We start from the raw sequence: 72,089 nt of genomic DNA on the forward strand, positions 1-72,089 counted from the left end.
ATGACAAGATAAACCCTAAACATTTGGTGGAGCGGGTTGTATATAGTGGAGTATGACAAGATAAACCCTAAACATTTGGTGGAGCGGGTTGTATATAGTGGAGTATGACAAGATAAACCCTAAACATTTGGTGGAGCGGGTTGTATATAGTGGAGTATGACAAGATAAACCCTAAACATTTGGTGGAGCTGGTTGTATATAGTGGAGTATGACAAGATAAACCCTAAACATTTGGTGGAGCGGGTTGTATATAGTGGAGTATGACAAGATAAACCCTAAACATTTGGTGGAACGGGTTGTATATAGTGGAGTATGACAAGATAAACCCTAAACATTTGGTGGAGCGGGTTGTATATAGTGGAGTATGACAAGATAAACCCTAAACATTTGGTGGAGCGGGTTGTATATAGTGGAGTATGACAAGATAAACCCTAAACATTTGGTGGAGCGGGTTGTATATAGTGGAGTATGACAAGATAAACCCTAAACATTTGGTGGAGCGGGTTGTATATAGTGGAGTATGACAAGATAAACCCTAAACATTTGGTGGAGCGGGTTGTATATAGTGGAGTATGACAAGATAAACCCTAAACATTTGGTGGAGCGGGTTGTATATAGTGGAGTATGACAAGATAAACCCTAAACATTTGGTGGAGCGGGTTGTATATAGTGGAGTATGACAAGATAAACCCTAAACATTTGGTGGAGCGGGTTGTATATAGTGGAGTATGACAAGATAAACCCTAAACATTTGGTGGAGCGGGTTGTATATAGTGGAGTATGACAAGATAAACCCTAAACATTTGGTGGAGCGGGTTGTATATAGTGGAGTATGACAAGATAAACCCTAAACATTTGGTGGAGCGGGTTGTATATAGTGGAGTATGACAAGATAAACCCTAAACATTTGGTGGAGCGGGTTGTATATAGTGGAGTATGACAAGATAAACCCTAAACATTTGGTGGAGCGGGTTGTATATAGTGGAGTATGACAAGATAAACCCTAAACATTTGGTGGAGCGGGTTGTATATAGTGGAGTATGACAAGATAAACCCTAAACATTTGGTGGAGCGGGTTGTATATAGTGGAGTATGACAAGATAAACCCTAAACATTTGGTGGAGCGGGTTGTATATAGTGGAGTATGACAAGATAAACCCTAAACATTTGGTGGAGCGGGTTGTATATAGTGGAGTATGACAAGATAAACCCTAAACATTTGGTGGAGCGGGTTGTATATAGTGGAGTATGACAAGATAAACCCTAAACATTTGGTGGAGCGGGTTGTATATAGTGGAGTATGACAAGATAAACCCTAAACATTTGGTGGAGCGGGTTGTATATAGTGGAGTATGACAAGATAAACCCTAAACATTTGGTGGAGCGGGTTGTATATAGTGGAGTATGACAAGATAAACCCTAAACATTTGGTGGAGCGGGTTGTATATAGTGGAGTATGACAAGATAAACCCTAAACATTTGGTGGAGCGGGTTGTATATAGTGGAGTATGACAAGATAAACCCTAAACATTTGGTGGAGCGGGTTGTATATAGTGGAGTATGACAAGATAAACCCTAAACATTTGGTGGAGCGGGTTGTATATAGTGGAGTATGACAAGATAAACCCTAAACATTTGGTGGAGCGGGTTGTATATAGTGGAGTATGACAAGATAAACCCTAAACATTTGGTGGAGCGGGTTGTATATAGTGGAGTATGACAAGATAAACCCTAAACATTTGGTGGAGCGGGTTGTATATAGTGGAGTATGACAAGATAAACCCTAAACATTTGGTGGAGCGGGTTGTATATAGTGGAGTATGACAAGATAAACCCTAAACATTTGGTGGAGCGGGTTGTATATAGTGGAGTATGACAAGATAAACCCTAAACATTTGGTGGAGCGGGTTGTATATAGTGGAGTATGACAAGATAAACCCTAAACATTTGGTGGAGCTGGTTGTATATAGTGGAGTATGACAAGATAAACCCTAAACATTTGGTGGGGCGGGTTGTATATAGTGGAGTATGACAAGATAAACCCTAAACATTTGGTGGAGCGGGTTGTATATAGTGGAGTATGACAAGATAAACCCTAAACATTTGGTGGAGCGGGTTGTATATAGTGGAGTATGACAAGATAAACCCTAAACATTTGGTGGAGCGGGTTGTATATAGTGGAGTATGACAAGATAAACCCTAAACATTTGGTGGAGCGGGTTGTATATAGTGGAGTATGACAAGATAAACCCTAAACATTTGGTGGAGCGGGTTGTATATAGTGGAGTATGACAAGATAAACCCTAAACATTTGGTGGAGCGGGTTGTATATAGTGGAGTATGACAAGATAAACCCTAAACATTTGGTGGAGCGGGTTGTATATAGTGGAGTATGACAAGATAAACCCTAAACATTTGGTGGAGCGGGTTGTATATAGTGGAGTATGACAAGATAAACCCTAAACATTTGGTGGAGCGGGTTGTATATAGTGGAGTATGACAAGATAAACCCTAAACATTTGGTGGAGCGGGTTGTATATAGTGGAGTATGACAAGATAAACCCTAAACATTTGGTGGAGCGGGTTGTATATAGTGGAGTATGACAAGATAAACCCTAAACATTTGGTGGAGCGGGTTGTATAGAGTGCAGTATGACAAGATAAACCCTAAACATTTGGTGGAGCGGGTTGTATAGAGTGGAGTATGACAAGATAAACCCTAAACATTTGGTGGAGCGGGTTGTATAGAGTGCAGTATGACAAGATAAACCCTAAACATTTGGTGGAGCGGGTTGTATATAGTGGAGTATGACAAGATAAACCCTAAACATTTAGTGGAGCGGGTTGTATATAGTGGAGTATGACAAGATAAACCCTAAACATTTGGTGGAGCGGGTTGTATATAGTGGAGTATGACAAGATAAACCCTAAACATTTGGTGGAGCGGGTTGTATATAGTGGAGTATGACAAGATAAACCCTAAACATTTGGTGGAGCGGGTTGTATATAGTGGAGTATGACAAGATAAACCCTAAACATTTGGTGGAGCGGGTTGTATATAGTGGAGTATGACAAGATAAACCCTAAACATTTGGTGGAGCGGGTTGTATATAGTGGAGTATGACAAGATAAACCCTAAACATTTGGTGGAGCAAGATATTACTCACTCGTGTTTGATTTTTGTTTTTTTGGTGGAGCACGGCGTCACTGTCTTATTTTATATGGTGGAGCGTGTATCGTTATCCCAGGGTATGTGGTGGAGTATGACGTCATCAACCCAGGGTATTTGATGAAACACGGCCTCATTTACCCAGACTATTTTATGGAGCGGTGAAATTACTAACTGCTGATCAAGACACTCAAAGATTAAGAGTTTTATCACTAACTTACTTTGATATGATTTTTTTTCTACCCCACCGATAAATTGTAAAACTCTACTTCCTCAAAGGGAAAAGTTGGTTTATTTAATTGAACTTCTAATACTACCTTATTTTAGATCAAATTTAGATGTGTTTACAAATATAATTTCTAAAAATCTAAATCGTCCCTCAGCCCTTGTTAGGGTTGTTGTGGGCACAAGAGAGTGGTGTGTCCGGGGCTAATTGTCGCATGGCGGCGCCCACCCCTCTCCATGCCTGACCACACCATCCGTCTAGGTGGCTCACCTTGGTCACAATCACCTAGCCGATAAAGATCAAAATATAATTTCAGACCAGTGAATAGTTTGTTCTGTTGTTTCTGTTGACGAAGTTTTTTGTCTGTCTACCCCCCAGGTTTTGTCAGCTACCATCAGGAAGAAGACCAGCGCTGAGGACGGTCGAACCTCCGCCCAAACCGTGGGGTGTGTGGGTGTTGTCGTGCTGGTTGTGGTGTTTGGTTTCATCATCTCCATGGACCTCACCCGCTGTGCCATGACGAATAAGAGATAAGGTTACAACTGAATTTTTAAAAAAACTGTTACAACTAAATACCAAAAAAAAAAACTGATACAAATAAAAACCAAAAACTGTTACCATTAAGTATAAAAAAAAAAAAACTTCTACAACTAAATACCGAAAATGAAAAACTGCTACATTTAATTCCAAAAAATAAAATCGTTGTTGATCTAATACCCTCTGCTATGACGAACTCAAGACAAAGTTTCAACTAAATACCGAAAACTATGCTAAAACTAAATACCGAAAGTATGCTACAAACTAAATATCAAACACCATCTTTGGGAACTTGACCATCGGGGCAGTGAAACGTGAAAAAACAACACAGGAAAAAGCTACAACAAATACCAAAAACAAATATAATTGATTCCGATTAATACTTTTTTTAAACTCGAATAAAATCTGAAAATTTTGGCTTTTAAAACTCGAAACATAGGTTGCAGCTAAATTATAAAAAGTCATCTATATGTTTACGATGAACTGAGATGTATTTTTATACAAAAAGATAAACCTTCATTGACTTTACTTGATGTTTTTCAAAAACTGACCTATATGTACCTAATCCGCTATGGCAGGACACACCTCAACAAAACATTGAAACAAAATATGGAGAGAAACAAGTTAATAAAAAGTCTAGTGACAAATTAAGCGCAATTTCCTTAATTAATTTTTTGTGACCGAACGAAAGAATATTTTTGAAAACTTTCTTCGGCAATATTGTTCTAAATTATGGCAGGAATCGATTGGTAAATGTTTCAAGTCGCTAAGGGGTCTGGTTGCCGAGATATGGGCCAAAAACTGCATTTTTCGAGGTTTTTTGGCTTTTCCGGGAAATCTAGGAAGGAATTCCGGGAATTTTTTTGGCCCACAATCATCCTCGGAACTTGCTTAACATATTTGCTTTTGGAACTAGTCCTCGACATTGCTTCCATCCATCCATCCATCCATCCATCCATCCATCCATCCATCCATCCATCCATCCATCCATCCATCCGTCCATCCGTCCATCCGTCCATCCGTCCATCCGTCCATCCGTCCATCCGTCCATCCGTCCATCCGTCCATCCGTCCATCCGTCCATCCGTCCATCCGTCCATCCGTCCATCCGTCCATCCGTCCATCCGTCCATCCATCCATCCATCCATCCAGAAATAACGAATTAATAATCGCAATTGTCAGTATGGAAATTGCGCTAAAAAGTAACACCAATGTGAAGTGTAAAACTCAAAACATATTTAGAACTCAAAACCAAAACAAGAAAACCCCAATCTCGCAATGCTGAAGGATTTTGAACATGTTGTTCTAGAAGAAAAGACCAAACTCGCAGAGTACACGTGCACTTAAACTAAATTCTACTTTTGTACTGAAACGTCACGTGGGACTTGTTTTGACTTTCGTTCGGTGCTAAAAATAGCTGTACTTTAAAAATCACTTAAGGGAAATACTCCTCGATACATCAGTGTCGATGGTCGATCAATAGGCGCGATTATACGTTACAATTTGGTCGGGGGGGGGGGGGGAGGGGGACGTGTTTCAGTATGTAGGAGTGCTTTGACACTTGCGCTGAATTAAACTGAATGGGCTTTTGATCTGTCTTGTGGTTTTAAAGCATGGCTGAATTTGACTAAATGGGCTTTTTAATTTGACTGTAAAAGCGTTTGATCTGTCTGGTGATTTTTAAAACAGATTTCTGTACAGACTGAATGGCATTTAGAGGATGATAATGAGGTTTGATAAAAAGGTTGATACATATGTTGATACAGGTGTTGATACAGATGTTGATTAAAAAATGTATACAGAGTTTGATATAAATGTTGAAATAAATATATTACGAACAAATCGATTTTTAAATGTACACTTTTTTTTTACTTAAGCAAAAGTGTTATTTCGCCCCACATGAAGTCTGTAACTAGCAAAAATACACAGACCCGTGTATCAAACATAATTTCCTGTAATCAAATACACAGACCCGTGTATTAAACATAATTCCCTGTAATCAAATACACAGACCCGTGTAACAAACATAATCCCCTGTAATCAAATACACAGACCCGTGTATCAAACATAATTCCCTGTAATCAAATACACAGACCCGTGTAACAAACATAATTCCCTGTAATCAAATACACAGACCCGTGTATCAAACATAATCACCTGTAATCAAATACACAGATCCGTGTATCAAACATAATCCCCTGTAATCAAATACGCAGACCCGTGTATCAAACATAATCACCTGTAATCAAATACACAGACCCGTGTATCAAACATAATTCCCTGTAATCAAATACACAGACCCGTGTATCAAACATAATTCCCTGTAATCAAATACACAGACCCGTGTATCAAACATAATTCCCTGTAATCAAATACACAGACCCGTGTATCGAACATAATCCCCTGTGAACAGACAACTGAGTTAATTGTTGTTGTAAATCTAAATAATTGTCTTGTTGCCGCCTAACCATAGACAGATCGGCGACACTGTGTTAATTGTGATAATTATAATTAATGATAATAACAATGGATGGAAAATTGTTATAACACTGTTTTCACTATTGCTGTTTTTTTATGTTCTAAGCTCAGATTAAATTATTTAATTGATTTTTTTTCTCTGAATCGTTTTTGTTTTTCCTTTCTTCAAGACTTTCACTTTTATAGTGTCTGCATAGCTATCAGTGTAGTGAACTGGATCAAGGACATACATTTAGTTCAACAAATAGTGACAGACTGCAGGAAAATTCGATTTGTTTTTTTTTTGTCCTGAGTTGATTACAAGCTGTGATAGGTCAATGACACCATTGATCATATGTAACTAATATGTGGTAGGTGTTAGTAACACCCATGTGGGTCAATAATACCATTGACCAGTTGTCAATAACACCATTGATCAAATGTCAATAACACCAGTGATCAGGTGTCAATAACACCAGTGATCAGGTGTCAATAACACCAGTGACCAAAAGGCCAATAACACCAGTTAAGTTCAATAACTTCCATCAAACGAAGCCATCAACAACAAATGTGTTCGATAGCCCCTAGACGCAGAGGTTACCAGAATGTCAAATCTTCTCCGATCAATATAGTAAACATTCGAACACCTCATCACACCATTAAAACACCCCCCCACCATCACAATATTACAACACCACCTCATTACGTCATTAGAACACCTCATCATCACGCTATTACACCACCTCACCACAATATTACAACACCACCTCATTACAATATTACATTTCCCTTCCCCCCATCACAATATTACAACACCACCTCATCACAATATTACAACACCACCTCATCACAATATTACAACACCACCTCTTCACAATATTACAACACCACTTCATCACAATATTACAACACCACCTCATCACAATATTACATTACAACACCACCTCATCACAGTATTACAACACCACCTCAACACAATATTACAACACCACCTCAACACAATATTACAACACCACCTCATCACAGTATTACAACACCACCTCATCACAGTATTTCAAAACCCACCTCATCACAATATTACAACACCACCTCAACAAAATATTACAACACTCCCATCACAATATTACAACACCACCTCAACACAATATTACAACACAACCTCATCACAATATTACAACATCACCTCAACACAATATTACAACACCACCTCATTACGTCATTAGAACACCTCATCATCACGCTATTACACCACCTCACCACAATATTACAACACCACCTCATTACAATATTACATTTCCCTTCCCCCCATCACAATATTACAACACCACCTCATCACAATATTACAACACCACCTCATCACAATATTACAACACAACCTCTTCACAATATTACAACACCACTTCATCACAATATTACAACACCACCTCATCACAATATTACAACACCACCTCAACACAATATTACAACACTCCCATCACAATATTACAACACCACCTCATCACAGTATTTCAACACCACCTAATCACAATATTACAACACCACCTCATCACAATATTACAACACCACCTCAACACAATATTACAACACCACCTCAACACAATATTACAACACCACCTCAACACAATATTACAACACCACCTCAACACAATATTACAACACCACCTCAACACAATATTACAACACCACCTCATCACGCCATTAAAACACCACCTCAACACAATATTACAACACCACTTCATCACAATATTACAACACCACCTCAACACAATATTAACCCCCCCCCCATCACAATATTACAACACCACTTCATCACAATATTACAACACCACCTCAACACAATATTACAACACCACCTCAACACAATATTACAACACTCCCATCACAATATTACAACACCACCTCAACACAATATTACAACACCACCTCATCACAATATTACAACACCACCTCATCACAATATTACAACACCACCTCAACAAAATATTACAACCCCCCCCCAATCACAATATTACATTACCACCTCACCACAATATTACAACACTCCCATCACAATATTACAACACCACCTCAACACAATATTACAACACCACTTCATCACAATATTACAACATCACCTCAACACAATATTACAACACTCCCATCACAATATTACAACACCACCTCAACACAATATTACAACACCACTTCATCACAATATTACAACACCACCTCAACACAATATTACAACACCACCTCATCACAATATTACAACCCCCCCCCCCATCACAATATTACAACACTCCCATCACAATATTACAACACCACCTCAACACAATATTACAACCCCCCCCCCCATCACAATATTACAACACCACTTCATCACAATATTACAACACCACCTCATCACAATATTACAACACCACCTCAACACAATATTACAACACCACCTCATCACAATATTACAACACCACCTCATCACAATATTACAACACCACCTCAACACAATATTACAACACCACCTCAACACAATATTACAACACCACCTCAACACAATATTACAACACCACCTCAACACAATATTACAACACCCCCCATCACAATATTACAACACCAACTCAACACAATATTACAACACCCCCATCACAATATTACAACACCACCTCATCACAATATTACAACACCACCTCAACACAATATTACAACACCCCCCATCACAATAGTACAACACCAACTCAACACAATATTACAACACCCCCCCATCACACAATTACAACACCACCTCATCACGCTATTAAAACACCACCTCATCACGCTATTAAAACACCACCTCATCACGCTATTAAAACACCACCTCATCACGCTATTAAAACACCACCTCATCACGCTATTAAAACACCACCTCATCACGCTATTAAAACACCACCTCATCACGCTATTAAAACACCACCTCATTACGGTATTAAAACACCACCTCATCACGCTATTAAAACACCACCTCATCACGCTATTAAAACACCACCTCACCACGCCATTAAAACAATAATTGCACTAACCAAACCATCACATACCCGTGTTTACATTAGCGATCGTGTAAATTAATCATTGAACATGAGGGGTGAAGTAGGCTCTAACGTAACATAGAACTATCATGTAAAAATATTGACTATATTAAGTAAGCATGGGTAGTATTTTGTAACTGTTGGATACACAATGTAAGCTGATGCTAGTTTGCCTAGGCATGTAATATTACATCAGTAATGACTATTCTATGTCAGCTCTTGTTACACCATGTAAGCATTGACTAGACTGTGTTCTCATTGATTATATTACACAAGCAAATGTAATCGTTAGACTACGTAAGTATTGACTATACATTGAAGTTGCTGATTTGAATACATTAGTACTGAGTATATTATAAAAGCGTTGTCACCAACGATGCAAAAGATCGATCATCGATCCCATTTGTTTTCAATACAGATTTTAAGAGTTATTACTAAGTGCTCATCAAGTCAAAAATCGATATTAAATATTGCCCACTAATCGAATCACGGCTTATTCGCTGAAGGTTCGATCTAAAGCCTGAACGAAAGAAAACAACAAGAAACGAAAATAACAAACTATTTTTGATATTTTTTACTGACTTTTGCGTCTTATGTATGTAGACTGTCACTTCTGTCATGTATTGCTGTGTTGATGGATCGTACTTTCAACATGTTCTTTGTATTAGATATTAATATAGCAAACAGAATTAAGGATCATTTTTTAAATTTCTTTATGTATTTACTTATGTATTTATATATATATATATATATATATATATATATATATATATATATATATATATATGTATGTATGTATGAACGCTATACATTATATATAGTAGTATTATGTATATGCATGTATATATGATATATACCTTTATAATATTATATATATATATATATATATATATATATATATATATATATATATATATATATATATATATATTGTAATGCAAGTAACTTGAGCAGTATTGATGAAAGACTGTAACAATGTCCTGCTTACTTAAAGTGTCCTATAATGGGCAGACATAGACTGTAACAAACCCACCCCAGCCCAACGTAACTGACGGACTAGGTCATGATGACCTGCACTTTATCGGTGGAAATAAGGGAGGGGGATTGAGGCGGGTCAGTTGGTGTAATTTGTAAACTCTCTTTTGTTGTGGTGCTTTCGATTATTTTTTTATGATAATTCCCTTATCGAACTTCAATTTACGGCCGATCTGATTTGGTTGTCTGCAAATCGATGAGTCGATACATACTTTGATCACACCGGCTCCGTCGTCAGTGTTTCTGATAAAGCTGTTGTCGCGATCAGTGGTGTAACTGTTGTTGTGGTTCCTGGCGTCGCTGGTTGTCACGTTGTAAATCTATAAATACCCTCCTTGTATCAACATCCAATATGCCAAATTTAGATCCAGCGTGTTCAGATTTTTATTTGACAGACATGCAACTCATTGTCTGATGATCTAAATGTTATGATTTGTGTTTTATCGGCGTATTTTGGTGCGAGATATTATGAACGCATTGGTTGATGACGTGAGTGAAAGACATTGACGTTTTGCGATAGAAACTGATTGTTGTGGTCTGAAAGTGAGAAAGCTAGTGAGTTAGTTCTAGGTAGTGAATGTAAGAGGTACTCCGTGTGATGTTGTAATCAAGGATAATTGTATGAGGATTTAACAGAGTACAGTAGTTGAATAAATATTGAAGAAGAAAATAGTAAGCATTGTGTCAAGTAATTATCGCATGTATTATTTTGATGTGACAGATTATGGTAGTGGTATTCTTCTAATGCTCAGAGCGGTAGAAAAGTGGGGGGGTTACATATGTCCCCGGGCGCCGACCCTAAGGGCGCCAAAATGGGTTGAAAAACAAAGTAAAAGCTCATTTTAGCTGCAGTTTTGAATTATAAACAAAAAAAATATATGGGGGGGGGGGCGCCTAATTGAAAGTTTGTCCCCGGGCGCCGGCAGGGGTCGCTACGCCTCTGCTGATGGTAGAAGATCGCGTCAGGTCAAGATCTACCCTCTTACACAGCCCCAACACTAAACAATGTATCATGCAACATGTTTTGTTCATACAGTTCTAAGACATCACTCATACTGGTTTATGGTAGTGGTATTCTTTAAATGGTAGTAGATCGCTTCAAGTCAAGTTCGACCCTCTAACACAGCCCTAACACTGAACACTTTATCATGCAACATGTTTTGTTCATACAGTTCTAAGACTTCACTCATACAGGTATAACCATGACAAAAACACGAGGATAAAAAAAAACAAGAGGAAACATCTGCAAATGTCTTACAAGATGGTTCGTAAGTTGGAGAAACCAACCAGCCGTAAACTCATTACACAATGCATGTAGCCAATCAATCATGCGTGACGGTTTTTTTTTTCATGAGGATGGTGTCCGGGTTCAGTAGGTACGAGGGGTTGGGTGGTGGTGGGGGTCTGAGCGAGTTGGGGGCGGGGGTTGTGGTGGATGATTGGAAAAGTCTTCGCAGAAAAGGTGGAATATCATGTGTAGGTGATCTAATAGGTCATCTGGTGTGATATTCATAGCAGATTATCTGACGTCATATTAGTAGTAGGTACACTGACGTCATCTCAATAGGAGGTCACCTGACGTCATATTAGTAGTAGGTACACTGACGTCATATTAATAGATGGTTGTTTCACGTCATATTAATATTTAGACACATGGACTTCGTCAATTTGCAGAAAAAGTATGTAAAGCTTTACTGGCACTAAAGTACCTAATTTTTAATTTTAAAAAAAATAAATCTCAGCATACTCTGATAGAGACCAACGCACCATTTTATTTAAAACATTCAGGGTTGCTAAGTTCCCCATTTGGGGGGTAGAACATATCCACAAGCAACAAAAGAACATAAACCCACATGCAGGTAGTCATACAACATTACGAGCGAACGTAAAAGAAAACAAGAAGACGTCATTAAATTCAAAGCTTTTCATTAACACACAGATGAGTCATCGTGCAGAAGACAATGGCGACGAGGATAGCTCAAATATTACACATCTGCAGAATATAGTACACATACATGGTACACATCTGAACACATGGTACACATCTGAACACATGGTAAACATCTAAACACATGGTAATCATTCTGTATCAGGTAAACATGTGTTCAGTCTATCAAAAGAAGGGCAGAAGACTCAGAAGATAACTCTACATTCATACATCAGAAATGTCGGCCCATGAGCCACCTCCAGCATTCTGTGGTATGCTGGCAGCATACGTCAAATATATTCACGAGTAACCTTCGCTCTAAGACGTTGCATTATGCTGCAATGCATCAAAGAGGGGGGAAAATAAAGTTGATTTATATCCTAGTTCCCATAACATAGGCACGTTGTGAAGGAAATATTCAACCGGTAAAGGGTTAAATTTCTCCTACATTACAATGTACAATTCATGAGACATTAATGCCGGTCAAGTCTTGATTCATTGTTCGTCTTCTTATAAGGCTAGAATCAAACTCAATTTTTTTTTCAGGTTTATTAAAACAATTGAATTTTTTTACACAACGAATTTCACCCTGCTAATTGTCAATATCAAAGCAGCCTTGGACTGTTTTTATTTAAAGTAGCAACATTTATACATATCTCAGTTGCGATAACGCCACACACTCTCTCTCTCTATTTGAGAGTGTTTATCTGCAATAACTCCACACTCTCTCTCTCTTTCTGAGAGTCTTTCTCCTTAGATTAGGAAATTCCCGAAAAGCTCCACACCGCCCTCATTAGCGCCGAACACAATGCGACGTTTATTTTCTACACTTGCGCACCTTCCAAGAAAATAAACGCAGGTCCACGGCGTTTGTAGGGGAAGCCACGAGCGATAAACACAATTTAATGAGCGTTTTCCTTCCGCAGAGGAAATGACGTCATTTCCAGAAGTTTTGTGCCATACATGACGTAATAATGTCAGATAAGTGAGTGCGCGTAATGATGCTCATAGTTGCATGAAATAAAAAATTGTATGTACATAATTATATTTCACGCTATATTCAAAGCGCGTTTCTTTTAAACACTTGATTGTTCAGAGTTTGGTATAGATGACCTATTAGGTACTACAAAATATTTATGTTTCACCATAGAAAAGAAACCATTTAGAGAAATACATCAGCTGAGGCCTTGGAAGCTAAAGACATTCCATGATTTAGTAATGTATGACTTTTCCTGGTTTAGTTATTTTACGTTCTGAATTTTTTTTTCAGAAGCGTGTGAAATTCCTGGGTGAGGAAATTTATGACATTCCCGACAGTCCTGTCATTTCGCCCATGTCATCCAAGCCATCTGACATGTCATCTCCGTCTTCCCGCCCGCTGTCATCTAGGCTGTCGTGGTGCACGTCAGGTAGACCGGATGTGACGTGCCCGCCGCCATGTTGTGTTGACGTCACGTTGGGCGCCATGATTGGTTTGAGCTGCCCGTCGACTTTGTCCTTGACCAGTTTTGTGCCCTTGACCCTCTTCCACTTCATCCGTCTGTTTTGGAACCAAACCTTGACCTTGAAAAAAAAATTTAAAAATAAGTATATTTAAAGTATATTAACTTTTAATTTCATTACTAAAAATATGCTGAGAAAAAGTTTTTTTTTTTCTTTTTTTTACAAAACTGTCGATGTATTTATCGTTAGGCGAGTTTTCAACCCAGTGTATGATTATTCGTTGATATCGAACCAATCAAATAACTTCTCCCTGTGCGGTGAATTGTTTAATGTATTGGCTAACGCGGGATTCGAACCGACATCAAACACGAGCAGCGTGCGAGATCTGACCAGCGGCAGCACGAGGCTGACGTGTAAGGATGCAGAGATAACGGCTAAAGAGTCGTTCCCGTGATGCACCGCATTCCCAGCTGTTGGCCTCGCGAGCTCCGATGTCAGATCGAGGCTTGATGGATGAAATACGCACGTGTGGAGGTGTGCGCACGGCAAGCGGGAGTACTCACAGTCAAGTGGTGGCAGGGGTAATTTGGGCGCTTTAAGGCAGGGTAAATTTGGGATCATTTGCAAATTTAGGGATCTTTACAGAAGGTGAATTTTGGGATCTTTACAGTAGGGTAAATTTTGGGGGCTTTACAGCAGGCGAAATTTGGGATCGTAAGTAAAATTAGGGGTATTTACTGCAGGCGAAATTTGGGATCGTAAGCAAAATTAGGGGTATTTGCAGCATTTTTACCATAAGAAATGGAGTTCAAGCTTCCACGGGCTTAATTGAGCCCCCCCCCCCCCCCAATCCCGGGATGAAATGGAATTTATATAGAAATTATACACTACTTTTATCAGTGTCCAGCCCACCCACCCCCCTTCCGAAAATATCGAGTGCTTCCCCCCCCCCCCACCGTACAAAGACGGCTGAAAGAACCACTGGAAGGGAATGCGCTATAGGGGTCATCCATAAATGACGTCACGCTTTTTTGGACGATTTTTACCTCCCCCCCCCCCCTCCCCTCCGTCACACTTCGTCACAAAAAGCAAGACCCCCCCCCCCTAAAATGACGTCATACCTCAGCCTACATCCCACCTCATAATTGCAGTTGAATTTTTTTTTAAACATCGAAATTTTTCTAAAATCTTGTCTGAACTCTGTCAAAATAGAGTATTTTAATCAATTCCTATTACAATTTATTAAAACAGTTTTCGAAAACGCGAAATAACGTCTAAAATTCGTTTTCTAACATCCCTTTTTACTTTCTCGTATATACGTAGTATAGAAAAAGTATTGTAATCGTGCAAAAAAAATAATCGAGATTTTTACAAATCTCGACGTTTTACACCTCACTGATACGGAAAAACATAATTTTGCAATCTTGTCCGTATGTCTGTGTGTGTGTGTGTCTGTGTGTCTGTGTGTGTGTGTCTGTGTGTCTGTGTGTGTGTAAACACGATAAATTGAGTACCGTTACAGCTAGGTTGATGAAATTTCATATATAAGTATTTTATCAAAATCGTAGATGCGTATCAACTTTTGAGCGATTTCCAATAACCGGAAGTGGTACTTTTCCTACTTTGAATTTTTCAAAAGCCTATAACTTGAGTACTATTTCAGATAGATAAATGAAATTTCACATGTAAGTAAAAGATCTAATTCTCTACCTTCTATTTAATTTTGAGTAATTTCCGTTGACCGGAAGTAGTAATTTACGCTACTTCCGATTTCTCAAAAAACTAATGTAAATTTTAAAAGTACTAATAATATTGCGCACTATTATGCGCTTTTTTATTTGGCGTTCACTTGGTGTGCAATTAATTTGTCTACGAGATTTTATTCTATTTTTAAAACTTTAAGTATTTAAAATGGATTAAAAATCATTTCTATAGCCCGAGTTCCCATCCCCTGTTATTTTATATAAGAATATTCGAGAAAGTTTAGGGGAGATCACTCCCGGTTTATTTTTAAACGTGTTTTGTATGTAGCCGTGAATTTATGCGGGTTATCTACAGGACACGACATACGACATCACATAAGAAATGATCTCAATATTCTCTACTCGAACCCTTGCCATCCTTATCCTAAATACGAAATATTTTAACTCAAAACCTAACCTTATCCTAGTACACTTTAAACCACAGTATTAAACCAACAGTAATGGTTAACTTTCCTTTAACTAAACCATTCAGGTTAACTTTCCCTTTAATTAAAATGTTATCTTTAATTAAACCATTCAGGTTAGCTTTCCTTTAACTAAACCATTCAAGTTAACTTTCCCTTTAATTAAATTATTCAGGTTAGCTGTCCTTTAACTAAACCATTCAGGTTAACTTTCCCTTTAATTAAACCATTCAAGTTAACTTTCCCTTTAGTTAAACCATTCAGGTTAACTTTCCCTTTAATTAAACCGTACAGGTTAACTTTCCCTTTAGTTAAACCATTCAGGTTAACTTTCCCTTTAATTAAACCATTCAGGTTAACTTTCCCTTTAACTAAACCACTTAGGGGCCGTCTTGGACTTCATTAAAGATAAACAAACGCCATGAAATAAGAAACTCCAACACCCGACCCTCCCCCCCCCCCACTCACACAATACCCCCTCTCACCCCTACTTTTCACAATCTCACCTACCATATCCATACTCACACACACGCACACAAACACACACACACCGTAAGCCGACCGTTACAACTCCAAAAACAAACTCTCCCCCAAAGCTTGAAGCCGTAGATGTGACTTGTCCCCCAAACCCCACCCTAACCCCCACCTCTGACGTCAACAACCCCCCCCCCCCCCCGCCCCCCAGCCTTGAAGCCGTAGACCTGAGGTGGGTGTGGCATGCCGCTAATGACCCGGGACCCACCTGTCTCTCCGTCAGGTCCAGTGCCACGGCCAGCTCGTATCTCCTGAGGCGGGTCAGGTAGTTGTGGAGGGTGAACTCCTTCTCCAGCTCCTGGATCTGGTGCTTGGTGAAGGCTGTCCTCTCTTTTCTCGGCTTCACGGACAGGTCCAACTTGTAGGGGTCAGGGGAGTCTGGGGGTTCAAATGAGATGGGTTAAATATGGGGGGTGTGGGGGTTTTAGTGAGGTGGGTTAAATATGGGGGTGTGGGGGTTAAAGTGAGATGTGTTAAATATGGGGGGTGTAGGGGTTAAAGTGAGATGGGTTAAATATGGGGGGTGTGGGGGTTCAAGTGATATGGGTTAAATATGGGGGGTGTGGGGGTTAAAGTGATATGGGTTAAATATTTGGGGTGTGGGGGTTCTAGTGATATGGGTTAAATATTTGGGGTGTGGGGGTTCAAGTGAGATGTGTTAAATATGGGGGGGGTGTGGGAGTTCAAGTGAGATGTGTTAAATATGGGGGGTGTGGGGGTTCAAGTGATATGGGTTAAATATTTGGGTAATGGAGTTAAAGTGAGATGGGTTAAATATGGGGGGTGTAGGGGTTAAAGTGAGATGGGTTAAATATGGGGGGGTGTGGGGGTTCAAGTGATATGGGTTAAATATTTGGGGTGTGGGGGTTCAAGTGAGATGGGTTAAATATGGGGGGTGTGGGGGTTCAAGTGATATGGGTTAAATATTTGGGGTGTGGGGGTTCAAGTGAGATGGGTTAAATATGGGGGGTGTGGGGGTTCAGGTGAGATGGGTTAAATATGGGGGGTGTGGGGGGTGTGGGGGTTCAAGTGAGATGTGTTAAATATGGGGGGGGGGTGTGGGAGTTCAAGTGAGATGGGTTAAATATGGGGGGTGTGGGGGTTCAAGTGAGGTGGGTTAAATATGGGGGGTGTGGGGGTTCAAGTGATATGGGTTAAATATTTGGGGTGTGGGGGTTCAAGTGATATGGGTTAAATATGGGGGGTGTGGAAGTTAAAGTGAGATGGGTTAAATATTTGGGTAATGGAGTTAAAGTGAGTCGAGTTAAATATTTGAAGTAATGGAGTTAAAGTTAGATGGGTTAAATATTTGGATTGTGTGTGTGGGGGGGGGGGGGGTCAGATGGGTTAAATATTAGGAGCCTTGAGGTTAAAGTGTGCAGGGTTAAATATTGGAGATTGGAGGGTTAAAATAAGATTATTTAAACTTTTCGAATTTGAGGGTTAAAAGTTAAACATTGGGATTCTGTGGGCTTAAGTGATACGTGTCAAACATTTGAAATTTGAGGGTTAGAGTGAAAATTATTACATTTCTGGCATATAGATGTTAAAGTGAGCAGATTAAAAAGTGAGTCTGGTTAAACCACGAAAACATGAAAATGAATTAGTTTAACCTTGGAAAATAACTCGTACATTTTGGGTTGAACCATCATGATTATGAAGGGTAAAAAGCGAACCAGGTTAAAAAAGCGTTTTAATATTTTGTTAATATCTCATACGGATTTACAAAACAAAATGTAGCTTGGTATAACTTGGTCCCTTGCTCTTTAACTAACACAAACCCTTCTAGCTAACGGTTGAGAACTCAGCTCTTATTTAGCTACACTACAACGTATATACAGCTGGCCTACGATTGTAAATAAGATTTAAAATATGGTATACGTTCCATCTATTTTTTTACAACCACGGTGCTAATGTATGTTAGCTCTTTGATGATATGTCTTTTTTCTGAACAACAGATTACATGTCTCTCACCCCCCCCCCCCCCTACATTCTCTAAAGATATTTTGTAAAGGGTTATTTATATTTTTTTTCTCTACAAGTTATCGACTCTCTCTGCCGTAAAGTTTATAGGGGGGGGGGGGGATAATGTCTGCAGTGGAAAATGTTGCCGTTCCGACACCTGTTTTCCCTCGTCGTTTGCGGGAGAAAGCCCGGGATTTCAAAGGGGAGAGACGCAATAGGCGTGACGTAGGAAAACATGGCGTCCAAAGAACGCGAGAGCTCGGAGCGTATGGCTGTAAGTCGTCATTGTCGGGAGGGGAGGGGAGTGTGTTTGTGTGTGTGGGGGGGGGGGGGTCCTACAGACATTCCGTAATTCAGGTAGTTTGTGAGAGTGTAAAGTGTGAGAAGAGTAAGGACGGGTAGACGTAATTTATCGATGTGTTAAGGTTTAGGTTTGGTTCATTTAGGTGTTTTACTCCAACTCCTGGTTTTAGTCAAAAGAACTCTCATGTTCTCTGTTTGATTCCACATGGGAAGGACACCAACATACATGAGTAACTGCCAGATCATTTATTTTTTTCCACAAATTAATTAATTTGAAATCGTAATTTACAGTGTACGCCTAAATATCGTAGTTTAGATTATTGGCGTGATTAGTGATAGCACATTTTTCTTGATACGCAAAACATAAGAAATTTACGGAATAATTACTGAAAAGTATCTTGCATTGTTTGTAGAAGTGTATGTAGAAGTGTATGTAGAAGTGTATGTAGAAGTGTATGTAGCAGTATATGTAGAAGTGTATGTAGAAGTGTATGTAGAAGTGTATGTAGAAGTGTATGCGGAAGTGTATGTAGAAGTGTATGTAGAAGTGTATGTAGAAGTGTATGTAGAAGTGTATGTGGAAGTGTATGTAGAAGTGTATGTAGAAGTGTATGTAGAAGTGTATGTAGAAGTGTATGTGGAAGTGTATGTAGAAGTGTATGTAGAAGTGTATGTAGAAGTGTATGTAGAAGTGTATGTGGAAGTGTATGTAGAAGTGTATGTAGAAGTGTATGCGGAAGTGTATGTAGAAGTGTATGTAGAAGTGTATGTAGAAGTGTATGTAGAAGTGTATGTGGAAGTGTATGTGGAAGTGTATGTAAAAGTGTATGTAGAAGTGTATGTAGAAGTGTATGTAGAAGTGTATGTGGAAGTGTATGTAGAAGTGTATGTAGACGTGTATGTGGAAGTGTATGTGGAAGTGTATGTAGAAGTGTATGTAGAAGTGTATGTAGAAGTGTATCTTCAAGTATATGTAGAAGTGTATGTAGAAGTGTATGTAGAAGTGTATGTGGAAGTGTATGTAGAAGTGTATGTAAAAGTGTATGTAGAAGTGTATCTTCAAGTGTATGTAGAAGTGTATGTAGAAGTGTATGTAGAAGTGTATGTAGAAGTGGATGTAGAAGTGTATGTAGAAGTGTATCTTCAAGTATATGTAGAAGTGTATGTAGAAGTGTATGTAGAAGTGTATGTAGAAGTGTATCTTCAAGTGTATGTAGAAGTGTATGTAGAAGTGTATATGGAAGTGTATCTTCAAGTGTATGTAGATGTGTATGTAAAAGTGTATGTAAAAGTGTATGTAGAAGTGTATGTAGAAGTGTATGTAGAAGTGTATGTGGAAGTGTATGTAGAAGTGTATGTAGAAGTGTATGTAAAAGTGTATCTTCAAGTATATGTAGAAGTGTATGTAGAAGTGTATGTAGAAGTGTATGTAGAAGTGTATGTAGAAGTGTATGTAGAAGTGTATGTAGAAGTGTATGTAGAAGTGTATGTAGAAGTGTATCTTCAAGTGTATGTAGAAGGGTATGTAGAAGTGTATGTAGAAGTGTATGTAGAAGTGTATGTAGAAGTGTATCTTCAAGTATATGTAGAAGTGTATGTAGAAGTGTATGTAGAAGTGTATGTGGAAGTGCATGTAGAAGTGTATGTAGAAGTGTATGTAGAAGTGTATCTTCAAGTGTATGTAGAAGTGTATGTAGAAGTGTATCTTCAAGTGTATGTAGATGTGTATGTAGAAGTGTATGTAGAAGTGTATGTAGAAGTGTATGTAGAAGTGTATGTAGAAGTGTATGTAGAAGTGTATGTGGAAGTGTATGTAGAAGTGTATGTAGAAGTGTATGTAGGAGTGTATGTAGAAGTGTATCTTCAAGCGTATGTAGAAGTGTATGTAGAAGTGTATGTAGAAGTGTATGTAGAAGTGTATGTAGAAGTGTATGTAGAAGTGTATGCGGAAGTGTATGTAGAAGTGTATGTAGAAGTGTATGTAGAAGTGTATTTAGAAGTGTATGTAGAAGTGTATGTAGAAGTGTATCTTCAAGTGTATGTAGAAGTGTATGTAGTAGTGTATGTGGAAGTGTATGTAGAAGTGTATGTAGAAGTGTATGTAGAAGTGTATGCGGAAGTGTATGTAGAAGTGTATGTAGAAGTGTATGTAGAAGTGTATGTAGAAGTGTATGTAGAAGTGTATGTAGAAGTGTATGTAGAAGTGTATGTAGATTTGTATCTTCAAGTGTATGTAGATGTGTATGTAGAAGTGTAGAGCTCAGAGCACCAACATAGCATGTACTAGAGCAGAAAACATATCCATGGTCACATGACGAAGACATCACGCCCACATGAAAGGGGCGCAAGAGAAAATGTTAGAGTGCCTTCCCTTGTTTAGATACACGCGAGAGATGGGGCAGTGTAACCAAATGGGAGAGGGACGGTAGTGGGATTGGGGGGGGGGGGGGGGCTCCTGAGACCTTGACGGGACTCGCCAGTTGCCCGTGAACTTACGCAGGTGTGAAGTGTGGGTCACGTGGTATTGTACTCACCCTTGGGGGGGGGGGGGGGCGGGAGGGGGGGTACATTGACACCAAATTTAAAAAAAAAAGAAAATATTGCGGTTTTACTTCCTTTTATGAAGGCTACTTTTTATGAGAAATTATTGAGTTAACTGTACATTAAATTTATATAAGCCTCTCAAAATGAAGCAGGCAATATTATAATAGAGTTGAGCATAACATAACAATAAACATCATCATCATCAACATGGGGATGCAACCACACTTCCCCATCGTACTCGAGTTTTTACGATTTATCCAAGTTGGGTCCACGACATTCTGGATGTTTCTGTTTCAATGACAAATTTTCATTTCCAAGGTAAAATATTTTTAAAAACATATATAGGTGTTCCTCTATTTGTTGTAATTTAGAGTACTCAATCAAAATGGCGGTCTTAGAGTGTGACATCATCAAAACGTGATCACGTTAAACGTTACTTCAGCGAGAAATGGATTTGCCAGCTTTCAATAAACGACAGCCATCATACAGTATACCCTGTTTTTTCTAACCAGCAAAACATTTCAAAACACCCAACTCGTTCCCATTATCTAACGTCGTTTTTCCATTAAAACTACAAAAATATATTTTAATTTACTGTGTCGGTTACCCCATGTGATAAACTCATTATAATTTTGAGGGATCGTTTTTTAAGGGGTCGGTGGGGGTCGTTAAGATTTTTGTAAGAAAACCTTAGAACCGTTGTTTTGTGTGGTCTGGATAAGATGATACATTTTTATGTTCAACAATTTGTCTGTAGATTTTCTTTTCGACTTTTATACGCTGAGGTTCTAATAAATCTTTCTACGGCATGCAACGGTGTAATTATTTCATCACCTCTGTTGTTGATGTGAGGTGGGTTTTTTTTTACTTCGTCTTCGTGGAAAAACTTGGATGACTAAAGGGAGACTAAAGCAAGCAGGAACGACCACCCTTACTGACGAGAAAAGGGGAGACGACTGGGATAACTCCGGGGGCAGAGTTCAGCACCAACATCAAAACAAGTTGGCCTCGTGGGCGAAAGACGAGCGTGTAATGTATCGGACAGAGGTGTGCAGGGCATGACAGGGGGAGGAGGTGATGGTTGGGGGGTGGGGGAGGGAAGGATTGACGGGCGGGGGTGTTTGTGGTACATTCACATAATAAACAGGAGAGTGGGTTTTATTCACAAACAGGGTAGAGAGTTTTTGTACATTCACATATAAAAAACAGCGTAGGTTTTTTAAGGCACATTCACATCGACAACAGAATTGATTGTTTAAGGTGCATCCACGTCGACACTAGATTTAGGTGTTTGTGGCACATTTACATCATAAAACAGTTTTTGGTATATTCACATATCAGAGTAGTTTGTGCAGCCTTAAGGTTTGTGCAGCAAATTAAGACCGTGAAAGGGGTCGGCGTGGTCGAGTCGGCAAAGCTCATGGTTGCTAAACCGAAAAGTCTCGAGTTCGAACCCTCGGGCAGATGAGGCTCGTTAGGTGGGGACAGCCACTCTTCTAGGAGAGACAACTCCAAAATTAGACAACTGCTGCCTTGTAGTTTGTTCTTGGTTGGACAAAGGCTATGGAAGCAAATCCAAAAAGAAAAGCAGGCTGAAATCGGAGTCAATGGCCTCAATGGCGCATAACCAGTTGACACGTAACGCTTAATTGTGTTGAAGGCGTGGTCGAGTCGGCAAAAAAGTTCATGGTTGATAAATTCGAACAAAGTCTCTAGTTCAAACCCACTGGCAGATAAATCTCGATCCCCTTCAACACTAATAATTAAGAACGAAGAAGAAGAAGAAGAAATGACCGTGAAAAAATGTCATAGAAATTATAAATCCCAACTGTGAAAAAAAAAACTTCAATGACATTCTGTGTGAAACAATTGTCAGGGAAATCCCATATGAAACAATTGTCAGGGAAATCCCATATGAAACAATTGTCAGGGAAATCCCATATATAACAATTGTCAGGGATATCCCGTATGAAACAATTATCAGGGAAATCCCATATGAAACAATTGTCAGGGAAATCCCATATGAAACAATTGTCAGGGAAATCCCTTGTGAAACAATTGTCAGGAAAATCCCACAAAACAATTGTCAGGGAAATCCCATGCAACAATTGTCAGGGAAATCCCATGCAACAATTGTCAGGGAAATCCCATGCAACAATTGTCAGGGAAATCCCATGCAACAATTGTCAGGGAAATCCCATGCAACAATTGTCAGGGAAATCCCATGCAACAATTGTCAGGGAAATCCCATGCAACAATTGTCAGGGAAATCCCATGCAACAATTGTCAGGGAAATCCCATGCAACAATTGTCAGGGAAATCCCATGCAACAATTGTCAGCGAAATCCCATGCAACAATTGTCAGGAAAATCCCACAAAACAATTGTCAGGGAAATCCCATGCAACAATTGTCAGGGAAATCCCATGCAACAATTGTCAGGGAAATCCCATGCAACAATTGTCAGGAAAATCCCACAAAACAATTGTCAGGGAAATCCCATGCAACAATTGTCAGGGAAATCCCATGCAACAATTGTCAGGGAAATCCCATGCAACAATTGTCAGGGAAATCCCATGCAACAATTGTCAGGGAAATCACATGCAACAATTGTCAGGGAAATCCCATGCAACAATTGTCAGGGAAATCCCATGCAACAATTGTCAGGGAAATCCCATGCAACAATTGTCAGGAAAATCCCACAAAACAATTGTCAGGGAAATCCCATGCAACAATTGTCAGGAAAATCCCACAAAACAATTGTCAGGGAAATCCCATGCAACAATTGTCAGGGAAATCCCATGCAACAATTGTCAGGGAAATCCCATGCAACAATTGTCAGGAAAATCCCACAAAACAATTGTCAGGGAAATCCCATGCAACAATTGTCAGGGAAATCCCATGCAACAATTGTCAGGGAAATCCCATGCAACAATTGTCAGGGAAATCCCATGCAACAATTGTCAGGGAAATCCCATGCAACAATTGTCAGGGAAATCCCATGCAACAATTGTCAGGGAAATCCCATGCAACAATTGTCAGGGAAATCCCATGCAACAATTGTCAGGAAAATCCCACAAAACAATTGTCAGGGAAATCCCATGCAACAATTGTCAGGGAAATCCCATGCAACAATTGTCAGGGAAATCCCATGCAACAATTGTCAGGGAAATCCCATGCAACAATTGTCAGGGAAATCCCATGCAACAATTGTCAGGGAAATCCCATGCAACAATTGTCAGGGAAATCCCATGCAACAATTGTCAGGGAAATCCCAACTGTATGAAACACGAAGGTCATCTGTACCAACCAGTCCCACCAGACACGCGGGATCGATTCCACCCGGCACTCAAGTCCCACTTCAGCAGACCTCTCCACAGGTGTGTGACCCCAGGTCTGGTGAGCCTGACGTTATTCCGTGTTTTGACACGTGTCGCAGACTTACCCCGTGCCCCACCCGCCCCGTGCCCCACCCGCCCAGTCCCCCCTGGGTATCATAGCGTAACGTGTAAAAAAAAAATTTTCACTGGCTATTTTAATTTTTAACACTATCGACTCAAAGAAACCCTCTCACTAAATCGATCACTACACAAAATATATCACTGACAGCGAACGTTGCGATAAATTAAGGATCTATTTTGTTTTAATTTACAATATGTGCGATGCAAGTACCATAATATCGTTAAAGCGAAAAGTTTGTTAAATAATGGTCCCAAATGTCGATCATATATTGAGCTTTATTTAACAGTAGGAAAACACTTGCGCTCTAATAGAAATCTGTATCAGTCCTCACAATACGATGATAAAAATTTCAATACGAAAGCGAACATGGCAAGGCAAACTGACAGTGTACATTACATGTCTTAAGTAAAAAAAATAATTGATGGTACTTATGACTTTGTCAAGAACGTGCTCAGAGAATGAGAGTATGGACCTAAAATTTCGGAGCCTAAAGCGGCATCGAATAATCCAACTTTAGCGTCCCTCAGATTATGATGTATACGGTTGGCAATATATAAATGTAACGAATACATGTTAATATACCCGTAGTTATCAGCCACACGATATAACTAGAAATTATTTTTGTTTGTTTATTCCAGTTCAACTCGTGTAACTTATCTTATATTTGTTTTAATATAAGAAAGATATCTCATGCCTTATCTAATAAGACACCACCTACGAACATTTTACAAACCAGTTGTTTATTTCTCTGTACAAGTTTTCGAACAAAGTGCCCTCCCCTTTCCCGCCTTCTGTCGCCCCCTCTACATAAACCACATAACCCAAACCAACAACCACACCACACACTTCAATGGTATACATGTTCGGGTGTATTTCCCCCACACCCCACAGCTTATTTCGTTTCACCCTGCCCTCCATCACTTCTTGTTTTTATTTTCCCTTCCAAATCTGTCCTGGACGTTCCCTCAGACCCGGCGGCCCCCGTGGGGTACCTTGGGGTGTTTAGACAAACACGAGGGGAGATGAAACGATAGGGACTGCGTGCGCATCAACACGGACTAGAAGAGTATCGCGTCAAGGGAAACAACTTCAGGTTCCGTTACTTCGTGCTTGGGGCTCGCGGCTTACCGTAAGATACCGCAGAGACGGGTACGTTACACCAAACAATTCTACGTAGAATACCGAAAAGTTTCCATTTGTTTTCTCCCTGGACCAACCAGAAGGGCTTGTATGTCTTAAGACAACTATAAACACCGGAAATACAACATGAATTAAAAGTTTAACTACCGGAAAACGAACTTTCTAAGAAATGAATCTTGAGAATTTTAGTAACAATATAATTGGTTGGTGGAATTAAAATAAATAATAAAGAATAAATTGTCGCAAGAATTGAAAACATGTCATTGTATGATGTTTCTAGCAATATGAGAAAAACCCATTTGAATTTTACATTAGATTTAGACAGATTACTTAGAAGACAAAAGGTTTAGCTAACTTAGAAAAAATATTTCTTTTTTTTTTTAAATAGACAGAAGACTACGACAGGGAGATTTAGGCAGCAGACTTTGACAGAAAACGTAGCAGAATTAAACAGCAAGTCGTGGGAAAGTTTTTTTTAGGATACGCACACAATCTCACCCAACACAATACAGACATGCATGTAGTGTCTAAATTTCCAGTGTTTAAAAGCTGTATGCGTGGCCGAGTCGGTAAAGCTCAAGGTTGCTAAACCGAAAAGTTTCGAGTTCGAACCCTCTGGCAGATGAGGCTCGTTAGCTGGGGACAGCCACACTTCTAAGAGAGACAACTCCTAAAGCAAAAAACTTCTGCCTTGTAGTTGGTTCTTGGTTGGACAAATGCAATGGAATCAAATCCAAAAAGAAAAGCAGGCTGAAATCGGAGTCAATGGCCTCAATGGCGCATAACCAAGTTGACACGTATCCTTATTTGTGATGGAGGCGTGGTTGAGTCGGCAAAAAGCTCGTGGATGATACATTCGAAAAAGTCTCGAGTTTAAACCCTCTGGCAGATAAGGCTCTACCTCTTCCAACACTAAAAATTAAGAACGAAGACGAAGAAGAATAGATATATTAATTGTTTATGTCTAAGACCAACAGGTTAACGGAACACAACAGCGGCAAAGTTGCTAAATCCTATCGGTCTATCTTTCAACAGCGGTTGAGTATGATGTAGAACTAGGCGCAAGGAACAGATCATCTAAAACTAAAAGACTAGGGTTTGGACTAGTAGAGCCTTCGTTTACTCTGGGACTAACTAAAACTTTTAGGACCAGATCGGCTTAAAGACTAGGATTCGAACGACTATATAAAAAATTAAGTTTCCTCTTTAGATCTATCTAGCTATCAATTGGGCGAATGAAATAAAGTTCATATGTTTAGTGAATTTAGGTTGAAACCTTCAGAATGGAATAGAGAAATCGTTCAAGTGTTGGCTAGACATACCCACATACATAAAGCTGCATTGTGCTTGATGAATGTACATGCTGACCACTCCATTCTGATTAAATAATTACCCTGTGATTATAGAGCCAAAGGCGGTTCCTAGGTTAGGTAGCAGCATACCCAATCTATGGTGTAGGGTTAAGCTTATAATTAAGTTTATAATTAAACTAAGGGTTATGGTTATTGTTCATCGGGAGTGGGTGGGGGTGGGGGTTGATGCATCTTTTAAGACAGTTACATTGACAGTTGCATTGACAAGTACCAAATTACGTTAGTCACGTGGTTTCATTAATGTCGTATTTTAATTCAAAATAAGCCTGCTGGTTTACCAATAACAAATGTATATTTAAAATAAATACGGGAAAGTTTAACCAAACAGATACACACCGACTTGTAAAAATACTATCAACTCGAGTTTACACACCATGAAAAAAATTCAGTTTGGCTTCCAGCGCAAAAAAAATCTGGAATGTCAACAGAGAATATTTATATAGCAATCTGACTTGAATTGAATACATGGCCAGGTGGGCTTATTTCTAGAACCAATTTTCGTGTTATTTCATATAGAATAAAATCTACGCTCAATAATATTTAGGCTTTTTTTTTTGCTTTCTGCTTATTAATTAAATTAATTTTTTAGTTAAGTAATTACTGTCATGTTTTCAGAATATGATTCCACTACTTAAATCCTAAGTAGTAGATCTACGCGTTTCAGTACAGGGCCTCCGACTATATGGCGCAGGATAAAACGAAACTTAAATAGCCCATATTTACTTAGCCTAACGCTGTGGGTATTTAAATACAAGCTAAAAACATGACAGTTTGTCATTAGATTCGGTGTAGTGTGTGGTAGAAAACGTGAGCACTACTCAAAATTATCTAGCCACATCCTGGTTACTCTTCCACCCTCACCCCCCCCCCCCCTGCCAAATTCCATCAAGGTGTTAATCAAAATTCTATTTATTTACAATTATGTTGTGTCAACGCATTTTGATTTCACATATTAATCTGTGTATTTTTTCAACTTATATATGAACTCTTTTTTTCTGGCAATTTAAATCTACATGCTGTTGGTGGAGACATGACGGTGATTTCAAAACACCGGCCATTCAAGGTGTGTCGGCCTAGGTTTCAAATCACCGGCCACTTCAAGGTGTGTTGGCCTAGGTTTCAAATCACCGGCCACTTCAAGATGTGTTGGCCTAGGTTTCAAATCAACGGCCACTTCAAGGTGTGTTGGCACAGGCTTCAAATCACCGGCCATTCATGGTGTCTTGGCCTAGGCTTCAAATCACCGGCCACTTCAAGGTGTGTTGGTTCAAATCATCGGCCACTTTATGGTGTGTTGGTTCAAATCACCGGCCACTTCAAGGTGTGTTGGTTCAAATCATCGGCCACTTTATGGTGTGTTGGTTCAAATCATCGGCCACTTTATGGTGTGTTGGTTCAAATCATCGGCCACTTTATGGTGTGTTGGTTCAAATCACCGGCCACTTCAAGGTGTGTTGGTTCAAATCACCGGCCACTTCAAGGTGTGTTGGTTCAAATCACCGGCCACTTCAAGGTGTGTTGGTTCAAATCACCGGCCACTTCAAGGTGTGTTGGTTCAAATCACCGGCCACTTCAAGGTGTGTTGGTTCAAATCACCGGCCACTTCATGGTGTGTTGGTTCAAATCACCGGCCACTTCATGGTGTGTTGGTTCAAATCACCGGCCACTTCAAGGTGTGCTGGTTCAAATCACCGGCCGCTTTAAGGTGTGTTGGTTCAAATCACCGGCCACTTCAAGGTGTGTTGGTTCAAATCACCGGCCACTTCAAGGTGTGTTGGTTCAAATCACCGGCCACTTCAAGATGTGTTGGTTCAAATCACCGGCCACTTTAAGGTGTGTTGGTTCAAATCACCGGCCACTTTAAGGTGTGTTGGTTCAAATCACCGGCCACTTTAAGGTGTGTTGGTTCAAATCACCGGCCACTTTAAGGTGTGTTGGTTCAAATCACCGGCCACTTCAAGGTGTGTTGGTTCAAATCACCGGCCACTTCATGGTGTGTTGGTTCAAATCACCGGCCACTTCAAGGTATCTTAGCCCAGGCTTCAAATCGCCAACACTAATACCCATGTTGGCCCTGTGTTTACCTACGTTGGCCTTGTGTTTACAAGTGTTGGCCTTGTGTTTATTCATGTGACCGCCAAACCCAGTTGTGCTTCAGTCTTAGACCAACCTATCTAACACCCCTTTTTTAAGACGATTCCATTATTGTGACCGTATTGAACACAAGTATAACATGTATCCGAAAATCAGCGCTTTTCATCAAGTAGAATTTTAAGACATATTAGTTAATAGGGTTGACGAGATAGAGTTAACCTGTTTGCATCATTATCAACATCAGCGCTTTTCAAATAGGTTTCTAATACGAATCAGTACGACGTAGAGTTAGCCTGTTAAGTTCTCAAACAGACAATGTAGACCTACACATATTCTGACATGACCTGTACCCGGGACCTTTAATATGATAAATCATGACCTTTACGACGCAGCTGTGTGTGTTTACAAACCCACACCACATAATTACCCAAGCTAAATAATAATTTCTAATTTCTTTTAAAAAAATTAACTAGCTAAATCTTTTTAAAATTAGTTTTGTGATAGAGCACACCGATGTATCATATTGCCCGTGAGCCTGTGTGAAAACGAGGCTCAACTCCCGTGAGTTTATTTGTAAAGGTGATTTGAAAACGAGACAGTTGATAAAACAAAGTAAGACGAATCGCGCGTCGGAGCGGTAATTCCCTTTTCGAATGGGGAATACCCGAAGATAGACTAGAACAAAACTCGCACAGCCAATGGTATTTTGAGTTTTAAATTAAGAATTGATGTTGTTTGTATTTGAATAGATAAACGTAGTGGTGGATTATTATTTATTTAAATAAAGCTATGTTATTTTTTACAAGCTTTTATTACACGCTTTTATTTTACTTGCTTCCTCTGTCTGTCGTCATCGATCGAAACGGGCGTGCGAAATTTCGGGCAGTTCTAAGTGACAGATTCATTTCAAAGTTGGCACGTGGGTCAAGACTTGATAACAATATATTAGTTAATAGATTATATAGTGACACATGCTTTTCTTTATAGTTATTTAAATAGTAGTTTATTATCATCTATTTAAAGAAAATCATTTATTTTCTCCTTTTAGTTCATTATTACACAAAAGCTTGTTATTAAAACGTATTTGTATGCAATTTTTAAAAAATCTTGTGTGCATATATAAAAGCCTTTTTTATTTACGTTACTATTTTTATCTTCTTCTGACTTACATAGTAGCGATTGGAAGACGTTTGTATGTGATGAAATAAAGAAGAAAATGGGTCGCTATTCAAAATTCTGAATACCCTTACTAATATTGTTTTTATTTCATTTTATTTTATTAAACAGTGCTGCATTTTTATATATATTGTTTTTATTAGTTCATTAAATAGTGCTGCATTTTGTGTATTTAAAAAAAAGCCATTTTACTATAAACTTTTTAGTTAATACATAAAAAGCTATTTTTTTATTGCTATTTTTTTTTCTAATAATGATTTTACAATTTTAAAAGAAATGAATCGTATAACTAAAAAGACAAGAGCATCAAACAAAGTGCATATAATAGCGCTGAAAATTGGTACATTACATTTAATTCATTAATTAATAATTTTTAAAATTTTAACATTTGATTGTGTCAAATTTTATGTCACATTGCATTGTTAAGACCTACGTCTCAAGCTAAAATACATGAGTTCGGTACAAGTGGTTGAAATTTCTCTCTCAAGTTGTGGCCCATAAGGAAAAAAAACGAGTCAAATCGAATTAATAAAAGCTTGTGAAAATTGTGATAGAACGTCATTTAAATTCAATTAGCCCCACTTGTTACGAATTGTAATTTACATTAAAAAAATAACAATCGGTTAAAAAAATACAAATTAATGTATAATTTATGTTAGATTCTCACTTGAAATGGATCATTGTCATTTAATGTTTGTTTACAATTTTGAATCACACTGTAAAGCCCATTATAAAGCACATGGAAGTTTTACGAATTGGAAATTTATTTTAGCAGTTGTCATCTACTAATGTATTATTATATCATCCATTATTATGAATTATTTTCATACCGCTATTCTAAAAAAAAATATTAAAACCAGTTTAACCCAAAAAAAAAATTGTAATTATTTTAAAAGTACAAAAAAAATTCATAAAAAAACGTTTTAATAACAAGCTTTTATGTACTAATGCACTAAAAAGTAGAAAATAAATTATACACTACTATTTAAATTACTATAAAGAAAAGCGTGGGTCACTTTAGTACTTTAGTACCTATTGGATACCTTTACTAATATTTGAGAAGAGACCCACGCTTTTCTTTATAGTAATTTAAATAGTAGTGTATAATTTATTTTCAACTTTTTAGTGCATTAGTACATAAAAGCTTGTTATTAAAACGTTTTTTTATGAATTTTTTTTCAGTACTTTACATGTTTTATTTACAATAGTGTTACATGACTAAAAACTATTGCGCGTCTATTGAACGTGATGGCGCAGCTATTAAACCTGATGGCGCAGCTATTGAACGTGATGACGCGTGTGGTGTGGTTGGATAGACATGCCTACTAATTCGGTCCAAATTTTAATTAATTCATAAAAAATTAATTAGGCATCCAATTAAGTCAAATTTAGTTTCAGATTGCATTGTCTTCATGTCTTGAACCACGTGCCAACTGTGAATCGTATCGGTCAAGTAGAACTGTCCGAATTTTCACTCCAGCGTTTCGATCTAGACTGACGACTTACGACTGACGACTGGCGACAGACAGAGGAAGTGAGTTAAATAAATAAAAGCTTGTAAAAAAATAATTGTGTTAGAATTTGTTCTCACGATCGACGCCATTTTTTACCGCCATCTTGCAGGGATTAGCTGCGGCACTACCTTACCCTGGCAACAAAACACGCCATCTAACTCACACCCCAGTCGCCACCGACACTTTGAGTTCGCGTTTTATTTCGAGGGCGAGAGATTTACGTAATGTTTGTGGACCGGGAACAGATTCCTAGAACCAAAAAATGCTTTTAAGTAGAGAAATAGCACACAATTTTCATTTTGCTCTCTCTCGTGTGTTTTTTTTTTTGGGTACTTTTTTGTGACGTAGTTTGTCAAATTAAAATAAAAAATGCCAGCTGTGTATCAAAATTTTAAAATCCTGTTGTTTTTTGTTTTTGTTGTTTGTTTTTTTTTTTTGTTGTTTTTTTTTTCCAAAAAAAACTTCAAATTTATAGTTATTTTTTTAGAAAAAGACATTTTTAAAGTGGAAGTTGGGTTTCAAATGTAGTATTTAAAACATCGTGTAGACCTGTTCAAGTGCAGTACGAGAAACACCGGAATATTATTCTTTTAATTAGTGATTTACTTCAACTACTCATAAGGTTAATAAAAGATATATGTACTAGATGTAAAACATTCGTCACTAAAGGTAAATATGTGTCAAAATTGTTCACTAAATTGAACCTTGCCTTGACCAGAGTTTCTTTCAGGCATCTCTCCTCTGGAGGGGGGGGGGGGGGCGCTGAGCCTAATGCTTTGAACACACAGACCATCTCTACAACATTTTGATCCATCTTTATATCACTAATACATCTAGACCTAATGCTTTGAAAACAGTCATATCAATATCTTGTTAAACGATACAATCTAGAACAAATATTGTTTTTGTCATATCTAGAGCACGAAAACAGTGTAAACAACATAGTAATGTGCTTGCACGTGTCGTTTGTTTAAGTAGGTTTGAAGGTCCAACAGACTTTGTAAATAGGTTGGTGGATAAAAGAACATAACAACAAAACAACACACCGTCCTCTAATGTGTTCAGTTTTAGCTAAAGGTAAATTAAAAAAAACAAAGATTTAAAAGTGGGGTTTCTTTCGTTATCTCTTTTTATTTAACTTTTTCATAATCCTATTGCCGTTTTTCTTAACTCTCTCTCTCATATTTTTGTTTTACATTTTCACAGTTCTATACCTGTTTTTTTCTTAAATCTTTCTCTTTCAATTTACCTCCCTCTAACCTTCCTTTTCTACTTCCTTCTCCCTCTTACTGTGTTCCTCCTATCAAATGTTTGACCCAATTTTTACTTGTAGCAAGGCAAAACAGAAAAAAAAATATTTATTTGTGTTTGAAAGAGGAGCCGCTTACAGTTTATAGAACAAAATTAGATCTAAAAAAATAAAAATAAATTTTAGTTTTTTTTTTCAAGCCAAGCGGTAAAAACAAACATCAAATTATTTTTTGTTTGGAAACTGTTTTAAAATTATTTTTCTATCAACGTTTTCAAGTTTGTTTCAATGAATTTAACCTAAAACTAACAGTAACTTTACACACATACACATTCGACAGGCCTGAATGTATCCGATGCTCACCGTATATGTGTTAAAACTCATCACTAAGGTAGTGTTTTGAAGGTTTATTATCATTACATGTTCTGGAGAGGTTGAAACATTACAAAACTGTAATTATAATATGGTTTAGAATGATAAAAATACAAATGTTTAAATACATTCCGAAAAGAATAAAATATTATGAACAAGGCTACACCTGGTTAGTGTAACAAAAAATTACATTTCTTGTTTCTTACTCTTTTATTTTTAAAAGTTACCCTTTTCAAACCTGACAGTACTTGTGACAGAAGAAGTAGAGTTCACCTGTTTCTGTGACCTCGGCATGTAAAAAAAATATTGTTTTCGGCACAGCCAAATTTTACTTTCCTTAACGTGAGTCGGGTACCCTTCAGATATATGTGGACTTAGGAACGTACAATGGACTCTGATCCGAACTCGAGTCTTTCGAGTTAGTAGTCGTACGCTCTACCGTACGACCACCCAGTGCCATACGGCTACCATAATATCGTTATGCACAATGTGGTAAACGTGATACTAAATCTGTATGTGAGCGGCGTGCTAGTGTATGGCAGTAGGTGTATATGTGACAGGATTCTACCTCAGTTAATAGTAGACCTACAGTAATATCTGTGGTCATTGAGCAATCGTTTAAGAACCGCTTACCTATGTAAAAAAAAAAAGGTTTCCTACTTTCTTCCAAATCTCGATGTAATGTTCAAGGCTGTTGCACTTGTATTCCTGCTAACCATAACGCTAAATATGTCATCGGTGTAGCCTATATCCCAGGAAAAAACCTTAACCATATATGACACCCATACGTTCGGGGGGGGGGGGGGGTAGGCCTTCTTCGCCTGGAAGAAACTCTGGATGGGTGGGAGTCGGGTCCTGCGAACTTTCACGTGTTAAACTTAAGGTCGAAGTACTAGCATTTTAAAACAAACATAAAATTCGTATCCTGCATGTAAGAAAATGAAATGAAGACGACATTGCTCCTGTTAAATAAAGTCACCTCTAGATTCTACTTTTGATATTTAGGCCTAATAAACATTATCGAAAATATAAAAGCCATACATCAGTTATTTGGTGCACAATGTCATATTATTGAAATAGAAAATCGGTAGTAATTTTTGCGAGATCGTCGAAAGTGGACGAGTGTGGACTGGATGGGGGGGGGGGGGGGGAGGGTGGTCTGAAATCTGAAAATTTTTTAGACGTCATAAATGGATGACTCCATTCTCTTTGTCTTTAAGCTAACTTTTATCGTCGTTGTTCAGTCGTTGTTCAGTATTGTTCTATTGAGTCCAGAGGATTGACTTTACACATAGTAACACTAGTTGTCAATGCCGCACCAAAAATTTAATGTGCACGTTTCATCTATCAGTACCCGCCCCCAAACGTCCTTGTCATAGCCGCCATTAAACCCGTCACCGCCCCACCACCTACCACTTTCATCCTCAACACGCACCACCAGCAATTCTTGGGATATCCCATAAATTCCCCGAAACACGACTCCAGAAATTTGATTAACACACATCCAGTCCATGTTTACCAATCCTAATTACATTTCCAGTCCGCCTTAACTGAAAACGTCTGTGCGACGAGGACCGGGGTTCGAGAGTTTTTATTTTTCCAATCTCTACCGTTCGGCGGATACCAAAACACACCTCGAGAAAAGGGAGACTATCAATCACACTGTTCCCAAACACAGTTGCGTTTCTTGTGTGTAGCGGCGTTTTGAGCGATCAAGGGGAGGGAATGAACATGGGAGCTAACTCGTATTTTACTATTTAAAAAAAAAAGAGTACGGAGCCGTAGTAGAAGCACATAACCAAAGCGACTTTACTTTTTTAATCTATTTTTCTTTCCTCCTAAAGTGAGGAGCTAACTGCTCATAAATCTATCCAGAAAAAAAAATTTCTTTATTTTCTTTTTATGTGCACACAGCTCAATTCTGTGCCGTTTCTTTTGTGTGTGAAAGTTTTTAACTAGCTCACTAGAATTTTCCACCACATTTTTATTTTTATAATTCCACGGCTTTTATTTGTTTTGCTTTGTTTTTAAATATTTTTGTTCCTTACAATTTATAGTTTTAATAAATAAAGAGCAGAGTCTGGTATGAACTGCCTTAATTATTTTAAATTTAGATGTACTTTATTCAGCTCGGGGTAAATATGCAAATAATATGTCTGCAAATATTTGTTCCAGAATTGAAAATAGATTTAAATCTGGAAGATGGTATGAGGTGGGGGAGAGGGATAAGAAAACAATAAATGGTTTTTGTTACTGATATGCTACAGCATTAATGTTTGTTGTCAAAATGCTACAACATTATTGTTTGTTTTTTCCTGATATACAACAACATTAATGTTTGCTTGCTGTCGATATGCTACAACATGAAAGTTTTTCTTTGTGGATATCCTACAACATTAATGTTTAATTGCTGCTGAAATGCTACAACATTAATGTTAGATATAAGTCTGATCAATTGCAAGTTGAAACGCTTGTTTGGTGACATCTAGATGTTGACATTGTGTGCTTGTTGCATCTTTTGTCAACATGACATCTGGATGTTCAATTTATTGTCTAGATTACCTCAGGAAGTTTAAACTTTTGTCAACATGACATCTGGATGTTGAGAATATTGTCAACTTGTCATCTGGATGTTGAGAATATTGTCAACTTGTCATCTGGATGTTGAGAATATTGTTTACATGACATTTAGATGTTGAGAATATTGTCAACATGACATTTGGATGTTGAGAATATTGTCTACATGAAATTTAGATGTTGAGAATATTGTCAACATGACATTTGGATGTTGAGAATATTGTCAGCATGACATTTGGATGTTGAGAATATTGTCAACATGACATTTGGATGTTGAGAATATTGCCAACATGACATTTGGATGTTGAGAATATTGCCAACATGACATTTGGATGTTGAGAATATTGTCAACATGACATTAGGATGTTGAGAATATTTCCAACATGACATCTGGATGTTGAGAATATTGCCAACATTACATTTAGATTTTAAAACTATTGTCACCATGACATTTGTATGTTGAAACTATTCTGAACATGACATTTGGATGTTGAAACCATTCAGAACATGACATCATGATGTCTATATTTAACACCACACACATCTAGTTCTAGACAGGCGTGTGCCTACATCAACCCGCGTTTAACAGACTTCCGGTACCAACGGCCTTCAAGCGTCCGCCTTATGACAAGATTCGCTCAACAGGAACCTTCCACCAACCGCCATACATCATGACCACATCATGTTTGTGTAAGGTAACTCATGGCAAATTACTTCATCAAATTATATTTTCTCTTCTCTACTTTAGCAGTAATTAAAACATGTATTGCGCTTTACTGTAGTATACGCAGTACAAAACTGCGATGATTCGTTATAAATAGGAATGTTCATGTTACATTTTCATGTAAAGGAATGGGGGGGGGGGTATGTAGGAGAGTAGAGTATACTTTGTGGGTTCGAGTGACGGTAAAGAGTAGCGCAAACATTTTCGGTTCAAGTTAGAAATTATCACTGAGTTCACTCAGCTATAATAAGTACCAGACAGGAGTTGGGGATGTAGTAGCGCCTGGGCATAGTGCTGGGCATAGTTTTAGGCATACAATCTCTATCTTAGCTTAGATCGGAGCAACAGATAAACTCTACTTTATCTTCTCCTTTGACAACACGAACTCACTAATCCATATTTTAATCAACGTACTAATAGATGGAAAATTATGTTTTATATTAAAAATATATAAAACGGGCAATTTATTTATTTCCACAATTCCAAAATATCCTTATTCTCAAGACTGGTAGTTTAGTTTTATTATAATTGAACAAATAAAATTTAATTAATTTTTTTTTAGGCTATATGCCTCTAGAGGTATTACCTATCAAGTGATATTACTGTGATCAATGGCAGTAATATGTCGTTGCTGTTTTCCATTTTACTGACAATATTATCCGACCCTAACTATAGCTTAAGCGGTAGAGTTCTAGTCTGCCCACCCGAGAGCCTTAAGTTCGAATCCGGGTTCAAAAAAGTATAACGTCCGAGTCTACCCAGCTCTAGTGGGTACCTAACTCACGTTAGGGAAAGTAAAGTGTGGCTGGACATAGTGCTGACCACACCTTTCCTTCATATGCCGAGGTCAAGAAACATATGAAGTCGACTTCATCTGCCCAATGGATCGTTAGGTCTAAAGAGGAATCTTTACTTATTTTTACTTTACTAACTCTAGCCCAAACTCTCACACTAAAAAAAAAACTCTAGCTCTAACTCCAACTCTAGCTCCAACTCTAGCTCTAGCTCCAACTCTAGCTCTAGGTCCAAACCTAACTATAGCTCCAACCCTAACTCTAGGTCCAACCCTAACTCTAGCTCCAACCCTAACTCTAGCTCCAACCCTAACTCTAGCTCCAACTATAACTCTAGCTCCAACCCTAACTCTAGCTCCAACTCTAGTTCCAACTCTAACTCTAGCTCCAACCCTAACTCTAGCTCCAACCCTAACTCTAGCTCCAACTATAACTCTAGCTCCAACCATAACTCTAGCTCCAACTCTACCTCCAACTCTAACTCTAGCTCCAACCCTAACTCTAGCTCCAACCCTAACTCTAGATCTAACCCTAACTCTAGCTCCAACCCTAACTCTAGCTCCAACCCTAACTCTAGCTCCAACTATAACTCTAGCTCCAACCCTAACTCTAGCTCCAACTCTAGTTCCAACTCTAACTCTAGCTCCAACCCTAACTCTAGCTCCAACTCTAGCTCCAACTCTAACTCTAGCTCCAACCCTAACTCTAGATCTAACCCTAACTCTAGCTCCAACCCTAACTCTAGCTCCAACATCTCTAGCTCCAACCCTCTCTAGCTTTAAAAACTCTAGCTCAAACCCTAACTCTAGCTCAAACTCTAACTCTAAACCAGTGGTATCTGTACAAAAACATCATACACATTCAAAGATATCCTGCCGGCTAAAATAAAAGCACTATACAGGAAAGTGTAAAATAACCGGTTTGTATTACAATAAACATTACAATTTAAACAACAGGACCCTAACACAACCCAACTTGACACCCCGGGGAGTAACGGTGTATGCTTTGGTCACATAATCTGTAACTCTAATTACCAGACCAATTATAACGAATAATTACCGCTACTGAAATCAACCATGCGTGTCTAGAAACTCCCCAGTTCACTTATCGCCCCTTATTTCATAAATCTTGGATCGATTTCCGGATACATTGATTCAATGGAAGTGGTTTTTAAAGTAGTGGTGACGCCGGCTACATGTTGACTAAAACTTGGTGGGTTAATTGTTGGGTGTTAAATTTAGACTGGTCTGATTATTTCAATGAATGTTTTAATTAATTGCAAGACGAAAAGATAATTAGCGAAACAATAAAAAGATAATTGGTGCATTGTTGAGTTCGTGCGTACGAAATTGTTTCCATTAGTGTTCTAGCAACACGAATTATAAATGGGAGACAAGAGACAATCGATTGTGGTTGTTGTAATGAGTAGATTGATAAGGGGGTGGGGGGGGGGGGGGAATCACATGTTTTATGTCAGGTATTATTTCACATATAAAACATTTCATTTTTTCTTTTTTTTTTACCTAATTCGTAGAATAATGGTATTCGTTCAAAAATGTTGAAATCGCATCTCTATTGTTAAAATGAAGTTTTAGAAAAATAAGAATATAGTGTATTTGTTACGGAATTGGGTATTTCGTTTTAAGTTATATATAATGCTAAAATAATTAATTATAAAAACGTATAGATATATAAAATAAAAGTACGTAGGGTTATATACATACATGCATATATATATATATATATATATATATATATATATATATATATATACATACATATATATATATATATATATACATATATATACATATATATATATGTGTGTGTGTGCGTGCATGTGTGTCTATGTTTGTGTGTGCATTTGTAAATTTTGGAGTAAACAGAATTAGTGTATTACAATATATAATGTGACATATTACAAGAAATCAATGTGTATACACCCCCCCCCCCCCATTATATACCTTTCTTTTTGTAGGATCAATTACTCATCCCACCACCCACCCCCCTTACCACCACACTACCTAACACCCCCCCCCCCTTCGTTATATATCACACGTGCTGTCGGCACTCCTGTGGCCTTCACTCAAGCAATCAGTAACTGCTCACCCTTCTACGCCACTATTTGAAGTGCCCGCCTAGACCCCCCCCCCCACCTCCATTTGAAGTCGGTCTCTCTCTCACACACTGCGTATCTCCCCCCCCCCTCCATCCCCACCCCATCATTGCTTCAATCTCTTCGCTAATTATATTTGTTCTGTGATTTTTTTAACTCCTAGCTTATTATGATGGTAAAGACTCTTCGCCTACACAATCCGTCCTTTGTCTTGTGAATGCTTTTAATCTTAGTTCAAAGTAACTCATTAAAACGCACAATTCATTAACGCAAATAAGTATTGCTACAGTTACTAATTAATTATTGCATTATAATTTGAGGAGACGATAACATAAAACCGCCAACGGTATATTTTAGGGTTAAGATTATGGTTATGTTTAAGTTGCAGGTTAAATTAAGAGCCATTTGTAGGTTTTTTGTTCAGATTTTAAAAGGATTCAGGCTAAATTACATTTTCTTGTATATTCTGACAAAGGCCCTAATTTTGTGCCGTAGTTGCTACCAATCTTTGATGGTATTGTCTGCTGTCTAACTACCTAGACGTGTAGAAAATGCTGAAGTTTTTTAATCAAAACTAGTGTGGAGTTGTTTAACGATCAAAATTGTATTCAGTGCTGGATTTACCATAATACTAACCATAACTAGAAACAATTTAATTAAAAAGTCTAGTGACATTTAAGCGCAATTTCCTTATGTTATCTAAAAATAGCTCTGTCGTAGCGTAAATCAAGAGCAGGGTTAGTAAAACCATTGGTTAGTTATTAAAACGTTTTTGATTATTTTTTTTCAGTATTTTACATGTTTTATTTACAATAGAGTTACATGACTAAACACCATTGCGCGCCTAGCTACCGAACGTGATGTCGCAGCCATTGAACGTGATGGCGCAGCTATTGAACGTGATGACGCGTGTGGTGTGGTTGGATAAAAATGCCTACTAATTCGGTCCAAATTTTAATTAATTCAAAAAAAATTTTGTGACCGAACGAAAGGATATTTTTGAAAACTTTCTTCGGCAATATTGTTCTAAATTATGGCAGGAATCGATTGGTACATGTTTCAAGTCGCTAAGTGTTCTGGTTGCCGATATATGGGCCAAAAACTGCATTTTTTCGAGGTTTTTTGGCTTTACCGGGAAATCCATGAAAGAAACCCGGAATTTTTATGGCCTATGTTCATCCTCGTAACTTGCTTAACATAATTGCTTTGGAACTAGTCCTCGATATTGCATCGTTGAGGAGGAGATACGACTTAAAGCTGCGGACACACATTCATTCATACATCCATCCATTCATCCATCCACAAATGACGGGTTAATAAACGCAATTCTCCAGAATGGAAATTGCGCTAAAAAATAAGTACCATAATATTAAACATAGCTAGAACTAGAACAATTTGAGATTTGTTACTAGAACAATTGTACAAGAAGCTACTAGAACAATTTGAGATGGGTTACTGGAATAATTTGAGATGGGTTTCTAGAACAATTTGAGATGGGTTACTTGAACAATTTTAGATGGGTTACTAAAACAATTTTAGATGGGTTACTGGAACAATTTGAGATGGGTTACTAGAACAATTTGAGATGGGTTACTTGAACAATTTTAGATTGGTTACTGGAACAATTTGAGATGGGTTACTGGAACAATTTGAGATGGGTTACTGGAACAATTTGAGATGGGTTACTGGAACAATTTGAGATGGGTTACTGGAACAATTTTAGATGGGTTACTGGAACAATTTTAGATGGGTTACTGGAACAATTTGAGATGGGTTACTTGAACAATTTTAGATGGGTTACTAGAACAATTTGAAATGGTGTTACGAACATGTTAATCCTAAATAAAACGCTATGAAATTATTATACAAAAACTTCAACCATATCTGAACAAAGCTACGTTCATCTACAGTAATCTCTTGACCATCCGCCCTATCCATTGTGCACATGCGCAGTCCATAGAGGCACCACTGCAGTACGTCCCCCTCTGATTAGCTGATCACAGCCCTGCCCCCTACAGGGAGCCAATTACTGTCACCGTAGCAATCATCTTTTCAAGATGGCCGCCGCCGGGGGCTGAAGACTGAGGGAGGTGATTGGTTTATTACGTCAGGGAGGTAAAACGGTTTCAAGATGTGGGGTAGTTATCACGTTAGCTAGAATTTTCTTTTTGTGTTGTTCTTGTGTTTTAATCATCCACTAGCAGATTTAATGAGTGCAGATTGTTTGTATGAGTAATGATTGCTGTGCGATGATTGTCCGAATTAGTGTTGTCTGAATTAGTATTGTTCGAATTAGTATTGTCCGAATTTTGTATTGTCCGAATTAGGATTGTCCGAATTAGTATTATCCGAATTAATTATGTCCGAATTAGAATTGTCTGAATTAGTATTGTCCGAATTAGTCATGTCCTAAATAGTGTTTTCCGATTTAGTTATGCCTGAATTAGTATTGTCCTTATTTAAATAGTCCAAAGTTATATTGTCCGAATGTTTATTATCCGAATGAGTAGTACACAAATGTGTATGGTCTGAATTAGAATTGTCCTAATTAAAGTTGTCCGAATTAGTGTTGTCCGAATGTTTATCATTCGAATGAGTAGTACCCGAATGCAGAGGCGTAGCGAGGGGGGGGGGGTGCGGACCGCAACGGTGACACCATTTAGGGGGGGGGGGTGACACCAAGGCAAAAAAAAATAGCAAAATATATAGAGAAAAATTTGAGGGGGGTGCAAATCGAAAGTTTATGGGCGGGGGTGCAAATCGAATATTTGAAAGTTTGTCCCCGGGAAGAGTCGCTACGCCCTGGGGGTGACACCATTAAGTGCCGCACCGGGTGACACCCGACCTCGCTACACCACTTCCCGAATGTGTATTGCCCGATGATTTGCCGACACATTATATCCTTTGATCCCAAATCTCATTAATGTAAATAAATGTAATTGAACAAACATACATTTAACTTTTCAATAAAAACATACCTCTGTTTTTACTTAAAAGATGGATCATATTGTAAAAACATTGTTAAAATTAATTTATGTGATGTATTATCGTTTAACGTAACGAAATGCTTTTTGTTAATATAAAGCCACGTTTGACTATTTTTTTTTTATCAAATGATTTTATAATATACATTTTTTAAAAGGAACAATTTTTTCGGGCATATGGCCTTGGGTCGAACTGGCCTTCATTTAACCGGCCTTCATTTAACCGGCCTTCAACCAACCGGCCTTCAACCAACCGGTCTTTGATAAATCGGTCTTGTTTCATTCATCGCCCACCCAGCCTAATACAGCAATATAAAAATATACCGCATCACAGTGTAATCATGTGTTCGTAAATATATAAGAGAACCACAACAAGTGACTAATGTTTGGAAGATAAGAAAGAACTCAAAGAACTACTATCGTAAAGCCTGCAAAAAAATTTACATTGAGTAAAAGATAAATAGTAATGTTTATTCTTCCATTGGATGAATGAATACCTGTCCGAAGATTTAAAAATGCAACAGACATTCTGAGACATTAAGATTAAATGTATATTACAACGTATGAAATGTGTGTTATAAAATGTGTTTATATTGTATATTATAACATAACTGTGGCGATTTGTTATCGTTTTGGTATAATTTTTTAAAAATTATTTAGTTTTTTATTTTTTTTATTTTTTTTATTTTTAGAAATATCCCGGAAATCCCGAAAGAACTGAAACTAGAACCTAGGCGATTTCTTAAACTCTGGCTAATACTTCAACTACCATTTATCATGTGTCTATATATGTAAAGTGAAAAAGTGAAAATAATTTAATTAAATTTGGAAATTAAAAATTATTTCACAGCCCGCAATTTTATTTACCTAATTAATTTTTGTCGCGTCACTCCACGTCTACACAGGTTAGACTAAACAGGTACTAAGGACACTTTCGCCTACACGATTTTCGCCGCGCAGTGATATAAATAAAATAAAAAAATGTCTTCCTCCCCGTCCGACCGACACCCACTTGAAGCGCTCACTGGGAATGTAACAAATTAGCCCGCTCACCGTACTTCTGGGCTAGGCTGTCAGGGTGAAAATCTAACCCTTCACCGCAAAACGTCAGACCACGTGACACGGCGGACCCGTGTTGGGTCGCACACGCACACCGCGGGTTGTAATTAACCGCGCACATGGAAATGTAATTGAGACGTCTGATTAAAAGTCATGTAGGTCTTAGTTAAAGTAGGTTCATCCTCACCTTAGTGTGACGCCTGAGCAGGCTTGACTAAACTTGGGTCTAAAGCCGAATTAGGTTCTCATAGCGTTGTCCTACGACTAAGTAGGTTCAGCGTATCTTAGGATTAAGCCAAAGCAGGCGCGTTCTGACTTAGTCTTAAGCTCTAACACCCGCGGAATGTTTTCTAGGAGTTGGGGGAGGGCAGAGGGGTGTGTGTCAAACTAGATGTTTTCCTGTTAGCCTGACTTTTTTTTTAGAGTTACGGGGAGGTTAACATTACAAAAGTACCATATATATATATATATATATATATATATATATATATATATATATATATATATATATATATGTATATATATATATATATATATATATATATATATATATATATATATATATATATATATAATTTATGCGCAGAGGGCGCTTAGTCTTAAGCCATAGTACGCTCTACCTAACCTAGTCACAACTCTAAGACCTAAATATGCTGGTTTGAACTTTCGCATAGATTGATATATACTAATCTACACGCAGTTGCTTCCGTCAGCTGCAATAGAAATATTTTGAAGATTATGTCGGCATAAATGAAGCAAGTATTGATGGAGCGTCTTCACTTTTTCCTACATTCGAACTGGCCCCTTGGGTAATTGGGCCCTTTGCAAAAATAAAGCTACAGTCGTCATTATTTTACAATACCTTTTGCCAGTGGCGTTGCGAGGTCGGGTGTCACCCGGTGCGGCACTTAATGGTGTCACCCCCCCCCCCCCCAGGCGTAGCGACCCTTCCCGGGGACAAACTTTCAATTTTCGATTTGCACCCCCCCCCCTTAAAACTTTCGATTTGCAACCCCCCCCCCCCCCCCCCCCCCCCCTCAAACTTTCGATTTGCACCTCTTAAAAGACTACTTAACACTTAACACTCGAATTAATCACTTAATTAAGTGGAGTTATCATTTTTCTCTATATATTTTGCTATTTTGTTGCCTTGGTGTCACCCCCCCTAAATGGTGTCACCCGGTGCGGTCCGCACCCCCCCCCCGTCCCCGTCCCGTCCCCCCCCTCGCTACGCCTCTGCCTTTTGCTGACTAAAAACGCTTGTTTTTTTTTTTTTACTCTATTTCATATGATTTGTTTACTATCCTCACTGGATTACAAAAATGAACCTTCACCGCCCGGGCAGATGAGGCTCGATAAAAAAAAACGTTAGCTGTGGACAGCAACACAGCTAGGAGAGACAACTCCAAAAACAAATAATTGCTGCTTTGTAGTTTGTTCTTGGTTAGACAAAGGCAAATCCTAGGTTTTCCACAATTATTTAACCAGACAATTCCCTGCTATTCCAAGAAATTCCTTTATATTTTATATTACCAGCAAGAAAAGCAGGCTGAAATCGGAGTCTACGGGTCAAATGGTGAATAACTTGTTGACAATTAAAAGCCAACTTGATTGCAATTAAAAACGAAGAAGAAGAAGTAGGAAAACAACTATCACTATTAATTTTAAATTAACGCCCTTTAAAAAAAACGTTCGTCTAATTCGCCAAATAAACGCCCATGATTCAACAAAGTGGGCTAATTGTCATTTGGCACTTTTAAGCTCACGATTCTAGAAATTCAAGATTTACTGTCAACTGTAAGTTACTGCTTCCTCAAAATTCAGTTTATTATTAAGCTTAATTTTTTTTATTTAAATTCTTCCATAAAATATGTTCAACACACACATCTGTTTAATTAAACGATTAAATTTTTTCTCTCCATTAAAAAAATAAACTGCTGTTTATTTATTTTGTTTATTTGTTTTCATTTAAATTGGTATAGTTTTTTTGACGGTTTATTGGTATTAAAAACAGCCTTTCAAAGAATATAGGGTTTAAAAAGCTAAAAATCCCGAAGGTAAATGGATGCAATCTGTTTGCAATTCAATTTCTCCATCGTCTCAATGTTTACGCAGATGTGAGTGATTTGCCGCTGCGCAGACGGGGTGGCCTTCCTTGCTCCCTACCTCGTTACCATTTCGAACAGGAGCGCACCTATTGATGACGTCATATTCGGGCTTCACTAACAGATTAGTGTCACAGCCTCTTTTTTTTTTCTCTCCCGCGCGTGACCACGACAAAACCGGAAGTTTTACAGTTAGCAGAAGTGATAGTCAACCATCTTGGTTTATTTCGTCTTTGAATCCTTTTAGCTTTTACTTTATACCTTTTTTTTTACGAAAAAAAAACTCGGCTTTTAATGGCGTTTTCGAGTTTTTTGTAAAATAAATAAATAGTTGGAGAGTTTTCAAACGGCCACACGTAGGGTAAGCTGTAGCTCTGGAAGAGTTTTGTAAACATCGAGTCATTCGTTGACTTCGTCAGGTGGTAGAAGATAATTAACTAATTTGCAATTAGAAATTTTATATCAATAATAGATTTTTTTCGTAATTTATCTTTCTGTTGTATTATGTTTGAATTTTTTTTTTTAGAATTATTTTTCTTGACTTAACGTCGCCTGATAGATAGTTTAAAAGTTAGCAATTAGAAATTTAGATCTATATAGATTGTAATTTATCATTCTTTTGATTTTTTTTTAAATTAATTTAGAATATTTTTTTAATGTTTTGGAAGTTTATGCATAGACATATGAGACTATTTCCAATTTGTTTTACTGTATGTTAAGTCTATAGTTATATTTAACACGCGATGCAAGTTTAATTAATCTACGATTATGATTTCTTGAAAGCTTATTCTTGTTCGGCTCATTGTTACAAGCCTCTTATAAGAAAGGGAATAAAAGGAATAAAGCGAGGCCAAATTTTGAAATTCAACGCGACAAAGTTAGGAAGAAAATGCGACAATGCCAAAAGTTAAGAATGAAAGACGAAAGAGCTAGAGATAATAATATGACAAAAACTAGGAATTTTAAAAATATAGGAGTGAAATGCGACAAACCCAAAAGTAGGAATGAAACATGACGAAGCTAAAACTAGGATACAATGCAACCATAGCTAGAAACATTTAGCGACCAAAACTAGGAATATAATGCTATCAAAACTAGGAATACAATGCGACCGAAGTTAAGAATACAATGCGACCAAAACTAGGAATAAAATGCGCCAAAATCTAAGAATACAATGCGACCAAAGCTAGGAATACAATGCGACCATAACTAGGAATACAATGCGACCAAAACTAGGAATACAATGCCACCAAAGCTAGGAATACAATGCGACCAAAACTAGGAATACAATGCGACCAAAACTAGGAATACAATGTGTGCGAAGAACATGTTGAAGTCTGTTTCAGATCTGCATCCTGCCTTTAGTCGCAGACAAACTCCAGGCTTCCTCCTGCAACTCTCCAGAGCTCCCTGACCTTTCACTAGGCGCCAAACATCTACGACCAGAATCCTCTGGAGACGACCCGTGCCCTTTTTTTTTAATAACACGTCACTTCCGTCATCCGGGGACTGCGCGTGTACTGCGCATGTCACCGAGCTGTGTAGCGATTGGGTGGGACGGCACTGTGGTGTAGGAGTGGTTCCGTTCACATCCCAGACCGACGTGGATTAGAGAGTAATGGGACGGTGCGAGGTGTAATGAGAGGTGTATTAGACGGGGGTGGAGAGTATCAAATCGTGGTTAAACTGTGGCGTGGGTGTCTGATCTGGAACCAAGTGCTGTTGGTGTTGTCTGGTACCGTGGGGGTGGGGGGTGTGTTGAACAAAGGGAGCGACGTGTTACTGGGTGGGGGAGGGGGTTGTTGACCAAGGGGAGACAAATTTTGTATGTCATTTTGGTGAGTTAGAGATAAAATGAGAGGTGTCGAGTAATTAAACACCTGACAAGGCAGTGATTATGAATACTGGGAAGGGGGAGGGGCTTTACAGCAGATTGCAATTATATTTACACAACTTTTTTTTTATAATTGATTAGTAGTATTCATAAGGAAATAACATACCTAACAAAATGTTCAATTTAAGTTTTTAAAAAATCAATTGGCTGCAAATTTAGGGTTGGAACTTTTGTTCTTTCTGTCTCAAATATTCATGACACAAGGCGCAAGGTAATTAAAAGACATTTCCACTAAAGACATATCCACATAAAAATGCAAATCCACATACAAAAGACAAATCCACATACAAAAGATAAATCCACATACAAAATACAAATCAACATACAAAATACAAATCCACATCCAAAAGAAAAATCTACCCACAAAAGACAAATCCACATACATAAGACATATCCATAAACAAAAAACATCCACATTCAAAAATCTTGCATGGCTATTGCACCCACTGCCGTATACTGTAAGCATGTACAAAGACGGGGTGGGCAACATTCATTTGATCCAGAAATGTCTTGTTGTAACTATATGATAATGATCACGCTAAATTATCGTAGTTTAGTATCCCGCGTGAGGGGGTGGAGCGGGGTGGTCGCGTGATAGAGTGTGTGACCCCTCGCATCGATGACCAGGGTACAATTCCTTATGGTTTACCGCGAGCCCAAGTCAGCTTTAATTAGTACCCAGGTGTCATGATGTAAATGAATGTGATGAGATTGTCATACAAAACAATTTGATTTAAAAAAAAAATATTAATGTACTCTACTCCACCTGCCCTACAGAGCACCAGGTCTCTGTATGAAACCCAGAAAACAACATCGCAAAGAATTAGGAAGAACATTTTCCTGACTTCTAGAACTCAACTCCATCTCAGACCATTCACACGTCAACCTGTAGCGGTAGTAGATCTCTTCTGTTTATCTATAGAACGTTTTTATACGCAAAAATAAACTTCTCTAAAGCTTCTATTTCTTCTCATATCACTCTCCCCACCAAACGCGTTTTTAATAAACCCACTTACCGCCCTTGAATTTCATCTATTTTTAGTCCATTTACAAACGGGTTTAATAAGCCTGGGTTACCCCCCTTCTCTCTGCCCCCTTTTTTTACCGAGCTACTGTCTAATTAGTGGCTCTGTGGCACAGGTGTGAGGGGGGAAATTAGGCGCAAGGAAAACAGGCTAGGGTGGCGTCCATCTAGGGTTAGACAAACAGCTAGGGGGTGGGGGTAGGGGGATGTGGGGTGTGGATGTTGGGAATAAGCGGATGTGGGGGGGGATATGGGGGTAGGTATGGGGATGTGGTGTGGATGTTGGAAATAAGTAGGGGTGTGGGTGTGGGTGTGGATGTTGGGAATAAGCTGATGTGGGGGGTGGTGGTGGGATATGGGGGTAGGTATATAGATGTAGTGTGGATGTTTGAAATAAGTGGATGTGGGGTGTGGGTGTGGATGTTTGGAATAAGTGGATGTGGTGTGGATGGTTGGCATATGTGTTACCTGGAGGTGGCGTTGGTGATTGAAATATGGGTGGGTATGTGGATATGTGGATGTGGTGTGTATGGTTAGAATATGGGTGAGTCTGTGGATATTTGGATATGGTGTGGATGTTGAGGTTATGTGGTGTGAATGTGAATGAGGTGGGTATGTATAAATGTGAATGTGATATGGATGATGGGGATATGTGATGTGGATGTGTTGAGGCTGTGGTGTGTATATTGTGGATATGTAGCGTGGATGTGGATATGTGAATGTTTGGTGTGAGTTCAATGGATGTTTGGGACTTGAGATGTGGGTATTTTGCATACGTGGCATCAGCGTTTAAGATGTGAGGGTTAGCTTTATAGCATATGCGGTGTGGGTGTATACCATATGCGGTGGGTTTAGCATATGTGGCGTCTAAAACAAAGAAATAGTTTAATCAATTCAATGTCCCTATGTGAATGAAAAGATCGACTCGACAATCTTTAATTAAATAGGCAGGTATTCAGTAGCAGCTAGAATAACAATTCATTAAAAAATTCTTTTACAAGAAAAGGAAAAAAACACAGTATGTCCTTATTATTGAGTGTATGTATTGTTTTTCTCGCGATCTAGATCTGATGCACTCAATGTACATACATATACGTACATAGACACACGCGCACATATATACAAAGACACACAGACGCTAAGATACACATACATAGACACCCGGACACCTGCACACGTACTATCAAAAATAGGCATATAATATATATATATAATATATTATATATTATTTATATATATATATATATATATATATATATATATATATATATATATATATATATATATATAATCATGTTTGCAAGTTTGTGTGTTTTTAGAGGGAGATAGTTTGTGCCTTTTTATGTGCGTATTGTGTGTTTATCTATTAATGTATAAATATTTATGTGTAGGGGCCTATATATATTTTTGTTTGGTTTATATATTTGTATTATATATATAGATAAAGAGAGAGATAGAGAGAGGGAGGGATAGAAATCTCAAATGCAGGGAAGTGAAGAGAGCCATATTGCTATTAATTACAAATAGCCCGACCCAATACAGAATGCTAATGTAAAGTTGATGTTAACAGCTTTTAAATTGTGCAACATTTCACTGTTAATGTAAAACAAATTAACACTGTGAAGTGGAAGTTGTAAGAATAATTGATTATTTAACATTCAACTTTTAATATTAGAGCTGGTTTGAATCATTATTTGAAACAGGCTTAGCGGCACATTTTTATAATCATTTTGATAAATTCTTTTTACTTTCTCGTATATACGAAGTATAGAGAAAGTCTTGTAATCGTGCAAAAAAAAAAAAAAATCGAGATTTTTACAAATCTCGACGTTTTACACCTCACTGATACGGAAAAACATAATTTTGCAATCTTGTCCGTATGTCTGTGTGTCTGTCTGTGTGTCTGTCTGTCTGTCTGTCTGTCTGTCCGTGTGTAAACACGATAACTTGAGTACCGTTACAGCTAGGTTGATGAAATTTCATATATAAGTATTTTATCAAAATCGTAGATCCGTATTAACTTTTGAGCGATTTCCGATAACCGGAAGTGGTACTTTTTCTACTTTGAAATTTTCAAAAGCCTATAACTTGAGTACTATTTCAGATAGATAAATGAAATTTCACATGTAAGTAAAAGATCTAATTCTCTACCTTCTGTTAAATTTTGAGTCATTTCCGTTGACCGGAAGTAGTAATTTACGCTACTTCCGATTTCTCAAAAAACTAATGTAAATTTTAAAAGTACTAATAATATTGCGCACTATTATGCGCTTTTTACTTTCTCGTATATACGTAGTATAGAGAAAGTATTGTAATCGTGCAAAAAAAAAATCGAGATTTTTACAAATCTCGACGTTTTACACCTTACTGATACGGAAAAACATAATTTTGCAATCTTGTCCGTATGTCTGTGTGTGTGTGTGTCTGTGTGTCTGTGTGTCGGTGTGTAAACACGATAACTTGAGTACCGTTACAGCTAGGTTGATGAAATTTCATATATAAGTATTATATCAAAATCGTAGATCCGTATCAACTTTTGAGCGATTTCCGACAACCGGAAGTGGTACTTTTTCTACTTTGAATTTTTCAAAAGCCTATAACTTGAGTACTATTTCAGATAGATAAATGAAATTTCACATGTAAGTAAAAGATCTAATTCTCTGCCTTCTGTTAAATTTTGAGTAATTTCCGTTGACCGGAAGTAGTAATTTACGCTACTTCCGATTTCTCAAAAAACTAATGTAAATTTTAAAAGTACTAATAATATTGCGCACTATTATGCGCTTTTTTATTTCGCATTCACTTGGTGTGCAATTAATTTGTCTACGAGATTTTATTCTATTTTTAAAACTTTAAGTATTTAAAATGGATTAAAAATCATGTCTATAGCCCGAGTTCCCATCCCCTGTTATTTTATATAAAAATATTCGAGAAAGTTTAGGGGAGATCACTCCCGGTTTATTTTATTTGCGTTCACTTGGTGTGCAATTAATTTGTCTACGAGATTTTATTCTATTTTTAAAACTTTAAGTATTTAAAATGGATTAAAAATCATGTCTATAGCCCGAGTTCCCATCCCCTGTTATTTTATATAAGAATATTCGAGAAAGTTTAGGGGAGATCACTCCCGGTTTATTTTAGAAAATGTTATTTACGATAATTTTGAAATGGAATTACTTTCCACTGATTTCTATTTTTATATCGCTTAAAATTCATCATTTTGTTTAAAATTGTAATGACTGACAGTCACTTAAATTGTGCCAAAATTATTCAAATTGCTACAAGTAACAATTTTAGTCATAATAGACATATATATGAGCTTATCCACCATACAAATACACTGCTTTTATGACGATTGTCGTGTTTTATTAGAGAAAACTTACTACATTTTTTTTATAAAATAAAAACCTGTGTACATAAAACAATATTAATTACCTATTATTTCTATGTATAAGTAAACCATCTTGAATGAATGAAAGTAGGCTACAACTATGAAAGAAGTAGATCTCTATTACTATTGTAAATCTGTATCAGTCCTCACAAGCCGATGAAGAAAACTGTAATACTAAACGAACATACAAGGCAAACTGACGCTGTAAATAACATGTCTGAGGCGGAAAATAATACCTATTATTTCGATCTCTGGTGGCTGTTATATACAAATTACCAAACCAAGGGCTATTGTAATGTTAAGCAATTCATACATACTTTGTTAGTTTTATTTAATGTGTTATTTTTTAAATATTTGTAATAATTATTTTTTTTTTTACTTTTTTTTATTTTTAAATTAGTGATAGTATTTTTTAAAATTGTTAATAAGAGACAACTATACAATAACAGATATGTTTGTTTGTTTTTTTTCAATTTGTTGTTTACTTAGGGAACTATTTTTAAAGTTTTTAACTAATGTTAAAAAAAGCGCATACTGTAATAGTTATAAGTTAATGTCTGTAGTTAGTAAATTAATTAATTATCTAATTGTGATAATTAATGAGCTTACCTTTGGGTTTGTTTTCCTTCTTGTCTATATCCGGGGACATGCAGGAGGCGCCACCTTGTGGGGAGACGGGTCCCGTGCCACACAGCGAGTGGTACCCCACGGGGGTGGGGTCGTACTGAGTTCTCTGGTGCTGTGAGGGCACCAGCGGCGGGGACGGGTACGCTGGGTGTGGGGAATGGTGGGACGGGTGTGACCCGTGCATCCCGACCCCCATCCCCTGGGTGGGGACGGGCTGATGCAGGGAGGAGCCGTAGTCTTTCCCGGAGACCATGTTGGGGGACATGGAGAAATAATGCGACGACGCCCTGTGGTGGTGCCCGAGGGCGCCCCCGACCTGACGGTCCAGGGAGTTGTTGGACAGGCCGTGGGAGTGGTACAGCAGGTTCCAGTCCGTGTATGGCGAGTATCCTAAGTGGCCCCCGGGCCCGTGCCCCATCCCCACCCCGGCACTCTGCATGCAGTCGCTGAAGGGCGTAGACCGGGGGAGGAAGCGGCCCATGCCGTAGTTGCACGACCCGGGGCTGAAGGAGTTCATGTTCCCGCGGGTCGGGCAGCTTACTCGCTCCATGCTTTCCATTGTCTCCTACACGTCGATTCTATGTATCCTACGCCGTCGGTTCTCTGACTCCTACACCGTCGGTCCTGGGGATAAAGGCGTAGATTAAAACAACCATCAATACAAAGAGTATACACTTTACAACTATTGTTTTGATTTATTCTTACCTTAGAAGGGCCTATATATTTGAGATTTTGAGTTCCTTGTGTGCTTTATATAACAGAATACTCAAATCATGTTGTGTTTATACAGTTTATATTTTTGAAAATATAAAAACATCCATGTGCGTGTAGTCAGAATTTTGTCTAAGTAAGAATATAACATTAAAATCTTGTCGAATTGAATCAGATTATATATTATTCACTCGATAAAGATAAAGATTTCAATCTTAAATCAATTTATATTGCTGGAAGTCATAAACAGTGCCGCACATTTCAAAGACTCATAGACCACTCTAATGTACAGGGGTTGGAGTCATCAGGTCGGGTTGCTCATGGTTGCTTAACTGAAAAGACCCGAGCTCGACAGCAACCTATCTAGGAGAGACAACTCCAAAATCAAACAACTGCTGTCTTATGACTAGTACTTGGTTGAACAAAGGCTATGGGAGCAAATCCAGAAGGAAAAGCAGGCTGAAATCGGAGTCAACTTCCTATATGTCGCTTAATTAGTTCACGTGTAATACTTAAATACAACACTACAATAAATTAAGCGCGAAGACGAAGAAGAAGAAAAATCTAATGAACAATATTTTAAGATAATAATAAGTCTCATGGATAGTCGTGACGTTATTTTAGCACATGAAGTCAAATCATAATAAGACCTGACAGAATTTAGAAACAAAAACATATTTAGACAAAATACGGCTGAGAAAAATAATTTAAAGATATGACAATCATCTACAAAGAAATATCTTGATAATAAACTTATTTAACATACAAAATGGTTTATATCATCAATATGCAATATAAAATATTACATCCAAACATCTTGATTTACTTTTAGTTTTGAAGAATATTTTACTTGGATAATTGATCAAATATTATTTCCCCAGTATTTGCAACTATAGCCTATATACTTATATTAAAACATTTAGAAATTTAAATTGTTAAATTATCTAGCCTACTTATTTCTGTGAGGAAGCGTATATACAATACAAGTTTTTAAATTGGTAACAATATAATTTATGGTGGACATTTTAGTACTACATACAAAAATTCACTCATACTTTGTATATTTAATGTAGGCCTAACTATTATAATTATTATTTAACTATTATATGGCCTAATTATTATTTAACTATTATAATTATTATTTAAATATTATAATTATTATTTAACTATTATAATTATTATTTAACTATTATAGTTATTATTTAACTATTATAATACATCTTATAAAAATGTGTCTGACTAGAAAATCAGTTTTATTCTCTCTGACTTTACAATGGAAATGAGTAAATTCAAAACAGTCATGGGGAAGGGTGGTAAAGAGTACATTCCCTTTCATGCTGATTTTCATGTGAAAACTAGAATTTAAATTATTACAAACCCATTATAACGAAAATATAGCCATGCACAAGTTGAAAAAACACTATGTAAATATATATATATTTATTTATTTATATATATTTATATTTACACATATACACATTGGTTTTGGATTAAAAATATTTTTTTTTGAGACTTTATTTCTTTGTGAGCAAATTATTGTCTATAAAATAATTGGAAATACTGTTGGCTTACTAGAAGAACTCCTAATTAGCTAAATTAAATTTCTAAGAAACAGAACTGTGCTCTAAACTTAATTAATTGTTGTTGTTAAAATCTGACGAAGTTATGTAAATTCCATTGCAAAAAAAATGTACCTGATATACTTAACCAGCCAGTTTAGTCATCGCTTTCGAATTTTTTGTTGAGTTTAATCACAATCGCATTCTGTAAACATCTGAAAAACAACGAAGGCAAAAAAATGTAAGTAACAAAGGCCATATGTATGTCTTTACAGGTCGAAAAACTAAATAAACGAATTTAAGCCCACATCGTATATATATATATATATATATATATATATATATATATATATATATATATATATATATATATATATATATATATATATATATATACACCCATGTTTATGTATAGATAATAGTATTAAAAAGAAAATACAAGTTTGTTATGAGACGTGTTTGTTTGATATTTGTTTGATATATTAGTTTGCTGTATTTAGATAGCTATCACAAGGTAAAGACAGCTCTTAGTTATCTCCATGATTCGGGTTCTGTGTGGTGATTGTTTTCCTGGTGAAGTTAATCCTAAACAAAACAAAAACTAGCGATAATGTAATAATTGTTTTTATATTTTTTTAATTAAGATATGTTCTAATAATTTCAAATAATTAGTTCGATGCTGAATTCGCTTTTGTTTCTATGATTGTTCAGTAGATTTATTAAACAAGACGGATTAATTTTATCCCATTCAACGTATTGCGACTAACTTATGACGGAATTATTAATCCGTTTTAATATACTAGCGAGATGGCCTAACGTCACAGCTTATCTTTAACCCCACTGTTACTACCCAGCAGGTTTTGGTTAGCGTTAACTGTTAGGTTTAGCGCTGGTGTTAGATTAAAGATAGACGTTTGACTTACGGAGAGCGAGAAAAGATAGACGTATGACTTACGGCTAGCGAGAAAAAACATGGCCGACTGGTGCCGGTTAGACTCTTCAGCTCTAGTTCAATTTTTATCGATGGATCATAAAATAACAATGTTCCAGAGATTTCAGCGTATGACAGCCTATGCTTTATTATAATTGATGTTTATACTTTTTACATAACTTTTTAAAGAAGAATTTAAAAAATAATTTATAGTGTAATTTTTTACAAATTAATTATCTCATAACTTTACACACCATAATAGCTAAGTAAAACTAATATATGAAATCTAATTTTAACTGAACTATAAATGTTATAAATTGATTTTCAAAGCATACTTAAAAACTATCTTATAACAAGTTAATTTATAAGTACATTAAAGTAGTTAAAAATTAACTTGTTTATAAGATAGTTGTTAAGTAATCTTTAAAAATCAATTTATAAAATTCAAAGTTCAGTTAAAATTAGATTTCACATATATCACACATTAAATTGATTAGTGACATTATTTAAAACTTATGGGACTTCGAGAGAACTGTACAATACACAACAGCCTTTGGTCTTAGATGTTAACCAACAGCCAACAACATCCATCGTTTTTTGAACTTTACACTGTTTTAGTAGGATAAGAAGCAATTAGCTTTAAAAAAATATTTATATTTATTTTAATTTAGCTCACCTTAATAAAAATTGCAACGCAAACAAAACGCGACTGTTTCAAGACATTCTATATAATTTCTCGCCATTTTTAAAACTCAAACTACGGTATAGCCACAATAAAGATTGCTATATATATTCGCTATTTCTAACTTAAACTGCGATATAGCCATATTGATGGTTGCTATATATGACTCCACAATAACCGCATTATATAGTTGCCCATCTTTAACGAGAAACAGATGAAGACAAATAAATTTCCAACTCCATTTCTCTTGTCTTAAAAAACGGATTATCCTTTAATTTCATTGATCAACGATTCTAGTTCACACGAACTTAGAGACGTGCTACCGTGTCTAACACATTCATTGCACGCCAACTTCAACCTAACACCGTGTGTGTTCAAAGACTCAAAGCCGGAGATACGCTTGTGATTAGCTATGATATTCTAATTATGAATCTCGTGATGTCTATCGAAGAGCTACTAATGAGCTAAACAGCCGCACGCGTAAACAATGCTCACCTAACAGGAACCTACATTAAATTACCGTTGATAAAATTAATGAGTTTGCTTTCATTTATAATATATTTTTTTAAAAAAAAACATGAACTCGAGTTTAAGATTATTTAAACATATTGTCAAATATTCAATGAATCGAGTGTGTTTCATCAAAATGTAATAATGCCGATATAGATGAGTATGAAATGTTACTTACTCATACAACGAGAAGAGGGTTTGTCGATTCTGGAGATATTGTAGAGAACTTCTGGAAAAATCCGAGTCAGGATCCGCGGAGCTGGTTGTTGGGGGTGCCGGGGAAAGAAATCACGTCTTTGTTAGGGTGGGGATTAGTGCTAGTACATCAAATGCCGTGCTCGTAAAACGGCCGACTGAGTAGAAATGCAGGCTCGCCTTTGCTGAGGTGTCTGATGGAATTCGGCGATGATGTTTACCTAGGCACGGTTGAAAGGGGATGGGACTGGGTAGGGATGGGGTGGAAGGGGGAGGAGCTTTGAGAGACGCGCGTTCCGCACTGTTGGGTACGGGAGCGAAGGTCGCTTTGAATATGTAAATTTTATAGGTTACAGGTTAACTTACAACTGGAGTTTTTTACATAGTGCGTATGTATTTGTGTTTTTTATATTAATTATATACCTAGAAATATACTAATTAATGAGAGTTGTAAATATGCATTAATTTTTTTTTAAATAAGCAGGAGTTGTGATAGTAAAGAAAGTGTTCAAGGGGGCGTGGCCAATAAAGTTTTGACAACTACTCGCTAGAATTCTATTGGCTAGTTCTGGCACCCATCTGTTGTCTTAGGCTGAAGTAGGAGGAGCCACTCGAGAAAGTCTTGCCAAGGGCAGATAACTTCCAACACAGGTAGTTCAGTATTAGATAGGGGCGGCAACTTCTTTTTTTTTCTCTCTCAAAGGGGGATAACCTCGACTACACAATTTTTGTCTTATTCCGTTCTAGTAGATCAGGCGCGTTAAATCTTCCTTAGACCGTTTCCGAATCGGAAACCTGACATCTTAGTGTGTGTTGGAATGATGCGGGCAAATATGATAAACGATCCTTGCTGTCTTTCTTTAACCCGTTACATACCCGCTAGAAGACGAGCGAGGCATATTAAACGCATTATTTCTATTTATTTTTTGTTATGTCGTCTTCATTTGCTAACCGTCTCTACCCCGCGCCATTGTCGTCTGTTTAAAAAAGGTGGTCCCCACATTTCGGGGGAGTAGCTTTATCGTAAACACCGACATTTTGCAGGCATGTACAGTTTATATCCGCCTGGGATATTTTTTTTCGGGATTGTTTGTAACGCGAACACCGGGAAATCACACGGATGATTAGAGATGTAGGTCTGCTTCTGGTGACGGCGGAGGGAGGGGATGAATGGCGATGGTGTCGATAGATCAAATCTGGTAGGAAGTCTGCTCAATGTTGCCGGTATTCTTCACTGTAAACATCGGCGCAGACGTCAAAATAACAACGCGTGACGTCATAAGTATGCAGGCTATAGAAACAAATGCAGGTTAAAAATTTGGTGTATATTTTTTAATATTTTTATTGTTTGAATTAGAGGGGGGGGGGGGGGGTTGGGATCAGGGGTTGGACTGGACTATGACAAACAGGCCTGGGATATTTTAAAAGGGGTCCCTGAAACCCAGATGGAAATTTGCGTATGTTTTTATTTCTCCACCAAAGCCTGAATTTTACGCCTCGGCAGGAAGAAATGGTAAAATATTGATAATTTAAAAACCAAAAAAAAAAAAAGAAACTTTTATAGGACTATTAATTAGGCATGGGCCCACCGAGATTTTTTAATGTGGGGCCCACCGGTGGGCCGGTCCACTCCTGGTTGGGATGAGTCAAGTCTACTTTAAGTTTAAGCTGATTTTAAATTTAATTTTTTTTTCTTGCGTATTTTTAAGTGAAATTATTGTTTGGCTTAAATATAAAAGATATTTAATTATCTTTGACAATTTTAAATTAAATTCTAAATAATAAAGATTTTAAAAAATATTTGTTTTAATATATATATATATATATATATATATATATATATATATATATATATATATATATATATATATATATATATATATATATATATATTGAAATAGTATTAAGGGTCAGACAAGTCGAGGCTATCCGAATTAATACAGTAAAAATTGTGGTTCTTCAAAACATCACCCTTTAAAAATATTGGATTTTGACCAATTATGTTTTATACCTTCCTCATTCCGAAATAAAAAGTTTTACAAACTTGTTTTTATGTGTGTGGGCGAACCTTCATATATAAGTGTTAGATCCGATTAGAAAGTTTCAAACAACTACATAATAACTGTTGAGCGGTTTCCTATAATCGGAAGTGGTAGGTCTATCTAATTTTCAGTTTGTCGAAAACCTTCAGAATTTGACAATAATATCATATTCTAATAAACAGCATAATCTAAGAACTTTCATCACAAACCTACCGGACATTTCTATAACCTGATTGTCTTTACTGTTATAAAAACGCATACACTGTACAACTTGAATTATAAAAAAATAGAAGTAAAATAGAAAAATCCTTTAAACATTAAAAAGTTTATAATACTAAACAACTGAGCGTATTCTTCTAATTCTAGACAAGGATATTTCAACAACTGGGACGGAGTTACCTAAACCAGGGGTCTCCAAACTACGGCCCGCGGGCCGGATGCGGTCCGCGAGGTCTTCTCGTCCGGCCCGCGGAGATCTTTTTGTCCACGGAAAAAAATGTTTGTTGGTGGTGGCTGAGGAACTTTGCCCAGAAAATTCAAAACTATTAGAAAATGTGGCTTTGGGTGCAAATGCCATTGCCCTCCATGTTGTAGACATTGGTGAAAACATTGTGACTCAAATAACGAAAAATGCAGGCAAGCTTCACCATTTTTCAATTGCAATTGATGAGTCGCTGGACAGCTGTTCTACCTCTCAACTGCTTGTGTTCATTAGAGGTGTGGAATACACATGAACATAACATAAGAGCTGGCTTCCCTACAGAAAAACATTCTGCAACCAATATTCCTACACTATTATTTATTGAATCCTATGGTGAAGATGGTGAATTTAATAAGGTCAGATGGGCTCAACTATAGATAGTTCAGAGTAATGTTGAAAGATACAAACACAGAATCGCAAGATTTACCCTATTACACAACAGCAAGATGGCTAAGTTGTGAGAAAGTTCAGAGCAGAGTATTTAAGTAAAAAATGGAAATAGGTGACTTCCTGGAAAGTAAAGGCAAGCCACAGCCATTAATGTCTGATGATAATTGGGTATGGAAATTGGCCTCTGCTACAGACATAGCTAGCTAGTCATTTTACTTTTCTGAACCTAAAACTACAAGAGAGGGAAATCTAGCTTCTGATCTTTACACACATCTTAGGGCTTTCACATCCAAAGTTGTCATGTTTTTAACAAATACAGACCAACAAATTGATGCACTTTCAGCAGTGCAAGGTCTTAATGACTGAGGCAACAGCTAAGTCCCACGGGTCATTTGTATGCGAAATCATCAAAGCTGCAGTTTCAGTAGCAATTTTCTGGCTTGGATTCAAAGACAGAAGAAGTGACACTGTTTCAAAACCCATTTTAAGCAGATGTGGTCAGTTGCCCATATGAACTGCAGCTGCAGGTCGTTGAATTGCAAGCAATTTTGCCATAGGAAGACTTTCCTAATATTAAAACTTTTGCATCAAAGTACCATTCAAATTTTGGAACAACATACTTGTGTGAACAAACATTTTTAAGAATGAAATACGTAAAGAAAAATTTGAGAACAAACTTTGAGCTCGACAGTGTTTCTTTCTGACTTTTTTTCTCAGGGGGGTGGACGACGACGACACTTGAAATTTGTATATATTTCTTGTTACATTTCATTTCGTCGGGGAGGGGTTGGTAGACGTTCTTCGGGGGGGGGGGGGGGGGGGGGGGGGGTTGCATCTCAAAAAGATGCCTCGAAGAAACTCTGGCCCCCGAAGTGATATTTTCTAGTTAATGCGGCCCTCGGGCTGAAAAGTTTGGAGACCCCTGACCTAAACCTGAAAATGTCGAGTTCGTATCCGAGTTCAAGTCAGTAGAACGTACCTGAGTCCACCCAGCTCTAATGGGTACCTAACTAATTTTAAGGTAAGTAAATGCGACTTGGCAAAGTGCAGACCACACCTTTCAAGGTCAAGAAACATGAACTCTACTTCATCTGCCCAATGGATCTCAAGGTCTGCAGCGGTTTATTTTACTTTTATTATACACTTTAACATATCAACTGATTGATAATCTGTATAAGGTACCTATATTTCCTACAAACTTTTCCAATTAAGTTTGAGTCAAATTTGTGCTAAAATTGGTTTTCTTCGTCGTTTACAATTAGGGCAAATTTAATGGCACTCGGTACATGTTTAATATTTTAACAAAAAAACGCTTGACTGTAAAACAAAATATTTATTTATTTCCATACTTAATAAAAGATATTGAGTTTCTTCAACATTAAAAAGCAACAGTTTGTAATGTAACCATTCGAAACAATGCTGTAACATTTAAACAGCCAACAGTAACAGTTTGTCGTTAAACGACCGAAATAAAAATGTACTTAACTGACATTATAGAGCGCTACAATGCTTTTAATACTAACCACATACAACGTTACACTACTCTCAGTACCCATGTAATAGAATGCTATACTTCTGGATATTAACTATATAATTTATAATAGAACGCAATATTATGCCAAGATGTCCAACACTACTGACATGGCCCATATAATAGAGCCCTACAATACTGACATAACACATATAATAAAATGCTACAATACTGACATGATCCATATAATAAAATGCTACAATACTGACATGATCCATATAATAAAATGCTACAATACTGACATGATCCATATAATAAAATGCTACAATACTGACATGATCCATATAATAAAATGCTACAATACTGACATGATCCATATAATAAAATGCTACAATACTGACATAATCCATATAATAAAACGCTACAATACTGACATAACCCATATAATCAAATGCTACAATACTGACATGATCCATATAATAAACGCTACAATACTGACATGGCCCATATAATAAAACGCTACAATACTGACATGGCCCATATAATAAACGCTACAATACTGACATGATCCATATAATAAAACGCTACAATACTGACATAACCCATATAATAAAACGCTACAATACTGACATGATCCATATAATAAAATGCTACAATACTGACATGATCCATATAATAAAATGCTACAATACTGACATAATCCATATAATAAAACGCTACAATACTGACATAACCCATATAATAAAACGCTACAATACTGACATGATCAATATAATAAAACGCTACAATACTGACATGATCCATATAATAAAATGCTACAATACTGACATGATCCATATAATAAAATGCTACAATACTGACATGATCCATATAATAAAACGCTACAATACTGACATGATCCATATAATAAAACGCTACAATACTGACATGATCCATATAATAAAACGCTACAATACTGACATGATCCATATAATAAAATGCTACAATACTGACATGATCCATATAATAAAACGCTACAATACTGACATGATCCATATAATAAAACGCTACAATACTGACATGATCCATATAATAAACGCTACAATACTGACATGATCCATATAATAAAATGCTACAATACTGACATGATCCATATAATAAACGCTACAATACTGACATGATCCATATAATAAAACGCTACAATACTGACATGATCCATATAATAAAACGCTACAATACTGACATGATCCATATAATAAAATGCTACAATACTGACATGATCCATATAATATAACGCTACAATACTGACATGATCCATATAATAAAACGCTACAATACTGACATGATCCATATAATAAAATGCTACAATACTGACATGATCCATATAATAAAACGCTACAATACTGACATGATCCATATAATAAAATGCTACAATACTGACATGATCCATATAATAAAATGCTACAATACTGACATGATCCATATAATAAAACGCTACAATACTGACATGATCCATATAATAAAACGCTACAATACTGACATGATCCATATAATAAAACGCTACAATACTGACATGATCCATATAATAAAATGCTACAATACTGACATGATCCATATAATAAAACGCTACAATACTGACATGATCCATATAATAAAACGCTACAATACTGACATGATCCATATAATAAAACGCTACAATACTGACATGATCCATATAATAAAACGCTACAATACTGACATGATCCATATAATAAAATGCTACAATACTGACATGATCCATATAATAAAACGCTACAATACTGACATGATCCATATAATAAAACGCTACAATACTGACATGATCCATATAATAAAACGCTACAATACTGACATGATCCATATAATAAAACGCTACAATACTGACATGATCCATATAATAAAACGCTACAATACTGACATGATCCATATAATAAAACGCTACAATACTGACATGGCCCATATAATAAAACGCTACAATACTGACATGATCCATATAATAAACGCTACAATACTGACATAATCCATATAATAAAACGCTACAATACTGACATTAAAAACAAAATGGAACTCTACACTACTGCCAACATTAACCGTCTAACACAGCATATTGTAGCATGACAGACAACATCCAACATTAACCGTCTAACACAGCATGTTGTAGCATGACAGACAACATCCAACATTAACCGTCTAACGCAGCATATTGTAGCATGACAGACAACATCCAACATTAACCGTCTAACACAGCATGTTGTAGCATGACAGACAACATCCAACATTAACCGTCTAACACAGCATGTTGTAGCATGACAGACAACATCCAACATTAACCGTCTAACACAGCATGTTGTACATGACAGACAACATCCAACATTAACCGTCTAACACAGCATGTTGTAGCATGACAGACAACATCCAACATTAACCGTCTAACACAGCATGTTGTAGCATGACAGACAACATCCAACATTAACCGTCTAACGCAGCATATTGTAGCATGACAGACAACATCCAACATTAACCGTCTAACACAGCATGTTGTAGCATGACAGACAACATCCAACATTAACCGTCTAACACAGCATGTTGTAGCATGACAGACAACATCCAACATTAACCGTCTAACACAGCATGTTGTACATGACAGACAACATCCAACATTAACCGTCTAACACAGCATGTTGTAGCATGACAGACAACATCCAACATTAACCGTCTAACACAGCATGTTGTACATGACAGACAACATCCAACATTAACCGTCTAACACAGCATGTTGTAGCATGACAGACAACATCCAACATTAACCGTCTAACACAGCATATTGTAGCATGACAGACAACATCCAACATTAACCGTCTAACACAGCATGTTGTACATGACAGACAACATCCAACATTAACCGTCTAACACAGCATGTTGTACATGACAGACAACATCCAACATTAACCGTCTAACACAGCATGTTGTAGCATGACAGACAACATCCAACATTAACCGTCTAACACAGCATATTGTAGCATGACAGACAACATCCAACATTAACCGTCTAACACAGCATGTTGTAGCATGACAGACAACATCCAACATTAACCGTCTAACACAGCATATTGTAGCATGACAGACAACATCCAACATTAACCGTCTAACACAGCATGTTGTAGCATGACAGACAACATCCAACATTAACCGTCTAACACAGCATATTGTAGCATGACAGACAACATCCAACATTAACCGTCTAACACAGCATGTTGTAGCATGACAGACAACATCCAACATTAACCGTCTAACACAGCATATTGTAGCATGACAGACAACATCCAACATTAACCGTCTAACACAGCATGTTGTAGCATGACAGACAACATCCAACATTAACCGTCTAACGCAGCATATTGTAGCATGACAGACAACATCCAACATTAACCGTCTAACACAGCATATTGTAGCATGACAGACAACATCCAACATTAACCGTCTAACACAGCATGTTGTAGCATGACAGACAACATCCAACATTAACCGTCTAACACAGCATGTTGTACATGACAGACAACATCCAACATTAACCGTCTAACACAGCATGTTGTACATGACAGACAACATCCAACATTAACCGTCTAACACAGCATGTTGTACATGACAGACAACATCCAACATTAACCGTCTAACACAGCATGTTGTAGCATGACAGACAACATCCAACATTAACCGTCTAACACAGCATGTTGTACATGACAGACAACATCCAACATTAACCGTCTAACACAGCATGTTGTACATGACAGACAACATCCAACATTAACCGTCTAACACAGCATGTTGTACATGACAGACAACATCCAACATTAACCGTCTAACACAGCATGTTGTACATGACAGACAACATCCAACATTAACCGTCTAACACAGCATGTTGTAGCATGACAGACAACATCCAACATTAACCGTCTAACACAGCATGTTGTAGCATGACAGACAACACACTCCCGTTCAAAGCGCCCACGTAACCCCAACAAAGATCATCCTTATTTTCTCCCTATTCACAACATTATCACACTTTGCAGGTATTTTGATAAAACCCGAATTATTTCGTTAAATGGAACACAAACTACCCAACGCCGGTCCGACTTTTGCATTCCCCAGCACGTGAATTACGAGTCGTGTTTAGACGAAATGCACCTCGGGCATTTCGCGTGTATCAAAGTGAGTGAGGGACCACTGGTGAGTTGGGTTGCGAGTAAGCAAATACCTAGTGTTTATTTGCTCACGGCGAAGACTTTGATGTGGAGGGGATGGGTACTGAGGGGTTTCAGTGTCCTCGGGCCGAGGGTGAGTGAAAGACGATAGGGGGAGTTGTGGGGGTTATGAAAGATATTTGTCGCGAGCGGTGGTGTTGTGTTGTTGTGGGAGGGCGAGGGGCGGTGCGAGATGCATAAGTGCGTGCAATGTGACGGTGGAGAGAAGATGGGTTGATAGGGATATGGAGAGGTTGGGTTAAAGACCTTAGGTTAGTGAGCATGGGATGATATGGATATGGAGAGGTTGGGTTAAAGATCTTCAGATGGGTTGATAGGGATAGGGAGAGATTGGGTTAAAGACCTTCAGTTAGAGAACATGGGTTGATAGGGATAGGGAGAGGTTGGGTTAAAGATCTTCAGATGGGTTGATAGGGATAGGGAGAGGTTGGGTTAAAGATCTTCAGATGGGTTGATAGGGATAGGGAGAGGTTGGGTTAAAGATCTTCAGATGGGTTGATAGGGATAGGGAGAGATTGGGTTAAAGACCTTCAGTTAGAGAACATGGGTTGATAGGGATAGGGAGAGGTTGGGTTAAAGATCTTCAGATGGGTTGATAGGGGTAGGGAGAGATTGGGTTAAAGACCTTCAGTTAGAGAACATGGGTTGATAGGGATAGGGAGAGGTTGGGTTAAAGATCTTCAGATGGGTTGATAGGGGTAGGGAGAGATTGGGTTAAAGACCTTCGGTTAGCATGGGTTGATAGGGATAGGGAGAGGTTGGGTTAAAGATCTTCAGATGGGTTGATAGGGGTAGGGAGAGATTGGGTTAAATACCTTCGGTTAGAGAACATGGGTTGATAGGGATAGGGAGAGGTTGGGTTAAAGATCTTCAGATGGGTTGATAGGGGTAGGGAGAGATTGGGTTAAATACCTTCGGTTAGCATGGGTTGATAGGGATAGGGAGAGGTTGGGTTAAAGATCTTCAGATGGGTTGATAGGGGTAGGGAGAGATTGGGTTAAATACCTTCGGTTAGAGAACATGGGTTGATAGGGATAGGGAGAGGTTGGGTTAAAGATTTTCAGTTAGAGAAGATGGGTTGGAGAGTTTGAGTTAGGAAAAGTGTTGGAGATCGTAGGTTAGGTATTTTGCCTTTGGGTTGGTGATTTGGGTTGGATTTGTAAGGTTAAAGATCTTGAGTTGAAGATCATGGTTTAGACAAATCTGTTTGATATATAGTGCTGAAAATGAGCACAAAAAAAATGCTTTGAAGAGATGCCTGAAAGAAACTCTGATGTTGCCTCTGTCATAATCAACTCTCTCGACTACACATACTAGTAAGTAAAAGAACACATAGCGTCCGATTTGATGTAAGGCATTAATTTATAAAGGAAAATCCTATACATGTATACATATATATATATATATATATATATATATATATATATATATATATATATTTATGCGCAAAACATGATTATTTATGGCATACATGAAGTAGTTTTTCGTCCTTCACATTTGACATGACTTTCTACTTCCGCCAATTAAATCTCGCTCAAAGCGCGCCACCCCCGTTTTGTTCAATGGGTGAGCAGCTTTGTTTAGGCCCTGATGAGTCGCGGGTAAATGTCTGTCCCGATGTCTGCCTCGGCAGACTGGTAAACAAAAATATGCACGTCGCACCTGACACTCAAACAACAGGTGAACTTTGACAAGTTTGGAAGGCTAAGTAAAAGGTCAAGTTTACGATATCCCTCCCTCTGCTAAAGTGGGAATTTGATTTTAAACTTCGACTTGCATATACAGTACATAGGTACAAACAGATGCATAGCATAGTTTGGAGGTATATATATATATATATATATATATATATATATATATATATATATATATATATATATATATATATATATATATATATATATATATATATATATATATATATATATATATATATATATATATAGATGGCAAGTACGAGAATGAGAAGTTAGTAACTAACTTTTAACTTCTTGTTCTGGTACTTGACAGTTAGTATTTTAAAAACAAATCCTGTTGGTTTTTTTTTAATAATTCGTGTGGAAAAAAATTGGAAAACCTACTTCCAGTATCTATATATATAATTCTCTTCTGGGAGCCGTTAGAAAACAAGCTGCAAGCGCCTCCTTGCAGTCCCCTATCTTTCTCTCTATCACTATCACTATCACTACCACCCCCACCCCACCCCCACATTGTCTGGTGAGCTGTGGTCACACTAAATGTTTACAATTCTAAATGTTTAAAAATCGTAGAGCCGTAGAGCCGGGTTTCTATTAGGGGCAGATAATTTAGTTCGATTTTAAACTTACAGGAGGTATCGAAGAGGAGGCTGCTTTCACGGGGGGGGGGGGGGGAGTGGGGTGTGTAGGGTCTGAGTTAGGGGAAAGGGGGGGGGGGTAGTGTTTTAAAGCAAATATTTTCAGTGGCAGCATTGGTACTGTCGAATTCACAAATTATGAATTACTGAAAAGTAGAAAATAAATTAACTAAATAGCGGCGTATGATACGCTGCGGGTCGGCTCGTTGTTATTAAAAATGGTAAACAATGATGCTGATAGATGAGGACTAGCTTAAAGTAAAAAGTTATCCTAAGTCAACTTGTGATTTCATTATTTTTACGAAGTTTGCAATTTGTTATTATTTATTCGTATCCATAGCAAGTTGTTGTCCTAAACGTAGTTACAATATTAAACAAGTATTAATACCCTAGGCCTAGCTGCACCTAATTTGATTCTATTATTAGCAAAATGTTTATGATTGTTGGATTTGGAGTATTATTGGTATTTTAACATTTTAAAGCGAAGCCTAGAAAGTATATAATTTTTTAAATTATCAATGGGAATCATTAATTCAAACAATTAATTTACTTCGAAAATTTATATCTCTCCCTAGCTAACGAGATTTCCAATTTTACGCGCGAGAGACCGAGACTTACAAGCCCCATTCTGAACAAAGACAATTATTTTTTACAAAACTATTTTTTCAGGTTGTTTTTTTTTATTCTTTAATTTTATTTACCTGAGTTTTCATAATAGTAAGCATTTAAAAAGAATTATTTAGAAGTTACAACTTTTTCCTTCCTTTACAAGCATAGGTAGCCAAATTTCATTCATACTTTCTCGTTGCCTATACGGCGTTGTTTATTTATTAAAAGTAGATTATACTCTCCGCACACTCCAACACACCACACATTAAGGTTACCTGGGGGAGGGGGTTGCTGGAGGAGGAGGTAGCATGGGGGGAGGGGGTTGCGGGCCTTACGGGTCTAAGATCTAACTCATCTAGACTTCCCATTTCCCATAACGAAAGCCCGTGAGTACACACACACGCACGCGCGCGTGATAACGCGAGAAATGCACACGACTGTGGCGATGGAGTTGATGATTTTAGCAGATTTTCATAACATTTTCACTGGAGCGCATAGGGGTAGGGGTGGGGGGGGGGGGGGAGGTGGTGGGGGGGGGGGGGCTAGCCTTGCTCAACTCCAAGGTCTGCTGAGCTTGGAAAATTGAGATTTTGAAGCAAGAAATTTTGGGGTTTTTTTTTTGGCTAGATACGATAGGAGAAGAGAAGGTAGAGGAGAAGGTATTAAAAAAAAATTAAATGTTAGTATTTGAAAGATAGTTTACGTTTATCGTAATTTTTTTAAAGTCTAAAAATGCAAACTGATATATAAATTGGGTTGTGTATAGAGTGTGACACGTTGCTCTAGTACAGTGAGTGAATCATTGCTACAGTGTAGCTTTTCAGCTGTTGTTACAGTGTATCAGTGTAGTCTGTGGCTACATTGTAGCCAGCAAATTGTCGCTACACTATTAGGTGTCTAGTCATGTCCACTAATTAATATAAGCCAACTTCAATAGATATGCATATATATATATATATATATATATATATATATATATATATATATATATATATATATATATATATATATATATATATATTAGGTGTCTAGTCATGTCCACTAATTAATATAAGCCAACTTTAATAGATATGCAGATATATATATATATAGCCTATATATATATATATATATATATATATATATATATATATATATATATATATATATATATATATATATATATATATATATATATATATATATATATATATATATATATATATATATATATAGTCATCGGATGATGAAGAGAAAAGTATATTTATAAACAACACGGCATCAAATCACAGGCTGGTCTTAATTAAATTAACCCAAACACACAACATGGAACTTAATCCAAGTACCACCGAGCTTGCAACGTGTCTCAGAATCTGATACAAGTTCCGTAAATTCAAAGTACGCGGACTATATCAATCCACAAATAACTGTGACAGCTACACCGGATCAAAAAAATACGAGACTCAACTCATTAAGTTTATTATGATAAAAGCTGCATTGGGTTGTTAAACAACTTGAGCCGAGGGGAAAACAGCGGTGTTTGATGTGAGGTCCATGGTACTGGATGTTGTGTTTTGATGCTGGTGGCAAGCAGGTCAAAATCCAAGTAGAAATGGGGTGTTTTTTGTTATTTTTTTTTAACGTGTGCGGCGGCGTGGACGGTTGAGGATTAAAGATTTTTGTTTCATTGCGTGATGGTTTTGGTTAGAGGGTTAAGTGAACGTTTGAGGTGAGGTTTTAACTTGGGAGGTTGATTTATATTAGAGATGGGGGATGGAGGGGGCGCAAGATTGATATGATAGACGTAGCGATGGCTCGATGCGGCTCAACCAACTACTCTGTCGGGAATTTTATTAAGATAAAAATAAAAGTAGTGTTTAAGTAAAAATGTGCACAAATACTACACACTGCTTGATATATTTTAATGTAACTAATTGATAAACCGCAAATATACCTTAACTATTATATATTATCTTAATATTATCTACATGTATATAAATATACAGCAGTAAAGTTCCCTACAGAACCAGACGGTGCATGGGGCAAGTGAAGTAGAGTTCACCTTAACGTGAGTCAGGGAATCAGACCTTCTATGGACTTTAAACACGGATTCGAACCTAAGACTTTCCGTATGCTCTAACATTCGACCACTCAGTCCCACAGATAAATCTATACACAAGAAATCTTATCTTCTTTCATTACTACATGGTATTCAATGTTTCAATTGTTTCGGATTGTTTGTTATTGTTGTTTTTGTTTTTGCGTTTTTTGTTTTGTTTTTAACAGAACAAAACGAAAAGCGGTCACCGATTCCTACAAGTTGTCTCTCACAGCTTCCAGAACCGTCTCATCTCTCTGGACTACCCCCACACTCCGTGGGGGTGGTCTGGCCACATCTGGCACAAATCCCGTCCCAACGAGAATTTAAATAGCGCCATAATGACCGCTGCCGCGCAATCTACCGGAACGGCCTGGTATGCGGGCTAGGGTAGGGGCGGGGAGGGGGGTAAGCGATAACGTAACAGGAACATTCTTCCTAAATGTGTCTTGAAAGGCAACAATGTGAGATGGATGGGGAATAAAATGTACGGCCGGGCTCATGTTTTGCGCGAGAGGTGTAGAGTAATGAGGATTTTAATTAACGCAATAACAATCACAGTGTGTTGATTGGCCTGGTGTTATATCATTTATCGTTTATGTAAGTTTATGATGCTCTTTATTTTGCTCGTCTGTTTCTTCACAATTTCACTCTTCCTGAGGATAGGCCTTAATGTAATAAAGACATCCACACTTCTAAAATATTAATTACTTTCGGATTTCTACCGCTCAATATTCAAGCAAAAGAAAAACCTCTGTAATTGTTATATTTAAATTTTAGAATTTAAAAAGTTATTTTTATGCATTGTCGCCGCATTTGA

The 72,089-nt window shown here is 37.4% G+C and overlaps 1 protein-coding gene across 1 annotated transcript; it reads right to left on the bottom strand.

Moving 5' to 3' along the window:
• Positions 1-12,282: 12,282 nt before the first annotated feature.
• Positions 12,283-57,790, bottom strand: LOC131953435 (homeobox protein MOX-2). The gene is made up of 5 exons (XM_059316618.1): positions 57,589-57,790; positions 55,423-55,502; positions 53,000-53,641; positions 16,741-16,910; positions 12,283-13,951 (listed from the first exon to the last, which is right to left on the bottom strand). Exons 3-5 carry the CDS (start codon positions 53,574-53,576, stop codon positions 13,688-13,690), a joined length of 1,011 nt encoding a protein of 336 aa, XP_059172601.1. The 5' UTR covers positions 53,577-53,641; positions 55,423-55,502; positions 57,589-57,790; the 3' UTR covers positions 12,283-13,687.
• Between the last annotated feature and the right edge of the window lie 14,299 nt (positions 57,791-72,089).

Source organism: Physella acuta, unplaced genomic scaffold, assembly GCF_028476545.2.
Source record: "Physella acuta isolate Inbredline_101_S28 unplaced genomic scaffold, ASM2847654v3 ptg000922l, whole genome shotgun sequence".
NCBI lineage: Eukaryota > Metazoa > Mollusca > Gastropoda > Physidae > Physella > Physella acuta.

Bases quoted from the DNA above. Each gene is read 5' to 3' on its own strand.
- LOC131953435 (XM_059316618.1), bottom strand. From the start codon at position 53,576: ATGGAAAGCATGGAGCGAGTAAGCTGCCCGACCCGCGGGAACATGAAC. The intron at 16,911-52,999 runs GTAAGCTCATTA...TTGAACCCCCAG, and splicing joins GAAGGAAAACAAACCCAAAG to ACTCCCCTGACCCCTACAAG. The intron at 13,952-16,740 runs GTGGGTCCCGGG...TTTTTTTTCAAG, and splicing joins TGGACCTGACGGAGAGACAG to GTCAAGGTTTGGTTCCAAAA.